General features: G+C 41.5%; 2 protein-coding genes across 3 annotated transcripts in view; both read right to left on the reverse strand.

The window, feature by feature from the left end:
- Positions 1-27,976: 27,976 nt before the first annotated feature.
- On the reverse strand, positions 27,977-58,723 carry LOC122147197 (tripartite motif-containing protein 16-like). The gene is made up of 9 exons (XM_042768687.1): positions 58,098-58,723; positions 56,629-56,643; positions 54,819-54,848; positions 46,479-46,483; positions 41,796-41,891; positions 41,483-41,716; positions 29,823-29,982; positions 29,635-29,682; positions 27,977-29,425 (listed from the first exon to the last, which is right to left on the reverse strand). The coding sequence occupies exons 1-9, from the start codon at positions 58,612-58,614 to the stop codon at positions 28,905-28,907; spliced, it is 1,626 nt and encodes a 541-aa protein (XP_042624621.1). The 5' UTR covers positions 58,615-58,723; the 3' UTR covers positions 27,977-28,904.
- Positions 58,724-69,205: 10,482 nt separating this feature from the next.
- Positions 69,206-72,089, reverse strand: part of LOC122147205 (NAD-dependent protein deacylase sirtuin-5, mitochondrial) — a 6,728-nt gene continuing 3,844 nt past the window's right edge. For both annotated transcript variants that reach the window (XM_042768788.1, XM_042768798.1), the window contains exons 5-9: positions 71,700-71,787; positions 71,456-71,509; positions 70,641-70,764; positions 70,422-70,537; positions 69,206-69,711 (exon numbers count right to left, since the gene is read on the reverse strand). In XM_042768788.1, coding sequence (XP_042624722.1) covers positions 69,639-69,711; positions 70,422-70,537; positions 70,641-70,764; positions 71,456-71,509; positions 71,700-71,787 — 455 coding nt within the window. In that variant the 3' untranslated portion in view covers positions 69,206-69,638. The remainder of the gene's footprint in view (positions 69,712-70,421; positions 70,538-70,640; positions 70,765-71,455; positions 71,510-71,699; positions 71,788-72,089) is intronic.

The following is a 72,089-nucleotide window of genomic DNA, read 5'->3' on the forward strand; positions in this document are numbered from 1 at the left end:
TGCATCCTTGTGCTACCGCTACAGCCACTGAAGCTATCAACTGTACCCCTAGCTTGATTGTTCAAGGTAATGTTGTCCGTCCACAAATTTGTTGTGAGCAGTTTCATGAAGGAACTGTTTTCTTTCAGCAGATAGTTTCTACATGAAGCTGCTCACAATAAAATCTGTGGATTATCTCAAGTAACCGGTTCATGATTTCTGGAAAAACACATTGCTGTAGAGTGATGATTGTTCTATGATACTAATGATGTGTTCATTTAGTTTAAAAGATCTAAATGTAAACAAAAATGTTGCCCCACTGCCTGAAGTCAACATAAACGAGTCAGACCTGCTACCACTTCAGAACGGAATCATTTGGTCTTTAAAAAATGTTTAAAAAAAAGGCCTATATTTGTAACTATCTTGGTTTTAAAACAGAAAATGATGACCTATTATGAAAATGACAGATTTGTAATATCAAAACTGTTAAGTGATTAGTTATGTAACATTGTAAATTATAAACCTTAGCAACTGTATTTACTTTTTAACCATAGACTCAGCATTTACAATTTATTCACCTTATTTTTAAAAATGAAAAATATTGACTTTAAGTCTCACCTGTTTCCAGCTATTTTTTAGATCTTAAACAATCTGCTTTTCTACTAAAAAAACCAAAAAATTGTTGTTTTACCATATTATTTTAATGTATTATCTTAATTATGGACACACTGGTTTGTAGTGCAAACAGTTTTACCATTTACTTGTTATTCTTCACATTATTTCCGTACAGCGGCTAATGAACCGGAAGTCTCGCACATTCACAGAAAACTGCTTATGTTCGCTTTGAAAAATAAGGTGGATTGCAATTAGTTTCTCTTAAAAGTAGTTATATAAAACTTAGTAGTTAGAGTATGCCACCACGCTACTCTTTTCACTCTAATTTCTGAAATAAATAAGTAAATAAATCTTGTGAGCAGTAGGTAACAGTATATCTGTTTTTGTTTCAGGTGACACAATGAAGTCGAGGGCATGGATGCTGACATTGGAGAGACAAGCTGTTTCATAACTGGTCTGGCTTCCATTTTTGCCATTTCAATTTGAAGTATGCTGAAGATGATTCCTGCATTCTGGAATTTATCAAAGGTAATTTCTACATAATATTGTACTTGAGGGCTTGTTTTTTATTTGGTGGGTTAAACAAGGTTTGGATGTGTTGTGATTTTGCGAGCCGCACAGGACCACAGCGGCCTAGCGATGACGGCCCCGCTTCTTCCCCTCAAACAAGTGGTGTGTTGCAAATTCAATTTTGATGTCTGTGCTGGAGACCAGAGAGGAATCTGTTTTTAAAAGGACCCCAATCCGCCTTCCTCTGCAAACAGTACACATAAAATGATGAACACTGTTGTGTGCAAATGGTCTGCCTGGATAAATCACACACCTCTACTTTGTTGTTGTACTGTTCTTGACTGTGTGTTTGTGATGGAAATGTTTTTAAGCTGCTGTTATTTAAATGGTTACGGTTAATATCACCTTGTTCTATCACCTTTTTGGTCTGTACTGCAACAGCAGTGACCCACTGAAGGTGGCACCTGACACCTTTTTCATCCTACTTGACAGAAACTAACAGCTCTCCTCTCTGCCTTTTTGTTACTAAACATATATTTCCAGTGTTATAGGTTATTGATGGGTTAAAAGATAAAATTTCAAAATTACAGTATTTTATAATAAATTAACAATAAATTTTAAAATAAAAGGTTTTAATTAACAATACATTTTATAGTAAACTAAAAGCACATTACTGGCTACTGATTTGCATTACTATTTCAGTTTAGACTGTAATTTTGATTTTTGGCATTAACTGTAACTTTACAGCTAAATACAGTAATTCTACAGGGACATTCTACTAAATCACATTATGGAATAACTACTGTGAGGTCACAGTATACAGCTGTCATTTCACAATTATTTACTGAAAAAAAGTGATACAGTAACTTATTGTGAAAGTAATGCAACTAGTAGCCAGTAATTTACTGTGTACTTCAATAATGAGGTCCAAGTTTAAGGATAGCCTTACGCTAGAAGTTATTTTTTAAATTAATTAATTAATTTATTTATTTATTATAATTTTTAATGCATTTTTTCCCCTCTCTATTTAACAGCATTAACTTACAATGAAAGTCTTCCCTAAAGCAGTTTAAATGTTTTCCTGCCATGGTGGATGTTGGGTTCATGATCAATAAGTTGTTTGCATTCGCCCAAACTGATTTTGTAAATTAAAAAAGCGGACTGTGAAGGGGTGCAATTAGCACGAGTCCCACTAGCTGTGAAGCGGGAGCAGCCAGCAGAGAATTCCACTTGGTCTTAAAGCCTTCCTCCAATGCCTACATTCACAAATAAACAATGTTTTGCGCAAAAATAATGATTAGTTATCAATTGAGTATTTGTTACTGATATGGTCTAGTGAAAATAATAATATGGGCTGCGAGAAAATAATAAATAAAAAAGTGGTGCTGCTGTGAGTGTAGGCAGTCTAGGGACAGCATAGTTCAACCCAGTGGCATGACGACACCGTCCCTTGCAGCCCAAAAACAGACCGGCCCACCGGGAATCCTCCCAGTGCTTCCGATTAGCCAATTCGGGCCTGTGTTTGCAGGAAAATAGACAAAGATATGGTGGCTGAGAGAGCTCAACATGCTGCAACTTCAGAAAGCACATCACCAAATTAACAAAACATCTTCATCAGTTTGACAGCACGTGCTGAAAATACTCAAAATACAGAAACAAGCTGCAAATATGCATAACGCGACCAAATACAGAAAATCATTGCAAGTAGCACATACCACAATGGAAATGTTTCAAGGGAACCCCAACAGCCCTTACGAAAATTAACCATAACATTACATAATGTTTTATTAACCCTCTGGAGTCTAAGGGTATTTTGGGGCCTGGAGAAGTTTTGTCATGCCCTGACATTTGTGCTTTTTTCAGTTTCTTATAAATATCTAAATGGCTAAAGTCTAATCTCACTGTAATCAGCACAAACTGGGCTATAATAATATGTGAGCAGCACGTATGTACATGATTGTGTTTTTTGAGAAAAAAAATGTTATGCGTGGGTTAGTGAAAAAATAAAAAAAATTAAATCACTTGAATAAGGCAATAAAACACATACAGAAAATTGTTCCCCGTTACTTATCAGAAATGGAGCTTGTAGCCTAGAATTTTTTTTTCTAAATGATGTGAAAATCATCTTGTTTACTCACTTACAGAAAAAATATATTGATTTAAATTTTCTAAGACACTTTTTGTTGGTAAAAGTCATATGCGAGTAGGCGTCAACTATCATGAATTCACACCCGAGAAGACAAAGGCCTGCATAATGAGCTGCATAATGAGCCATTCAGTCAGCTGTGTCACTGAGAGGGATGAGTTACAAGAAAGAATGTGAGGACAAAATAAATCTATATAATTTTATGTTTGTAGTTTATTTAGAATATATTTAATTATCCCACAACATAATGTAATATTCACTTGTGAGTGCAGTTAAACAGTTTATTAGGAACAATCAAAAGCTGACTTTCAAACTGAATTTCTTGCATCATTACTCCAGTCACACAATCCTTTCAGAAATCCTTTTAACAATCTTATTTTCTACAAAAAAAAAAAAAAAAAAAACATTTATTGTTATTATTATCATTATTATTATTATTAATGTTGAAAAGAGCTGAGAATATTTTTTTCAGTTTTTTTAGGGGGGATAAATTGAAAGAACATCATTGTTTATTACGTTTGTTACAGTTACATTTATTGGTACATTTATATTATTTACATCAAGCTTTTGAATGGTATAGTAGTGTATATTGTTATTGAAACTTCATAATATTTCACTTGATTATACATTTAGTCAGGAATTATAGTTTGGAAAAAAGTCTAACTAGTAAAATGTTTACACGTTATGTGAAAACTAGTACAAGTATATAAATAAATAAAAAGAGACTTACTCATATTTATGATCTCTGCTGAATAAAGTGCTTCATTCTTTTTTTCTGAGGAAATCCAAATCTCAAATCCTCAACCACATCACATCTTTTTGGGGTGAATTATGTCTTATTCCTCTCATCGCGAAGCAAACAGTAAAATAAAAACTCTGAAGAACAATTCTCGCTGCGTTGTCTTCTGTTGTGTGGGCGTATTCAAGCCGCGCGCTTCAGTGAAACATTTGAATCTCAAAAGCGCGTTCAGCGCGGGGGCGTGGTCACATTAGAAGATAATGGAGGGAGATGTGAAAAACGGACATCGCGTTGTTTTCATATGGATTACTTTATCACAGAATATTTGTTTTCGGCAGCACTTATTTAGTTTAAAAGTAGACATGTCAGGCTTTCTATAGATATCTCTCTCATGTCTCTGTGTTGAGTATTCAGTGAGTTAAAGGTTCATTTTAATGACGCGTTTGTAACTGAAGATTAGCGCAGACAAAGGCTGCAGACAGCACTCCTTGTTTGTTATCTTAATTTTATAAGTGCACAAAGTTTTGTTGTTATTATGTCTGTATACAAAAAAAAGTAGACCCTTTACAGATTCGATTGATGTATTGCACTTATCTGTACGATCAAAACTGAAAGTGTAATTTAAGTTCTTTTCGGGGTTATCAGGAGAAAATACCCCAAAACGCGTATACGCGTTTATCGACTTCAGAGGGTTAAAGTACATGTTTCTGTATTTGGTCGTGCAATCACCAGAAGTGCGACCTTCAATCTCTGTTCACTTTGCTCCATCTCGTCCTATCTTATCTGTTGACTCTGCCTTGGCTCCTCCCACCTTCGGCTCCTCTAGAGATCCTCTGCCTTGTGGTTCCACTGGCTCCCCCTTGGTCGGTAGTCACACTCTGCTTCCGCCAAGGACTTAAGGGGCATCTGCTGTGCTCCACCTCCACCCCTACGGCTGCAGCGGGTTCCTCCTTTCCTTCTGACAATATGAATCTTGACAGGACAACAGTAAGTATCACACAGTCCATGCAGGTCAATGAAATGGTTAAATCACAGTCCATTTCATTCTCACTGCTCTCTTTAAACAGCAGTGATGATACAGGTACTAGGTGGGATAGGGTGGGAGTCAATACCTCTGCACTTAAGTCCATCAGCCAGTCCTCAGCCTCCGTTATCATGGCTGCGGGTGTCACAGACTCACATTGAAGCTTCTCCTCTGGGGCAAGGGTTAGCAAAGTCCTCTCCTCCACAGGCTCTGGCTCACTCGTTGTGGCGGGTGGACCCTCTACATCTGCAGAGTGCACACTTGAAATCTCCACAGTCAATAGTGGTTCGGAATTTGGGTCTGGCTGTGTTCTGAACCAGGGCACGACACTCTCCAGACACCTAAAGATGGCCTTCCTCCAGTTAAGTCCAGAGGTGTCTGGGAGGTCAATGTAATGATGGTAATTGGCCCTGATCCAGAACAAGTTATTCATGGTCTCGTCATCGAAAGGGCTGGTGGGTGCAAGATGACTGAAGTTTACTGTGAATCTCAAAAAATCAGGGTTCTCCTGAGCCACCGAAATAAACCTTGCTCTTAATAACACTTGAAATGCTATAAAATTATATGTTTTAATAAAGACAACACAGAGGACCACTTGAATAACACCTACAGTAACTCTTGTTTCTTTCACTCTCAGTTAATACCATAGACAAGTCTCATCTGTTGAGTGGTCCTCCAGGGTGGAGTCAACCGAGAACCCTCCCGTAACACCCAATGTACTTGTTACACTGTAAAAAGAATGGCGTCTATGCTACTATTAGTCTCTTTCATTCTTATTCCGAGGTCGCCATAGCCACCCAGATCCAGTCCGTATCCAGATCAGATGGTGGATCAGCACCTAGAGATGACCACTACAGCCCTGAATGTCACCGGAGACCTTGACAACTAGATGAGCACCAGAGACAGATCCCCTGTGAAGACCTTGTCCGCCATCAGCACAAGACCATGAGAACTAGACGAGTCCTCTGCACTCTCTGACTTGTGTTGCAGCCTGGTATTAAAACACACCATGTTGGTTTTTCGTCTGGCCAGAGGAGAACTGGGACTGATCCTGGTTTCTCCCAAGGTTTCCCCCCCATTTCTGTCACAGATGAAGTTATGGTTCTTTGCCACTGTCGCCTTTGACTTGATTGCACAGACATTATAGGAAGAGAACTGAACTGAGCTGGAAGATGACATCACTGAGCCATGAATGAACTGATTTTACAGCAGAATTTAATTTTGTTTGCGCTATTGACACACTATTTTTCTGTTTAACACTGTAAAGCTGGTTTGACACAATCTGTATTGTATAAAGCGCTATATAAATAAAGGAGACTTGACTTGACCACCTAGGGCGAACCATGGACAAATCCATGTGTGCAGGACATTGGGTGTAACCACTTTGCTTTCTTTCATAAATCAGCAAACGAGAGAGTGCTCACCTATAGGACTGGTTCTCAATTCCAGTCCTGGGGAACACCTGCTCTGCACATTTTGCATGTCTCCCTTCTTTAACACACCTAATTCAGATCATCATACCTGGTGGGAAAAAGCTTATCCCAAAACCTCTTCATTTCAACCAAACAGGTCAGGATAAATTGTCACACTGCTGGGAGAGTGATGGAAGCCTCCTTCCATCATAAAGATATCTAGCAGCCCTTTTTCCTGCCTGGTGGGATGGAAAATCAACTGACAACTTAGCCATGGTCCTGTGTCAGACCTCCAGCAGATCTACAGTATATCATCCTGTACAGGGGAGGGTGAGCTCTTATCTTGTGTGCTCAGCGGACAGGACTGATTTGGGTGGAAAATAGCATATTCATCATTGTCATCCTTGTCCTCGAGGATGGTCGACAGAACTTCGTCATTGTCATCTTCAAAGGATCCTCAAATAGCAGGGGTAGGAAAGATAACCCACTACCCAAGTCAAGTCAAGTCAACTTTATTTATATAGCGCTTTAAACAAAAAAGATTGTGTCAAAGCAACTGAACAAAATTAATTAGGAAAACAGTGTGTCAATAATGCAAAATTACAGTTAAAGGCAGTTCATCATTGAATTCAATGATGTCATCATGCAGCTAAGTTAAGTTTAAATAGTTTCTGTGCAATAATTTGCAATCAAGTCAATGATATCGCTGTAAATTAAGTGTCCCCAACTAAGCAAGCCAGAGGTGACAGCGGCAAGGAACCAAAACTCCATCGGTGACAGAATGGAGAAAAAACCTTGGGAGAAACCAAGCTCAGTCGGGGGGCCAGTTCTCCTCTGACCAGACGAAACCAGCAGTTCAATTCCAGGCTGCAGCAAAGTCAGATTTTGCAGAAGAATCATCTGTTTCCTGTGGTCTTGTCCCAGTGGTCATCTGAGACAAGGTCTTTACAGGGGATCTGTCTCTGGGGCTCTATTTGTCTTGGTGTCCGCTGTCTTTCAGGGCTGTAGAGGTCCTTTCTAGGTGCTGATCCACAATCTGGTCTGGATACGTACTGGATCCGGGGGACTGCAGTGACCCTCTGACTTGGATACAGACTGGATCTGGTGGCTACGGTGACCTCGGAATAAGAGAGAAACAGGCTAATATTAGCGTAGATGCCATTCTTCTAATGATGTAGCAAGTACATCAGGTGATATGAAAACCCCTCCCCGTTCTTCCTAATTAATGCAGCCCAAAAAAAAAATAACTTAACTGATTTGGATATTAGAAGCATATCAGTGTGTTATGTGTAAGCCAAATTAAAGAGATAGGTCTTTAATCTAGATTTAAACTGCAAGAGTGTGTCTGCCTCCCGAACAATGTTAGGTAGGTTATTCCAGAGTTTAGGCGCTAAATAGGAAAAGGATCTGCCGCCCGCAGTTGACTTTGATATTCTAGGTATTATCAAATTGCCAGCATTTGAGAACGCAGCGGACGTGGAGGACTATAATGTAACAAGAGCTTGTTCAAATACTGAGGTGCTAAACCATTCAGGGCTTTATAAGTAATAAGTAAGATTTTAAAATCTGTACGATGTTTGATAGGGAGCCAGTGCAGTGTTGACAGGACAGGACTGTCATGATCCTGGTTCTTCATTTTCTCTGTTTCCTTCCTCTGGCCATTCTCACTCACACACACACACACACACACACACACACACACACACAAGTTGGATATGTTTGTATTTTATCCTTCATAATACTGCAAAAAGTGTCAAATAAAGACTTCATCAGTCATTACGCACACACACATCGCTCTCATCCCCAGGTGTTCCCACTCCTTACTTGTTATCCTCATCATCAGTTCCACCCCTGTTATCGCTTTCCCTAATTATCACTACTTCTTCTAGCCCTGTTTTCCCCCTGTATCTTTGCCAGATTATTTCAGAAGCTATGCTTACGAATTCTCTGCGATGTACCCTCTCCTGTCTTGTCTTGTCTAGTCCTGTCCTGTCCTGAGCACGAAAGGGGAATTGATCTACCACTGTGAATTGCTTCTAAGCTTTGCTTGTTACAGAGTACCTGTGACTGCACTCGTTGCCTTCTAATCACCTGGAGTCCTCGGAGATGGCTGGCATTCTTACGGTACCCTCGACTACCAGAGGCACTCCACTGCCTAGATGGAGGAATTACGTTAAGCTCCTGGCTGCTGTTTAACCGGAGGATTTTTCGTTGTCAATTATTGCATTCTGTGGATTTCTGTTCTTACCTCTGGACTTCTGATTCAGTTAATTAAAGACTGTATTGCTGCATATCGCTCTTGGGTCATCTTTCTCTCCACACCATTACAAGGACAGGGCTAATATGGTCATACTTCCTGGTTCTAGTAAGAAATCTAGCTGCTGCATTTTGGACTAACTGGAGTTTGTTTACTAAGCATGCAGAACAACCACACAATAAAGCATTACAATAATCTAACCTTGAGGTCATAAATGCATGAATTAACATTTCTGCATTTGACATTGAGAGCATAGGCCGTAATTTAGATATATTTTTGAAATGGAAAAATGCAGTTTTACAAATGCTAGAAACGTGGCTTTCTAAGCAAAGATTGCTATCAAATAGCACACCTAGGTTCCTAACTGATGACGAACAATTGACAGAGCAGCCATCAAGTCTTAGACAGCGTTCTAGGTTATTACATGCAGAGCTTTTAGGTCCTATAATTAACACCTCTGTTTTTTCAGAATTTAGCAGTAAGAAATTACTCGTCATCCAGTTTTTTATATCCACTATGCATTCCGTTGGTTTTTCTAATTGGTGGAGGCTGTCCAAAATGTTCCTGTTCCAACCACGCTCAAAGAGGTACAACGCTTTTTAGGCTTTGCTGGATGGTATCATAAGTTTATCCCTCACTTTTCAGAGATCGCAGCACCATTGCATGCGCTGAAGGGCAGAAATGTTGTCTGGGAGTGTACAATGGAATGTCAAAAGGCTTTTGATAAACTGAAAAATGCTCTTCAAAAAACACCTGTGTTGGCATCCCCTGACTTCACAAAAGTCCAGACAGATGCCAGTGATGTCGAGTTAGGAGCGGTGTTGACTCAGGATCACGACAGAGCTGAACATGTTCTTGCTTATGCTTCGAGACTTCTACATGGGGCTGAGAAGTCCTATTCTACGCCCGAAAAAGAATGCCTGGCAGTAATTTGGGTAGTCGAAAAATGGAAGCAGTATCTGTAAGGGAAACATTTTGAAGTATTTACAGATCATGCTGCTCTTACATGGGTTTTCAATCATCCCTGTCCAACTCCTCAACTGACCAGGTGGGCTTTGAGGTTACAAAGCTTTGACTTCACTGTCCAATATCAGAAGCGACAATGTAATGTAGTACCCGACTGTTACGCCCTTATTAGGGAGCAACAATGAAGGAGGAAAAAGTGATTTTGGCGGTTACAATACTCTTTTTATTTTCAGTCTCCATAACAAAGACTATCTCTCAAACTCTCGCAACGCCGATCAACATCACGGTCCTGGCCAGGGATCGATGTGACTGAAAGGAATGCTCCACGAGGAAGCCCAACAGGAAGCTCTTATCAATAGGCACACCTGTGCACCGGTGCACCCAATCCACCTGATTACCTCACAGCTCTGCAGCGCACCTGTAGGGGGAGCACAAACACACACCAGACACGGCAGAGAAGATAATACAAAGTACAGCCGTGACACCGACACACTTTTTTCGGAGTATACTTTTCCAAGAAGTCAAAGGTCACATTGCTATCTGTCAGGCAACTAACATTGGATCGGACTTGCCTGTCAGCTGGGATGAAACTGGAGGTGCTCAGAAACAAGATCCCTTACTTCAGCCTTTATGTGAAATGACTATTTATTTTGTTGTGTGCCCAACAAACATCAGGGTGAAACTACGCAGATAATTGTACCATTGGCATTAAGGGAGAAGTTCTTACAATTTGCCCATTCCAATCCCTTGAGTGGACATCTTGGGCAGATGAAAACTTTGAGGCATTTACTCAGTGTTGTCTACTGGCCAGAGATACGCAGAGATGTTTGGAGCTTTTGTACCGCATGTCAAAACTGTCAGATTTACAAACTAAGAATCTCCAAGCTGTCTAGTCACCTACAGTCAACACCAGTAGTCAAGCCAGGACACATGTTGGGTGTCGATCTTATGGGTCCCTTCCCAAAGAGTTTGCAGTCTAATGAATATCTGATGGTGTTAGTAGATTAGTGCAGTAAATGGGTAGAATTATTTCCTCTGAGATCTGCCAAGACCCATTTAATTGTTAATATCTTAATAAAGGAGATCTTCACTCGATGGGGCACACCTACCTACCATATCTCAGATTGTGGACCACAGTTTACGGCACAACTTCTGAATGATGCATGTAAGTGCTGGGGGGTTATTCAGAAGCTAACAACAGCCTACCATCCTCAAACAAACATTACTGAAAGAACTAACTGAACTAAGGACAACCACAGGCAATGGGATAGATGGATATCTGAGTTCCGGTATGCCATTAACACGGCATGGCAGGAAAGTACAGGTTTAACTCCTGCGGAGATTGCTTTAGGCCGAAAGTTAAAAGGACCCATGGAACGACTGGTACAAACCCCACCAAAACCTGATCATGTGGCCTATGGGACTGTTGAAAGGCAGAGAGAGCTGTTTGAACAAGTAAAAGAGAAGTCTAGTCAAGCTCAAGAACGACAAGCAAGGTACTATAACAGAAGAAGGAAGCTTGAGTCATTCGATGAAGGAGACTTAGTCTGGATTCATTCTAACCATCTGTCTTGGGCTTCAGATATGGCTCATATATGGCTAAATTAGCACCGAAATGGCTAGGTCCAGCTAAAATTCTGAAGAAGTTAACAATGTGAACTACCAGGTAGTAATGTTGGATGATTCAAAGTGAGTTGAAACTTTTCATGTAGAAAAAATGAAAAAGTTTTATGGTGCTGCTTAAACTTTTTTTTTTTTTTTTTTTTTTTTTTTTGAGGAGAGGGGTATGTAACAGTTTTCCTGTAACTAGTATAGATACCAGTAGTTTTCTCCAGTGAATTTACTGTTATTACTCACCTGAGCATTAGGGGGCGCTCTATTTGAGGTGTATGAGTTGGCCTATTTAAGGAAACAAAGAAGGAGAAATGGCAGGAAGTTGGTTCTCTACCTGCAAAGAGAGGCTTGCTTCATGGTGGTTGTGGCCTTTTTACCCTGGTTGAGGAACTTTAGAGTTCTAAGCTCATCTCTAAGTAGTTGTCATTGTTTCTATTTTGGTGTAACAATTCATGTTCATAGCACATCGTTATGGTTTGTTTGTTTTGAATTTTGTTTACAGAGGGGTTGTGTTCTAAATGTATATGGATTACTTGGGGGCGTAAACAACTGAGAAGATTGGAACTAAGAGTTGATTTCCATTTATTACTTGACTGTTGCAAGTCAACGTTTTACTTCAAACATGTACAAAGCTCTTTGACGATTGAACTCTGCTGTGGATCATCTTGCCACTTAAGTACTGTTTTCTCTATTCATTTTCAACAAAGACTGAGCAAAGCGTATGGTCCTAATTGATGAGAAACCAAGGACTGCGCTTTTATTTGATGGACTGTATTTCTTATCCTCTGGTTCTAATTGTTTCATGTAAGAAATTTGTGTCAGGTTGAATAATGAATGTTGTGTGTGACTATGTTAAATACATTTGATTCATGAGAAAGATTGGTCTGGTTGGTCCCTTATTTTATGTAGCACTTAAGTAAAAGTTAATGGGATAGGTGTTACACATTTACAGCAGTCTCTCCAAACGCACACCCGATCCCTGTGCCCATAATTAATGTTTATACTCAACAGCCAGGACCAATGGGATGGAGAGAAAAAAAAAAACAATACAGCGAGGCCAGAGAGGAAGAGGCAAGCCTTATACTGGTCCTTCAGGTGTGTGCTGGACATGTGGACAGCTTGGACAAAATAAAGAATGATCGTCCCACCTATCTATGGCAACAGTACCCTCAGAGTGGGAGGAAGGAGAGCTGGAAACAGCCTAACCGAGGTACAGTACAGGGCCCAGAGGCTATTAGGAGTGCCCAGAGAATCCTACAGGGGAGAATCAGCTTCCAATTTTAACAACTAAAGCTGATCAAGAGCCTATTATGCAAATTAGAATAGAAGGAAAAACCACACCCATGATGTTAGACACAGGTGCTGTCTATACCTGTTTAAATTTAAAATATGCCTCACATCTCTCCTTGTCTGGAAAATTTGCAAAGACAAAAGATTTAGCAAAAGATTTAGGACCAATGATGAAAAAGGCAGAACAAAGCAAATGGGAACCAACAGAACATCCATTGATTTTTCATTCAGCTGACAAAAATTACATCAAAATTTCGTGTGCAACCAGTTTGCTGGGAATTCCTCAGGAAGTAGTTATAGGTCATAAGAAAGTGACACAGATGATAACAACATCTGAAGTAATGAACAAAATTGAGACTGAGTTATTTAAGGAAATGGAGCGTCAGGTATCAACTGAACTATGGTCTTGACATGATACAGATATTGGATTAATAAAATCAGCAAATCCAGTAAAAGTTCAACTTAACTCATGTCTGCCTAGAAGAGCACAATACCCTTTACGTCCGGATTCTGAAGCAGGAATAAAAAACATTATTGCAAGTTTAGTGAAGGCAGGAATATTAATAGAAACCACTAGTTACTGTAACACTCCAATTATGCCTGTAATTAAATCAGACAAAAACAGATTGCGACTTGTTCATGATTTACAAACAATAAATGAAATAATAGAAGATTTGCCAGCTGAAGTACCAAATCCGCACATGTTACTGACGAATGTCCCTCCTGATGCCAAATACTTTATGGTAATTGATCTTTGCTCAGCCTACTTCAGTGTGCTGCTTGCAGAAGAGAGTAGGTATTTGTTTGCCTTTACATATGCAGGTAAACAGTATAAATACACCAGAATTCCTCAGGGATATAAACATTTGCCACATTTATTTAATAAAATTCTTAAGGCTGATTTAGGAGATCTCATAATAGACAGTACACTACTACAATATTTGGATGATTTAATGATCTGTTCTTCCTCATAAGAACAATGTCACAGAGATTCAATTAAAGTATTGACAAAATTAGCGCAAAAGACTAGCAATAATCAAATGTCAGGCACACAAGAAGGGAAATGATTATGTCATTAAGTGAAACAATGCAGCGGATTTAGAAGCTAAAAAAGCTTCAGGGTGTCAGGTAGCAGTATTAGCACCTGTAGTACTTATGGAACCTCAACCTCAATTGGATGATATTATTAGAATTCAACAACAAGTAGGCCCCTATGATCAATCAATGTGGCACCAAATGGGAGCTAAAAAAGTCTCGTAAGTGATCTGGCGGCACACATGAAGGAAACATTGTTGCACCTACTTCACTTTTTAGTATTCTTATTGCAGATGCACATGGTTTTGATCATTGCACAAGGGGGGAAGTGATAAGGAAAATTAAACAGCAAGGATACTGGTCTCCTTATTTATATGCAATGGTGGATGCATTTTTGTCCTCATGTGAAGTTTGTGCCAACTACAATGTGAGGAAAGGGATAGCGACACCAATAGGCCTTATACTAGTACCAGAAGGGCCCTTTAAGCATTTGGTAATCGACTATGTGGATATGATAAAGCGAGTACAAGGCAAAAGATACATGTTTGTTATCATAGACAGATTTAGCAGATGGGTAGAGGCAATACTCTCAGCAGACCTGGGAGCAGGAACAGTAATTAAATTCTTAAAAAGAGAGGTAATTCCTAGATTTGGAATACCATCAGAAATAAGTTCAGATAATGGGTCGGCATTTATACAAAAAACTGTGAAACAAGAATTGTAACAATTAAGAATAAAAAGAGTAATGGAACTATCAAGGCCAAAATTAATAAAAAATGTGAAAGTACTAAACTAAATTTGATTGATGCATTACCTTTGGCACTAATGAGCTATCGCATGCAAACTAACAGGAACACGCACTTAACACCGCATGAAATGCTTACGGGTTGACCCATGCCTGTGCTATATTGTAGAGGTCCCTACAAAGGGCACATAGAGACTCTTTCACCTAGATATCACACTATAGAGACTGTGTCTGTTCCCCGGGCTAGAAAATACAAAAAACATCCAAACCAATTTAAGAGCAACAATTTAATTGAGGTTCAACAAATAAAAAAACAGATGTAATACAGATAAACAAATGATAAAGCTTGGCTTATTGAATATCAGGTCCCTTTCTACGAAAGCACTTTTTGTAAATAATATGATCACTGATCATAATCTAGACACACTCTGTTTGACAGAAACCCTGGCTAAAACCTGATGATTACATTATTTTTAAATGAGTTTACACCCCAAGATTACTGTTATAAAACATGAGCCACGTCCAAAAGGTAAAGGGGGAGGTTTGTTGCTTCAATTTATAACAATGTTTTCAGGATTTCTCAGAGGGCAGGCTTCAAGTATAACTCGTTTGAAGTATTGGTGCTTAATATAACATTATCCAGAGAAACAAATGTTAATGATAAATCCCCTGTGATGTTTGTGCTGGCTACTGTATACAGGCCACCAGAGCACCATACAGACTTTATTCAAGAGTTTGCTGATTTTACATCCCAGTTAGTGCTGGCTGCAGATAAAGTTTTACTGGTTGGTGATTTTAATATCCATGTTGATAATGAAAAAGTTGCATTGGGATCAGCATTTATAGACATTCTGAACTCTTTTGGGGTTAGACAACATGTCTCAGGACCTACTCATTGTCAAAAACATACTCTAGATTTAATACTGTCTCATGGAATCGATGTTGATGGTGTTTGAAATTATGCAGCCAAGCGATGATATCTCAGATCATTATTTAGTTTTCTGCAAACTTTCATATAGCTAAAACTGTAAATTCTACTTCTTTTTACAAGAATGGTAGAACCATCACTTCTACCACAAAAGACTGCTTTGTAAGTAATCTTCCTGATGTATCCCAATTCCTTAGCATATCCAAAACCTCAGAACAACTTGAGTGATGTAACAGAAACTATGGACTCTCTCTTTTCTAGCATTTTAAATACAGTTGCTCCTTTACACTTAAGGAAGGTTAACCCTCTCGAGTCTAAGGGTATTTTTGGGGCCTGGAGAAGTTTTGTCATGCCCTGACATTTGTGCTTTTTTCAGTTACTTATAAATATCTAAATGGCTAAAGTCTAATCTCACTGTAATCAGCACAAACTGGGCTATAATAATATGTGAGCAGCATGTATGTACATGATTGTGTGTTTTTGAGAAAAAAAATGTTATGCGTGGTTAGTGAAAAACTAAAAAATGTTAAATCACTTGAATAAGGCAATAAAACACATACAGAACATTGGTTCCCGGGACTTTTGAGAACTGGAGCTTGTAGCCTAGAATTGTTTTTTTCTAAATTATGTGAAAATCATCTTGTTTACTCACTTACAGAAAACAATATATTGATTTAAATTTTCTAAGACACTTTTTGTTGGTAAAAGTCATATGCGAGTAGGCGTCAACTATCATGAATTCACACCCGAGAAGACAAAGGCCTGCATAATGAGCTGCATAATGAGCCATTCAGCCAGGTGTGTCACTGAGAGGGATGAGTTACAAGAAAGAATGTGATGACAAAATAAATGTATATAATTTTATGTTTGTAGTTTATTTAGAATATATTTAATTATCCCACAACATAATTTAATATTCACTTGTGAGTGCAGTTAAACAGTTTATGTAAGGAACAATCAAGCTGACTTTCAAACTGAAATTTTTGCATCATTACTCAGTCACACAATCCTTCAGAAATCCTTTTAACAATCTTATTTTCTACAAAAAAAACATTTATTATTATCACTATTATTATTATTATTATTATTAATGTTGAAAAGAGCTGAGAACATTTTTTCAGGTTTTTTAGGGGGGATAAATTGAAAGAACAGCATTGATTGTTACATTTGTTACATTTACATTTATTGGTACATTTATATTATTTACATCAAGCTTTTGAATGGTATAGTAGTGAATATTGTTATTGAAACTTCATAATATTTCACTTGATTATATATTTAGTCAGGAATTATAGTTTGGAAAAAGACTTTGGAAAAAGTCTAACTAGTAAAATGTTTACACGTTATGTGAAAACTAGTACAAATATATAAATAAATAAAAAGAGACTTACTAATTTTTATGATCTCTGCTGAATAAAGACTTCAGTGAAACATTATCATCTCAAAAGCGCGTTCAGCGCAGGGGCATGGTCACATTAGAAGATAATGAAGGGAGACGTGAAAAACGGACATTGCGTTGTTTTCATATGGATTACTTTATCACAGATTATTTGTTTTCGGCAGCACTTATTTAGTTTAAAAGTAGACATGTCAGGCTTTCTATAGATATATCTCTCATGTCTCTGTGTTGAGTATTCACTGAGTTACAGTTCATTTTAATGACACATTTGTAAATGAAGATAAGCCCAGACAAAGGCTGCAGACAGCATATCTTGTTTGTTATCTTTATTTTTTAAGTGCACAAAGTTTTGTTGTTATTATGTCTGTATACAAAAAAAGTAGACCCTTTACAGATTCGATTGATGTATTGCTCTTATCTGTGTACGATCAAAACTGAAAATGTAATTTAAGTTCTTTTCGGGGTTATCAGGAGGAAATACCCCAAAACGCGTATACGCGTTAATCAACTCCAGAGGGTTAAGGAAAACAGTCTGACACCATGGTATAATGAGCACACTCACACCCTAAAGAGAGCAGCCCGGAAAATGGAGGGCAGCTGTAGGAAAACAAAACTAGAGGTATTTCGTATTGCTTGGAGGGAAAGTAACCTATCTTACAGAAAAGCATTCAAAACTGCTAGGTCTGATTACTTTTTGTCTCTTTTAGAAGAAAACAAACATAACCCCAGGTGTTTATTAAATACAGTGGCTAAATTAATGAAAAATAAAGCATCAACAAGTGTTGACATTTCCCAACAGCACAGCAGTAATGACTTTATGAACTACTTTACTTCCAAGATTGATACTATTAGAGATAAAATTGTAACCATGCAGCCATCAGCTACAGTATCACTGTGATGACAAGGCTGAGTCAGTTAGATCCATCTGCAGCAGTTTATTGATACACGTAACCAAACAGATAACCGCAGACATAAACTCAGGCAGGCCTCAAAAGGGAACTCAGGCAGATATTTCGTAAAGAACTCAGATAAGTACAAACAGAGGGTCAGCAAAGAACAATAGAACAGGATTCAGAGATAATACTACTATGTGCGACATAGACCAGGAGCAAAGCATTACTTCACAAAAAACCAAGAGGGGAGCAGTCCATATAAAAGGGGAGAAGGACAAGGTGCAGGTGATGATACTAATTGTAATTCAAGGTAAACTAGGCGGGTTAGACGGGATGATTGCACAGAGGAACACTGGGGGAATGAAGTACTAATATTCAGGCGAGGCGGATCTGATGCAGCCAGAGAGGAGGGCGTAGCAGACCGTCCCATGACATAGCCCCTCCCCTGCGAGCGGCCGGCTCCGGAAGCGAGGACCAGAACGTCGACGGGGTCTTCCTCGGGGTCTGGGAGCAGGCGGTCAGGATGGTCCGATGGAAGCTGGTAAGCAGAGAGGGATCCAGGATGTCCGAGAGACCTGACCCAGGAGCGTTCCTCAGGACCGTACCCCCTCCCAGTCAATGAGGTACTGTAGAGCCCCGCCACGACGTCTAGAGTCCATACCTCTCGGCACCCGGGTAGGCCACCTCGCCGTCAACCTCAATAGGAGGATTCTGCACCGGCGTGTTCCCTCTTGGACCTCCTCTCTCCCTGGGGGGTGACTGCGGGTCTGAAAAAGAGACACATGAAAGGTAGGTGAGATTTTGTAATGAGAAGGAAGAGCCAACCTAAACGAGACAGGGGTGATCTGGCGCAGAATTTAAAAAGGACCACATGAAGCGAGGGGATAGTTTCTTGCTGGGTAGTTTGAGACGGAAAATCTCAGGCTGAAAGCCACACCCACTGGCCGGGACGGTACCGGGGACCCCCCCAACGTCTCCTCCGATCTGCATAGTGCTGATATTGGCGAATGGCTCGCTGTAAATGCACATGAGCGGCATTCCACGTAGCCTCACTGCGACGAAGCCAGGAATCTACCGCAGGGAGATCTGAGGGCTCGTCGCCCACGGGAAGAGAGGAGGCTGAAATCCCAGGACACACTGGAACGGTGTCAGTCCAGTGGCAGGCTTAACCAGGGAATTCTGAGCGTATTCAGCCCATACAAGGTAACGACTCCATTCCTGCTGATTTTGATGGCAGTAGGTCCGTAGGGAAGCGAGTTAGATCCTGATTCAGCAACCTCTCAACCTGCCCGTTGGCCTGAGGATGGTATCCCGAGGTGAGGCTAACATTAATACTGAGTTTCGAGCAAAGTTACCTTTCCACACACGAGAAGTAAACTGAGGGCCTCGGTCAGTTTACAATGTCCTCAGGCAGGCCAAAAGCCGAAACACATGATTGAGGAGAGCCGCGGCGGTCTGTAGGGCTGTGGGGAAGACCAGACAAAGGGATGAAACGGCAACGACTTTGAAAAAAAACGTGTCAATTACTGAGAGGATGGTGGTTGTAACCCCTGGGGACTGGGGAAGATCCGTAACAAAATCCACGGCGATGTGGGACCAAGGGCGTCGTGTCTGGTACCGGCATGGCTGTAAGAGACCAGGGCTGTACGGGGTACGGGGGTGTGAGGAATGGTGTGGAAGCTGGCGGGTGATTGAAAGATGGAGGGGGTACGAGCACCCGGGTCAATCCCTTTGGTGGCTGTTGCAACAGCTGACCCACGAGCAGGGGGCACCTACACCTGTGTCATCCTACTGGAAGAAACAAACGCCGCCTGCCTTCCTTTTTGGTACTAACATAATTTCCATGTTCAGTTATTGATAGGTTAAAGAGTAAATTTCAATTTCAAATTCATAACTTTTAAATCAATTAACACTACACACTTTAAAATAAAAGGTTGTGCAATTAACATACTTGTATAGTAAACTAACGCACTTACGGCTACGATTTGCATACTTTTCGCGTTAGACTGTACTTTGGGCATTTGTGCATTAACTGGTACCTTTGAACAGGCGAATAAAGTATCTTCGACAGGCTGCTACTAAATCCATTCTGAATAACTACTGTGAGGTCGCAGAGACAGCGTCATTTTCCCCATTAGTACGGAAAAAAAGTGATCCAGGTTAACTTAGTGAGGGATGCCAACTAGAGCCACTCTTTACTGGGACTTCATAAGGAGGTCCAGTTTAAGGATATCCTACGCTAGAGTATTTTTAAATATGTATTAATTTATAGTGTAGTTAATTTTATTTAATGCCTTTTTTTCCCCTCTCGATGTACAGCCAATTAACTTACTTAAGGACGGTCGGTCCCTAAGCCTAGCTTGAAACTGTATTCTCCTGCCATGCGTGGATGGTTGGGTTTCGATAAATCATAATTTTGCGTCACTTCTCCCAAGCGCATGTTGTAATTAAACAAGCTACGTGTGAAGGGGTGCACATTAGCACAGTCCCACTAGCTGTGAAGCGGAGCATCCAGCAGAGTAGCACCGACAGCATCAACCTACGTTGTTCTTAAAGCCTTCCTCCCAATACCACAGCACAAGTAACAATGTGTTGCGCAAAAATAAATGATTATTTATCAATTGAGTCTGTGTTACTGATTGGTCTAGTGATAATAATAATAATGCGGCTGCGAGAATATCAATTAAAAAAGTGGTGCTGCTGTGATGATGCCGTCTTGAGGTACAGCATAGTTCAACCCAGGGGCGACGACAACAAGTCCCTTGGCAGATCAAAAACTCCTTCCAATGCTTCCTATCTACCTATTTCTGCCTGTGTTGCTAGGAAAAGTTAGATCAAGATATTGGTGGCTGAAGATGAGCTGCAGACATGCTTGCATACTTCAGAAACAACACCACCACCTTAACAAAAACATCTCTCAGGTCAGTTTTGACATTCGTCACGTGCGGTCAAATACCGAAAATGCCAGCAACATGCTGCAAATGCGCATAACGCGACCAAAAACAGAAATCATTTCATGTAGCACCTACCACAATGGAATGTTTTACAGTGGTCCGTCACACCAACACAAACCCGGGCTTTATACGAATTAAACATAAATTTATCATAATGTTTTATTAGAAAACGGTCTGACACCTTTATGTATCATGGCCCCTCTACGACCCTAAAGAGAGCAGCCCGGAAAGGCGAGCGCAGCTGAGGAAAACAAACTATAGGTATCGTTTGCTTGGATGGAAAGTACCTATCTTACAGAAAAGCATTAAAACCAGCTAACACACTGATACTTTTCGTCTCTTTTAAGAAGACACAAACCATACCCCAGGTATTTATTCAATACAGTGGCTAAATTAATGGAAAAAAAGCATCAACAAGTGTTGACATTTCCCAACATCACAGCAGTAATGACTTTATGAACTACTTTACTTCCAAAGTTGATACTATTAGAGATAAATTGTACCCTGCCAGCCATCAGCTACAGTAATCACATCAGACAGTGCACTATAATCCCCTGACGGACCAATTCGCACCTCATTCTCTCCTCTAAAGTAGAGGAAAGAGTTGTATAAACTTGTTAAATCATTCTTCTGTCTATTATTAATTCCTCATTGTTATTAGGATATGTCCCAAAAACCTTCAAATTGGCTGTTATTAAGCCTCTCATCAAAAAACCACAACTTGACCCCAAAGAACTAGTTAATTATAGACCGATCTCGAATCTCCCTTTTCTGTCCAAGATACTAGAAAAGGAAGTATCCTCACAATTATATTCCTTCTTAGAGAAAAATGGCATCTGTGAGGATTTCCAGTCAGGATTTAGACCGTATCATAGTTCTGACACTGCTCTCCTTAGAGTTACAAATGACCTGCTCTTATCATCTGATCGTGGTTGTATCTCTCTATTAGTGCTATTGGATCTTAGTGCTGCGTTCGACACTATTGACCACACTATTCTTTTGCATAGGCTAGAACACTTTGTTGGCATTAATGGAAGTGCATTAGCATGGTTTAAATCGTACTTATATGACCGCCATCAGTTCGTAGCAGTGAATGAAGATGTATCATATCGATCACAAGTGCAGTATGGAGTACCTCAAGGCTCAGTACTAGGGCCGTTACTCTTCACGCTCTACATGTTACCCTTGGGAAATATCATCAGGAAACACAGTGTTAGCTTTCACTGTTATGCTGATGATACTCAGCTCTATATTTCTTCGCGGCCCGGCGAAACATACCAATTTGAAAAACTTACGGAATGCATAGTCGATATAAAAAACTGCATGACGAGTAATTTCTTACTGCTAAATTATAGGACCTAAAAGCTCTGCATGTAATGACCTAGAACGCTGTCTAAGATTTGATGGCTGCTCTGTCAATTCTTCGTCATCAGTTAGGAACCTAGGTGTGCTATTTGATAGCAACCTTTCCTTAGAAAGCCACGTTTCTAGCATTTGTAAAACTGCATTTTTCCATCTCAAAATATATCTAAATTACGGCCTATGCTCTCAATGTCAAATGCAGAAATGTTAATCCATGCGTTTATGACCTCAAGGTTAGACTATTGTAATGCTCTATTGGGTGGTTGTTCTGCACGCTTAGTAAACAAACTCCAGCTGGTCCAAAATGCAGCAGCTAGAGTTCTTACTAGAACCAGGAAGTATGATCATATTAGCCCGGTCCTGTCAACAATGCACTGGCTCCCTATCAAACATCGTATAGATTTTAAAATCTTGCTTATTACTTATAAAGCCCTGAATGGTTTAGCACCTCAGTATTTGAACAAGCTTTTGTTACATTATAGTCCTCCACGTCCGCTGCGTTCTCAAAACTCTGGCAATTTGATAATACCTAGAATATCAAAGTCAACTGCGGGCGGCAGATCCTTCTCCTATTTAGCACCCAAACTCTGGAATAACCTACCTAACATTGTTCGGGAGGCAGACACACTTTTGCAGTTTAAATCTAGATTAAAGACCCATCTCTTTAACCTGGCTTACACATAACACACTAATACACTTCTAATATCCAAATCCGTTAAAGGATTTTTAGGCTGCATTAATTACGTAAACCGGAACCGGGAACACTTCCCATAACACCCGATGTACTTGCTACATTGTTAGAAGAATGGCATCTACGCTCATATTTGTCTGTTTCTCTCTTATTCCGAGGTCACCGTAGCCACCAGATCCAGTCTGTATCCAAGTCAGAGGGTCACTGCAGTCACCCGGATCCAGTACGTTTCCAGCCCAGATGGTTGATCAGCACCTAGAAAGGACCTCCACAGCCCTGAAAGACAGCGGACACCAAGACAAATAGAGCCCCAGAGACAGATCCCCTGTAAAGACCTTGTCTCAGATGACCACTGGGACAAGACCACAGGAAACAGATGATTCTTCTGCACTTTAGTTATCTGACTTTGCTGGAGCCTGGAATTGAACTGTTGGTTTCGTCTGGTCAGAGGAGAACTGGCCCCCCGACTGAGCCTTGTTTATCCCAAGGTTTTTTTTCCATTCTGTCACCGATGGAGTTCAATGAATTGATGAATTCAATGATGAACTGCCTTTAAATGTCATTTTGCATTATTGACACACTGTTTTCCTAATTAATGTTGTTCAGTTGCTTTGACGCAATCTTTTTTGTTTAAAGCGCTATATTAATAAAGGTGACTTGACTTGACTTGACATGATGAAGTGCAAACTGACGAGTGCACAAAAAAGATCCACAAGGAGCTCTATTCCTCCTGTCAGACGAACAGGAGAGGATAGAGAATAAGTCTGATAACATATCTGAAGACCATCCTATGCCTAATGCACCTAATAATGCAAATCCAAACTCAACCAATAGAAAGCAACCTGACTTCCCTTCAGTTGGCTTTTCAACCTTTGAACAAAAGTGATAATGATATCAACTCAACAGAACCAATGATAATCAAATATCGTAGAAACACAAATTATGATATTCAAGCTGATGAAGACATTAGTCAAAATGATGCATTATGGGAAACAGCCCAAAATAATGAGTGGAATAGATGGGCAGCCTTTACTGCTAAAGAAACAGGAAAAGAAAATTGTTGCTGTGCTCCAAATCGCTGTTAAACAAAGTGATAGCCATACCAAATCCATATGTGCCAAATTTGGGAGAAACTTTTGTCATTTAACAGATTTTACCAGACCATATTGTATTGCTGAGTGTCTAGGATTTTTGGGAAATCCTAAATTATTTTTTTAGACCACTCTGGGGATCTTGGTGTCAGTATTCAGACGTCAGCCAAAATATAAGAATTGAAAAACGGAAAGTAAAGATTCCAAAATGGTATAGCATAGATTATAAACAAGAATATGAGTGTTTCCATAAACCAAAGGAACACAAGATGTGGACAAATTTAAATGAAAATGTGCTCTTATTTGGTATATAGATAAGAAAAATTATTGGAAATCAGGAATTCCTTCTAGAGCTCCTGAACTTTTAGCACTCGGAACAACTAAAGGAAGTAAAATAGCACCTGAAGAATGTGAAAATCAAACTATTGCATTTCCTTCAATAGAAATTTATGAAGACCAATCATTAATTATAGCTGATTTCTTTTGGATCTGTGGAGGGGAGATATTATTGCATTCTTTACCAGTTGGATGGAAAGGTTTATGCGTAAGAGTACAATTACTTCAAGAAATTAACATGGCACAATGGGGAACAGAACAAAGCACAAACAAGGAAGACAACAGAATTAAAAGAAGATACGAGCCAGACCCCAATGTATATTTAGACACTATTGGACAACCAAGAGGAATTCCTAATGAATTCAAGGCAAGATATGAAGTAAAAGCAGGTTTCGAGTCAATATTTGTTTGGATCACACCAAGCAAAAATGCAGAGTGGATTAATTACATTTATTATAGTCAACAAAGATTCATTAATTATACTGAGGATGCGTTATCCTTATTAGGAGACCAAGTGCACGCAACAAGTAGAATCACATGACAAAACAGACAGGCTCTTAATTGGCTCTTGGCAGACAAGGGAGGAGTTTGTGTTATGTTTGGAGATCAATGTTGTACTTTTATCTGGGGGAGCTTTTAGTGAAGCTTTGACTAAAAAAAAAAAAAAAAAAAAATAAAAAAAAATTGAGAGCTGAAGTTACAGCAAATGCCGGAAGTGACAAACGAATTTGGGATTGGATTGATCTGAAATTTGGAGCATGGGGAGCATGGTTTGCTAAACTGGGAATGTTTTTAGGAGTTGCCATATTAGTAGGAGGATTATTATTTTGCTCTATATTACCTATATTAAGAACATTAATCATCAACGCTACTGTTAAGCAAATGGAAATGATAAAAGTCCCAAATAATCAACAAATGATCACAGAAAGGAACCTGGTTGAATACTATGAAGGATGGCTAAACAAACTAAACTTAAATGAACAAACTTTGGATGATACAGTAGGTGGCCAACCAGAGTGTGCTTTCTACCACCACGAGCGCCGCCGCTGCAGCGTCTGCAAAGTGCATTAGCAGCTTTTGACCACAAGCAAACGCATCAAAGCACATTTTCACAAATAGCCATCAGCTTTGCCTCGCTGGTGTGTTACATTTGACGGCTGCAGTCAGAGGAAAATGAAAGAAAAACACTGTAGTTAAAATATTTAATATTCACAGATGAAACTTTAGTAGCCTACTTAATAAGTTACGTTCGTTAACTTATAAAACAGAATAAAACATGCACATACTTTCTTATTCTTCACCTGTCCTTTATTTTGACAGATGACTACTTGGGGAAAAGATATCTGTCTGTACACTGATTAAAAATTGTTGCGTTTTATAAATTATTTCCATTATTTTAGTAAAACGTGAGGCACTGAATAATTTCGCTCCTATTATTTAGGCCAAACTAAAACAAGAAACAAATAAATTAAACCTGTACGATTTAGCTAAATCATTGAAACTAAAAAGATTGGACTGATTAATAAAATGTCCTCACGTTTAAACTCAAGTTCTCTCATTATAATCAACAAAGTGCACACGATGTAAAAAAGAGCTTCATTAATTGACAACTTCAGTGATTGTAAAGGGAGCCTTCTTTACTTGCTTTCATACAATTTAAGTAAAACTCAAAAAAAAAAAAAAAATGCTGCCGCATTTAAATGCGAGTGTATTCTACTCTGATGCTGAGTGCGACGCACAACTTTTTTTCTTATTTGTCTAGATATTTTTTAATCATTACAAATCTTTTTCGGATTTATTTTGTATCATTGCATCTAAAAATAATTAGCTTTGTAATGCATATGCAAAATGTGAAACTGCAATCTTATTCGCAGTCTATAGCATTTTATAATTATTTGTACAATAATTTCTAACTTAACCTGCTTTGTATCTTTATTATTTAATGTAAAAGAGATTTATTAAAACAATCAAAATCAATGAATTGGAGCGGCATCAGCTGTTAGATCATTTTAAAACTTCAAATAGCCTTTAATTTACAGGATATAACTACATCTGTCTCAGTTGTAGACTTGTGAAGATTTATTTTTAATGCGGATCCCATACTGTAACCTAAAAGAAATGTGCTCTTTAACTATTCATATTTAAGTGTTTGTGTGGAAAATTATTGATGCGCATGCATAACAGGGAAGCACCCTTGCGATCATTTTTTTTTTCCTTTCTTTTTTTTCCCCTTTTTTCCTGATAATGAAATAACTTAAAACTGGGGTGCCTTACATACATGAGAAATATATACAGAAAGCTTGAAATGTTTACTTTTAAACGAACCAATTCAAAATGAAAGCAAATACTCCCTTATTATGCGCATCCTGTGGAAATGAGTCAGCACCTTGAATTTGTCAGCCGACAAGAAAACATTAGTTTATTAATAAATAATTAAAATGTCTCCTTTTTCACAATTATTAGGCTACTTCTGCCTGTGCTTTGTGGCAAACTTAATGCATGTGCTTGAGCGCAGAATATATTAGCAAAGGCTCATTATGGATTAGACTGTGTAAATTTTATATAAACGTGCAATTAAATCTTACGTGGTGGGGGGGGGGGGGCAGACCTATTAAATACCCTCTAGACAAGTTTTTAAAGCATTTTATACACGTTTGTATAAATTCTGCTTTCAGAATGGTCCGTAATGCAGAGATGCCTTAACATTGATTTTTCCTCTAAATCACAAAAATGAAAATTGAAATGAAATAGGTATTTTAATGGTTTGAGAATGGTCAACCCTTCTCCATTCTGCAGATATTACAATGGTCACCAGGTTTTTAAATTCTTTTGAGCCAACTACCATGTCTTGTCTAACAGATATAGTCAACTATTTGAAGCCTACTACCTCTTATCTTGACATTGTTCCTACTCGTTTCTTTAAACAGATATTTGACCGTGTTGGGGCATGGATCCTATTAATTATCAACAAAAGCCTTCTCTCAGGCTCTGTTCCTGCTCTCTGTAAACATGCCATTCTATTGTCACATCTTAAACATTATGAGGGCATCCGTGGAAGGGCCCAGTTGGTTTACATTTTTTTCTTACTGACAGGACCTTTTCAGTTGGCATTGTAAGCTCTGGACCATCCATAGCTCCTCTTACCTGTGATGTTTCTCAAGGATTTGTCCTCAACTCTGTTTTCATTATATATTTTACCCCTAGGTTTGATTCTTAGAAGCCATGGAGTGTCTTTTCACTTGTATGCAGATGACACTCAAATTTATCTGCCTTTTAATTACACTGACAAGAAAGGCTTTAGAAACCTTGCTTGTTTGTTTAAATGACATAAGATCCTGGATGTCCTAAAATTTTCTACACCTTAACAGGAGTCCGCAAATGTCAACATATTACTCCTATTTTAATGCCTCTAAATTGGTTGCCGGTATGTCATAGAGTTGATGTTTGTTTTTTCATCTCTAAATGGTCTTGCACCCTCGTACCTATCTGAATTTTTAAATCTGAACACATCAGTCAGGTGTCTACGGTCTGCAAACATTACTCTCTAGCATAGCCTTGAACATGACTGAAGTCAAGAGGGGATCATGCCTTTGCCGTTGTTGGACCTAGGCTCTGGAACAGTCTTCCTTTTTATCTGAGATCCCTGTACTCTGTACATTAGTTTAAATCGAAGTTAAAGTCTTATCTTCTGGCCCGAGCTTTCAGCAATTCTCAATTATGTTTTATTTTCATTATGTCTTATTGCTTTCTTTCTTTTTTATCTGTATCTTAGTTTTATACTCTGTAAAGCACAGTGGTCAAATCCTTTTGTGTTTATTTGTGTTATATAAATAAATGAAATTAATGAATTCATCAAAAAGTAAATAACTGATTTTCATGAAGACAAATAGAGGTTGAGAAAAGCACAGACACACAATAGTCACTCAGCATTACTCACACACACACTGATCGTACTGTCTATATGCGTCACCGACAGAGGATACACAGAGGTAATTTCTACAACAGAGGTTTATTTGCAGGTAGTACATGAAACAAGCAATGTCAACAGGTAAGTCACTGAGTTCAGAGATTTGGATCAAACTTAACTTATATGGTAACAGTCTTATTGTCTTGCAGGTGCGGGCTGATACAACAGGGAACCACAAAGTCAGACAAAGATGGAAGACAGGACAGTCCACGGATAAGTATTTCTGGAGTATTAAGGAGTCAGGTAATGCTAGGTACACACCATAAGATAATCGGGTGGATTTTGGGCTGATTTCTCCCCTTCTGACAATCCTAGGTAATGTCTGTTTATCTTGGTGGCTCTAAAGATTATCAACAGATTTTCCTGTGGTGTGAGGTGTGTTAAAAGTGACTGAATCTGCTCGGAAGAACATCGGAGGCACCTCGATCATGAATCATAAATATTCAACGTTTAATACTTACGATTAGAAATCCTGTGGTGTGCTGTCTTTGTCAAACTGCAGCACACCACACACTATAGGAGCAAAATGGTTAAATCTAGGATTTTTTGTCCTTATCTTAGTGGTTTCTCACATTTTAAAAATCTTTTAGCGTGTACCCAGCATAAGTGATCACAGGGTAGTGATCGATGAGATCAGATGCTGTGCTGTGGTAGAGTGAAGGCTTATATGGGGTGCAGTGATGAGCGATGTAGGTGTGGATGATTATAATTTTGTTGATTGGGAACGAGTGGGTAGAGCTGAGAGGTCTGGTGCTGAGGTGACTGAATCCGTGACAATATGAGCATTTATTACACACAATATTTCTGATATGTTATTTCAGTGTCAGAAGTTCAGGTGCAGCAATAATATAACAAAGAGAAAAGAAGAGACTCTTTTACATCTCAGTCACTGATTTATCATGTTGCTTAAAGAACTATGGACAGAATCTTCTTACAATCTGTTCTGATTCATCAACACATTTTCACTGATGATTTATAATCTATCCAAAACCCAGCATAGAGCGGCTGAGTGAATGTGGTCTGGACTGTGTGGATGAGGCTCATTGTGTCAGAGACACTGTAGAAGGACAGAGTTCCTGCACTGTGATCCACATACACTCCTATTCTACTGCTGATGGACTTCACAGGGAGAACAGTCTGTATGTTATTGTGTCTGAATGAGTATCTGGAGGGAGAGCAGAACAAACTCCAGGACTGATCATTATATCCAAACCAACACTCATCACCTCCCTTCCTGCTGATGCTCTTATATGACACTGATATACACACACCGTGATTCCCACTCCACTCAGTCTCCCAGTAACAGCGTCCCCACACACTCTCTCTACACAACACTTGAGACCACTGATCAAATCTGTCTGGATGATCAGGATACCCCTGATCTGTGCCAGTGTTTCTAATCGCACTGTTCCTTTCAGACAGACGGAGCCATTTATTCACTGTGTTCAGATCCAGAGTGAGCTGATGGGAATCTGATGGAGATAAACACAAAAAAAAAAAACCAAAAAAAAAAAAACATCAGAATTAGGAATTATGAATCTGTTAGATATTTTCATGTAGAGAACTCTTCATGTTCAATGTACAGCATAATCATCATTTACATCATCAATTATAAAACTCTTCTTTCTCCGTCTACAGGAAGAACATGAACACACTCACACTTGTTTTCTTACTGACTTACATTGTAGGAAGTCCTTCCTGGTTCTGGGAACAATGTTGGTGAATGTGACTGTGGAAATCAACAGACATGAACAGTGTGATTCTCATGATCCTGCATCCATTCCTAAGACATTTCTAACATGATGTTCTCCATGATAAGAGATGATGATGGACTGGTTTCTGAGAGCAGATGAATCTCCAGCACTTTACCTCTGTCTGAGATCTTCTTCAGCTCCTCTTTGCAGAAATCCTCCAGTTTGTCTCTCAGCTGACAGACAGTTTCTCTTAGGCCATCAAAAGAGAAGAGAGAAATAAAGGGATCTTCATTTACGTCTGTAGATTCAGGAGGTGCTGAGAGAGACTGGAAACTCTAAAAAAAAAAAAAAAAAAAAAAAAAAAAACCACATCAAAACTCATCAGCTCCACACTGGGGAAGTCGTGGCCTATTGGTTAGAGAGTTTGACTCCTAACCCTAAGGTTGTGGGTTCGAGTCTTGGGCTGGCAATACCACGACTGAGGTGCCCTTGAGCAAGGCACCGAACCCCCAACTGCTCCCCGGGCACCGCTGCATAAATAGCTGCCCACTGCTCCGGGTGTGTGTTCACGTTGTGTGTGTGTTCACTGCTGTGTGTGTGCACTTTGGATGGGTTAAATGCAGAGCACAAATTCTGAGTATGGGTAACCATACTTGGCTGTATGTCACGTCACTTCACTTCATCCAGTAACCTGCACTGATATCATGTGGACTTGACTTATCTTTAGTAACACACCTCAGTCCAGCATTTTCACAGCATCAGCTTCATTCTTCTCATATTTATTATATCACAGTAGAGCTACAGATTCTAGTATTTGCTACTTACACTATATGTGGACTTTCTAGGAAATAGTTTGGATGCTAAAACATCTGCTAAGAATATAAAAGTCCATCTAACAGCTCAAGCACATCAAAGGATTCACATTGTAGGGCTGAGTAGACTTGCTCAGGAAAAGCAGCTGTATAATAAGATTGACCATTATTTATATCTTTAGAGTGGTTAGATACACTGAAACTTCACAAGGACCATTAAGACACGGTAAGGTTTTGTTTGGTTTCAATATGCTGAAGAATTGCTCAGACACTCTAGGATTTTGCTATTATGCAAGTGCAGAATTTAATGCAAAATCAAGCAACAGAAGCTGTTGATTCCTGCATATTCTGTTTCTTTTTGCTTGCAAATAAAGAGAAGACTACTGCTATTTGTAACTAATCCATCTGACCACCAGAGGAAGCCCTCACCAGAATACTGATCTTGCGCACTTCTTCACCAGCAGCAGCAGGCTTCTTCTTTGTTAAAAAGAAGGACGGGGGTCTTCGTCCTTTTATAAACTATCGTGACCTCAACAACGTCACAGTCAAGTACAGGGTTCCATTGCCTTTAGTCTCATCAGCCTTAGAACAGCTACATGAGGCTCAGATCTACACTAATCTTGACCTGAGAAGTGCTTATTATCTTATCCAAATCCGAGAAGATGAAGAGTGTAAAACCGGCTTCCTCACCGCCAGGGCGCACCATGAGTACTTAGTCATGCCGTTTGGGCTCAAACTCACCAGCTGTTGTTCAGGCTTTCATTAATGAGATTTTCCGTGACCTACTGAACAAATGTGTGATGGCTTATATTGATGATGTTTTGATTTATTCCAAGGACATGGATCAACATATCAATAATGTCAAGACAGTCCTCTCTCGTCTTCAGCAACATCAACTTTATGTCAAACTAGAAAAATGTGAGTTTCATACCCACAAAACCATTTTTCTGGGCTACATAATTACCCTTTTTAGTGGAGGTTGATGCCTCTGATTGTGGAATAGGAGCTGTTCTCTCACAACGTCACGGTAACCCCTGGTAAACTCCATCCCTGTGCCTTTTTCTCATGTAAATTAAGCAATGCTGAGAAAACTATGATGTAGGCAACAATGAACTACTCTCCATGAAGGAAGCTTTTGATAAATGATGCCACTACCTAGAAGGATCCATTCATCCTTTAAGTTATAACTGATCACAAGAACCTGGAATGTATCAAACAGTAAAGCAGTTGCTCTATCACGCCGACATGGCCCTCAACATAACAACCATCCAGTAGAACCCATTTTGGCCCCATCTATCATCATAGCACAGATGAGTTGGGACATCATGGAAGAGATCCAACGTGCTTAACAGAATGAACCCGCACCACCAGGATGCCCTCCTGATAAACAGTACATATCTCACGCTCATACGTCATAGAACCAAGCAGTGGGTTCACACTTCCTTAAGCTCTGGGCATCCTGGTTTCCACAGAACAATTAGTCTGGTCCGTAACTCTTTCTGGTGGCCCAGTCTTAATGATGTTTCTACTTTTGTCAAAGCTTGTTCTGTTTCTGCTCAGTCTAAGACACCCAGGGAACTTCCAACAGGCTTACTCCATGCACTACCTGTTCTACACAGACCTTGGTGCCAATTGTCCATCGATTTCATCACACACCTGCCCAACTCTAATGGATATACCACTATCATGGTAATCATAGATTGATTCTCTAATTCTTATAGACTCATACCATTGAAAGGTTTGCCTACAGCCATGGAGGTGGCCAGGAACTGTTTCACCAAGTTTTTAGAATTTATGGACTACCAGAGGATATTGTATCTGACATGGGGCCTCAATTCACATCTAGAGTTTGGCAAGCTTTCTGTAAACATCTAGACATTAATGTGAGTCTTACATCAGGATATCAACAAGAGTCTAATGGACAAGTAGAGAGACTCAATCAAGAAATTGGCAGATATCTCAGGTCTTATTGTAGCAGAGAGCAGCAAAAGTGGAGTGACTTCCTCCAATGGACAGACTCCCTCATTCATTCATCTACTGGGCTTACTCCTTTCCAGTGTGTCCTAGGCTACCAGCCCCCTCTGCTCCCTTGGTCTGGTGAACCCTCCATGGTGCCTTTGGTGGATGACTGGATTAAGCACAGCGAACAAGTGTGGGACAGCACTCACGTGAGACTAGAGAGCTCCATTCAAGCGGATCTGCTGGGCTTGAAGAGTCTGGTTGTCTACCCATGACCTCAAACTATGACTACACTCAAAAAAATAGCTTGTTGGTCTAACTTAATAAAATTATGATGCATATTTCCACACATTTAAACTCATTTATTTGAACTTAAATTAAGTTATGTACTGATAAGTAAAATTCATGATAATTTAATGAGATCACACCAATTTCATTTGACATATTCTGTGAATGTTCCCTGAACATAATCCAACCAGTGTTGTTGCTGTTCAGACTGGTGCCTTCATGCAGAGTTGCGTGAGTTTTCTGCATTTTTATCAAAATGGAAAGGCCTGTTAGAGTTTAATGTTTTTAATGTTTAGTAATTTTGAACATTTAAAGAGTTCAAACAACATAAAATTTTAAAAGTTTTTTTTTTTTTGGTTACCACTGTGGTGAAGAGTGGAGCTTGTGCTTAGGTTGTCAATACCTGTCATACACGCACGTAAATGTTCTATGATCGTTTGATTGTGAAGGGTAGAAATGCTGACAATATGGACTGTGTAAATCACGTACTGGCCCTCAAACTGATTTATTTTATTTATTCTTATGAGAATATAACAACCAACATAACACTTGTTCACATGCTAAGTACAACTTTTGTAACATGCAAATAATGATCAAGTAAAAAAGTTCTCATGACATTAACACAGTTACAGCTCATGTAGCCTATAGCCTAACCACAAACTCTATACTTCACCATAATGTTAACCTCAAAAATCAACATAAACATAAACTCTTTGAAATGTCAAAAATAACTTAACAACAAACTCTAATAATCTTTCCCTTTACCAAAAACACATTAAACAGCACTTAATTTCAACATTTATGCTCCTGGTCTATCCCTATGCAAAGAATGCTGGGAACTAGAAATCCACTGCCCAGTTTCAGTTAATGCAATGTAAATGATTCATTTAGGCCCAAGTTAACTTCAATAAGTTAAGTTAACATTTTACAAATGTAATTTCATTTAATATAATAAAATTGAGTGCAAATGACAACTGAATAAAAAACTAAAGATTTACGTTAAGCCTCTTATTAAGAAACCACAACTAGATCCTAGTGAACGTCTCTAGGTTACGTATGTAACCCTAGTTCCTCGAGGGAACGAGACGATGCGTCGAAACGCTTTGGGGAATGCGCTTAGCGTGAGTGACTCTGAATATCGTGTGTAATCTGTCTCATGGAAGAGTGTGACGTCACGGGCGGGGTGACGTAAGCGACCAGGAAGCTATAAAGGCACATGCCGCACAGCTGGCATCAGCTTCGAGTACCAGCAAGTGCCGGCAGGGGTGCCAGGGCTATGGCTCCGAGATGCAGCGTCTCGTTCCCTCAAGGAACTAGGGTTACATACGTAACCTAGAGACGTTCCTCTTCAGGAACTCGAGCTGCGTCGAAACGCTTTGGGGGAACGAGTACCAACGCTGCCAGACTACCAAACCCCTGCCTAGTGTGTATCCGAAGAGCACAGCTTAGGACGAGAGGACAGAAGTGCCTGGAGTAACTAGCATGTCTAAGCCATAAATCTTGCAACTGTAGAGGGCGTGGACCACCCCACAGCGTTGCAGATGTCCAGCATGGATACACCTGCTAAGAAGGCCTTGGATGCCGCCATACCCCGTGTGGAGTGAGCCTTGGCTCCCAACAACAGGAGAGGACCAGAGGACTCATAGGATACGTTGATAGCCTCGACTATCCAACGACTAAGAGTCTGCTTAGATGCAGGAGAACCCCTCTTGGGGGGACCATAGCATACTAGCAATTGGTCTGTTTTTCTCCACAGGGCAGCTCTGTGGACGTATGTGTACAGCGCTCGAGCTGGATACATACAATTAGCTTCTTCTGGTCTGACTCCCGGAAGGGAGGAGGGCAGAAGGCCTGCAGTACTGTTGGTTGTGGTGTGACAGAGGGAACTTAGGAACACAACCCGCTCGAGGGTATAGAAGTGCTTTGGCCATGCCGGGCGCAAAGTGAAATGAGTAGGGGCCACTGAGAGGGCCTGAAGATCTCCGACTCTCCTCAGAGAGGTAATAGCCAACAGGTCAGATGTCTATCTGATATATCTTGGATCAGCTCGAATGGAGCTTTACAGAGCCTCCAACACCACAACCAAGTCCCAGGGGGGACACGGGACCGTACTGGAGGCCTCAGCCTCAGCGCACCGTGGAGGAAATGTATCAGTAAGGGGTGTCTTCCCACTGATTGTCCACCGAGAGGGACATGGTAGGCCGCAATGACCGCCACGTAAACCTTTAAGGTGGAGTGGGTCAACCCTGCAGAGAACCTGGCTTGTAGAAACTCCAGAACTGTACCAACTGGGCAGTTAGCCGGGTCAAGCTGGCATGCTCTGCACCATGAGGTGAAGAGTTTCCACCTCAGGGTGTACAGTTTCCTCGTTGAGGGAGCTCTGGATTGGAGGAGGGTCTCAACAACCTCGGTTGAGAGACCGGATGCTATGAGCTGTGCCCCCTCTGGGGCCACACCCACAGTTTCCACAACTCCAGGTGAGGGTGAATTATCGTGCCCTGCGCCTGTGAGTGTAGGTCTGTCCTGATCGGTATCTCCTGTGGAGAGCCGTCGAGGAGCGAGACCAGATCTGAGAACCATACTCGGCCCGGCCAGAATGGGGCTACTAATAACAGCCGAACCCCATCCCAGCGTACTCTCGCCAGAACTCCCGGGAGCAGAGCGATAGGGGAAAGGTGTACAGACGAAGCCTCAGCCAGGTCTGTACCATAGCGTCCAGTCCAAGAGGAGCTGGATGAACTAGAGAGAACCAGAGGGGACATTGCGATGTCTTGAGTCGCAAAGAGGTCCAATAACTCTCCATATCTGCTTCACCACCTCAGGGTGAAGCCTCCATTCCCCGGGCCTCGGCCCCTGTCTCGACAGTATGTCTGCTCCAACATTCAACCTCCCAGGAAAATATACTGCTCTGAGCTAGAGGAGTTTATCCTGGGACCACAGAAGGATCTGGTGTGCCAGCTTGTACAAGGGGCACAAACACAGACCTCCCTGCTGGTTGATATAAGAGACCACCGCTGTGTTGACGGTGCGCACCAACACATGGTGACCTCTCAGGTCTGGGAGGAATATTTTAATGCTTGATGCACAGCTAGCATCTCTAGACAACTGATATACCATGTAGAATGGCGACCGCTCCACAGACCGCGGGCAGGGTGGCCACTCATGACCGCACCCCAACCAGTGAGGGATGCATCCGTCGCTAGTGTTACACGGTGACCAGGAGCTCCCAGCACCGGGCCCTGATTCAAGAACCAAGGTTTCTTCCACATGTCTAAGGGGCACGGAGGCAGCGCCGCGTGACCTTGATAGTTAGAAGTGGATTGCCCCTCGGGGAAAATCCCTTGGTCTTGAGCCACCACTGTAGGGGTTTCATGTACAGCAGGCCAAGAGGTATCACGTTGGACGCAGCTGCCATCGGACCCAACAATCTCTGAAATTGTTTGACAGTGAGTGACTGGCCTTCTTTGACTCTCTTGACTGAGATGAGGATCGACTCGATACGAGCAGGGGACAATCGTGCCTGCATCGCGGTCGAATCCCATACTACGCCTAGATAGGTGGTTCTCTGAACTGGAGAAAGTACACTCTTCTTGGTGTTCAGTCTCAAACCCAGCTCCCCAATGTGGAAGAAACTGAGAGCAGCGCTCACTGGGAACCGCTGCGCCCTGGAGCTCTGGCAGGGTTGGCAGATTGATTTCCTGAGGGCACTGAGGAGAGATGGGCACCGTGTAATGCGTGTAAACACCACTCTACCCCAGTAGGGGCCGTCCTCTGCAGTCGTGACCGATGTGTCAGGACTTCATAGCCGAGAACCTCCCAGCCTGAAGCACGGCCCTCAGATCTGGCTTAGGCTGGGAAACCCTGGCCCAGAGCGTTGCTTCAGCCACCGGTCCCGACGCGGGGGAGCGCGGGCGGCAACACTCTGATTCTGCGCCTCCCTACATGAGGAGACGGTACACTGAGAGGGCTGCTCCCGCCCAGCAGCCCCTCCAGCATATATATCTTCTCAAAGTGAGATAAATGTCATTATATTCCTCAGAATTTAATGCAGTCACACAATCAGACAAGTATACACGGTCTGGATTGTGATACAATTCATATCGAAAGTGATATATCGGACTTCTCATAGTCAGGTAAACACTGAATTTAATTCCTCAGAATTAAATGCAGCTAAACAACCAGACAAGTATACATGGTCTGGCGTGGTAAGATTCAGATCAAGAATCAAAAAATTATATATCTAACTTCTTTCAGTCAGATAAATGCCTCATTTAATTCCTCAATATTAAATGGAGCCAAACAAGCAGACGAGTAAACACGGTCTGGCTTGTGATAAAATTCATCTAACTTCTAATAGTCAGATAAATACTGAATTTAATTCCTCAGAATTAAATGCAGCTAACCAATCAGACTAGTAAACACGGTCTGGTTTGGTAAGATTCACATCAAAACTGAAAGTGATGTCATACACGCGTTGCCTCGGCAGCACGCGAGCCGCTTAGTCACACAAACAATATTAATCTCTTCGGAGATAAATAGCTGCAGCTGCGAGTTCACGGTCAGAGGGGGAAGGAACCGCAGCGCGGGCTTCCGAGCCTCGAGAATGAACTCTAGATCTAGGGAACACGTGTGAGATAGGAAAAGCCGTCTCCAGCCCGTCCCCAGATATGCGAGAAGCACAGTCAGCCCCCTTATTTTTCCTGCGAGCTGCGCTCCTCATTAATGCTGCTCATTATAATGTTTAGGCATAATATTCTTGTGAAACTGATGCTTGTGCAACTGATGTCTGTGCAACTGAGGTTTATGCAGCTGATGTTTGTGTAACTGCGAGCTCATCGACGCCCTCCGTGTCAATCTCCTCGGAGAAAGAAAGGCGGTGCGTCGCGGCCGTTACTCGGGTGGAAGGACCGCAGCTCGGGATTTCGAACCCAGAGATCAGGCAGATCTGGCGGGTGAGGTAGGAGATAGGGAAGCGCCCATCTCCATTCCCTCCAGCAGATCTATCTGCGAACCCAGCGAATGCGGGCGCCGCTCTGCCTCGGCGAAAGCGGGACCAACACCGCGAGGAACGCTGGTGAAGACCCCCTCTCGAGGAAAGCCCTCCGGGATCGAAGCGTCCGCACTGGCCGTACACAGTGCAGGCAGACGGCTCCCTCAAGAGCTGAATCAGCGTGCTTCGATCCCAGGCAGCTCGCGCACAGACTGTGTGTATCCCCACTCGTGATGTAGCGAGGGCAGGGAGGAACACACAATCTGAAACGCTGATCTGAATTCGCCTTTCAGATGTCTCATCTTAGCTTTGCTCTTTGACTATTGCTTACTCTTTGAGGAGCTAATAGTGACAAACAACAATAAATAAGACTGACAAGACAGAATGACATGCACACACAGAGCGCTTGCTGAAAGACGCGAAGCTGATGCCAGCTGTGTGGCATGTGCCTTTATAGCTTCCTGGTCGCTTACGTCACCCCGCCCGTGACGTCACACTCTTCCATGAGACAGATTACACACGATATTCAGAGTTGCTCACGCTAAGTGCGTTCCCCAAAGCGTTTCGACGCAGCTCGAGTTCCTGAAGAGGAACTGGCAAATTACAGACTCATTTCAAATCTTCCATTTATGTCTAAAATTTTAGAAAAAGTTGTGTCTGCTCAATTGTGATCCTACCTGCAAAAAATTATCTCTATGAAGAATGTCGGGTTTCATGTCGGGTTTCAAGCCCCATCATAGCACAGAAACTGCACTTATTAAAATTACAAATGACTTGCTTCTTGCGTCAGACCAAGGCTGCATCTCATTGCTAGTTTTACTTGATCTTATTGCTGCGTTCGACACCATAGATCACGACATACTCATAGATAGATTACAAAACTATACAGGTATCCAAGGGCAGGCTTTAAGATGGTTTAGATCTTACCTGTCCGATCGCTACCACTCTGTTTATTTAAATGGGGAGTCATCTCATTTATCACCAGAAAAATATGGAGTGCCACAAGGATCTGTCCTAGGTCCTCTGCTATTTTCAATATACATGTTGCCCCTTGGTAATATCATTAGAAAATACGGGATTAGTTTCCACTGTTATGCTGATGATACTCAGCTATATATCTCAACAAGACCAGGTGAAACTTCTAAATTATCTAAGCTAACAGAGTGTGTAAAAAATGTAAAAGATTGGATGACCAATAATTTTCTCCTATTAAATTCAGATAAGACAGAGATATTACTTATTGGACCAAAAAACATTACACAGAATCTTGTAGATTACAATTTGCAATTAGACGGATGTACTGTTACTTCCTCTACTGTAAAAAATCTGGGTGTTATATTAGACAGTAACTTGTCTTTTGAAAATCATATTTCCCATGTTACAAAAACAGCATTCTTCCATCTTAGAAACATTGCCAAGCTACGAAACATGTTACCTGTTCCTGATGTAGAAAAGCTAGTTCATGCATTCATGACCCCTAGACTGGACTATTGTAATGTACTGCTAGGTGGTTGTCCTGCATCCTCAATAAACAAGCTACAGGTAGTCCAAAATGCAGCGGCTAGAGTCCTTACCAGGTCAAGAAAATATGATTATATAACCCCAATTTTACAGCAGTCTCTGCACTGGCTACCTATTAAGTTCCGTATCAGTTACAAAATATTATTACTTACTTATAAGGCCCTAAATGGCTTAGCTCCTGCGTACCTAACTAGTCTTCTACCACGCTACAACCCATCACGCTCCCTAACGTCACAAAACGCTGGACTTTTGATAGTACCTAGGATAGCACAGTCCACTAAAGGAGGTAGAGCTTTTTCACATTTGGCTCCCAAACTCTGGAATAGCCTTCCTGATAATGTTCGGGGCTCAGACACACTTCCTCTGTTTAAAACTAGATTAAAAACACACCTTTTTGGCCAAGCATTCAAATAATGCATCTCATAATTTTGGACTGCAGTTATATCTGATCAAATGCGCATTATTATTCTTTAGCTTGGGTTAAACTAATTAATTTTACTTGGTTGGAACAGCAGCTACGCTAATTATGTCTCTATTTGTTTCTCTGTTTTGCCATGGGATTTATATCCCGTGGTTACTAGGATTTACACAAGCTCCAGTCTGGATCCAGAACACCTGAGAAGAGATGGATGCCAACCCCTCAGAGGATCTCAGATGATGTTAACCCAGAGACAACATACAGAACTACCACATTTTGCTATAAGTTTGATTGCATAATTGCTGTTAATAGTGTTAATCTTCTGTTTGATTACGTCTTTAAATGATTTTTCCGTATGTACATAAACTGGCAGTCATCACTGATAAGCTACTACTAAATATTGTAGAAACTTAATTTTCTGTAAAGTTGCTTTGCAATGATTTGTATCGTAAAAAGCGCTATACAAATAAACTTGAATTGAACTTGAATTTAATGTTGTTTTAACTTTTTTTAAGTAAACTGAGCAAGCAACTAAAATCTTGCAGTTGCTTGCAGGTGTGCCTTGCAGGAAGCTCACATCAAGGTATGATGGTCAAATTAAAATACTTGAGCAAATAAACCCAATGACTTACTGATTAGAGCTTCCTGTTAATTATAGCATATCTCCCTTATTTCATGTATCGCTTCTGAAAACTGGTCCACACGGCACCTGACCCGGGAACCTTAGATCCCGAACCTCACCATCACTAGAGATTGATGGTATATCAGCCTATGCGGTCAATGAAATCCTGGACTCATGCCGCCGAGGGGGTCATATGCAATACTTATTGGACTGGGAGGGTTATGGTCCAGAGGAAAGATCTTGGGTAGCCTCCAAAGACATACTGGTCCCATCGCTGATCCTGGAGTTCCAACAATGGCACCCCAACCGGCCTGCTCCACGTCCCAGAGGAAGATTGTATGCCATTGTATGTTTTCTCTCTGCTATCATGCTAAGACCATTGTGCCTGCTAACTTTGACTGCCTTTTGGATTATCGTTACTGCCTTGTTTGCTCATTTGGACTGATTAAATTCATGTATGGACCCTGCCTGTTTTAACGTCTAAGAACCAGTGCTGTGATTTTGCATTTGTTTGCTGAGCCTTAGTAAACTTCTTGCATATGGATCGCTCTCTGTCTTCATGTCAGCTTCATCACACTACAAGATCCATCTTTTTTTTTTCCTTGCTGCAACCTCACTGTGACAGAAACTTCTCTCACAGGGGGATTGCTACCTCGAGAAGCACACACAGGACTTCCTGGACCTCTACCATCTTGTCTGTTATGATGATGACCGCCTGTGTGTGTTTTTTTCGGGCAGGTCTCAATGTGGAAACAAGAGAATTGCCAAAATGGTGCTACGCTGATTTGGAGAGACACAGAGGAGAGGAATTGTTGAATAAAGTCGTTATTTTTGTTTTCTTCGTGTATAAAAAGTATTCTCGTCACTTCATAACGTTATGGTTGAATCACTGATGGCAGATGGACTATTCTGAAGTTGCTTTTCATACTTTCCTGGACCTTGACACTGTTATTTATTTGGCAGTCTATGGGACATTCTCAAGCCTCCCGATTTTCATCCAAAATATCTTCAATTGTGTTCCAAAGCTTTTACGGGTTGGGAACGACATGGGGGTAAGTGAATAATAACAAAATTTTCATTTTGGGATGGAGCATCCCTTTAATGTTTGGGGTTTCCAAGGTAAAATTCATCAATATGTTGCAGGCAAATAAAATTAAAAAACAATAAATAAAATACAATACAGGCCCAAGTCCGCTCTGACCCTGTTCTTCTAGATCTGTGTTACCTGCAGGAATTGGATGTGATGCTGTGTGTGTGAAAGCTGCTCCAGCTCAGCGTCTCTCCTCCTCAGATCATTGATCTCCTGCTCCAGTCGCTCCAGTCGTCCTTCAGCTCGACTCACAGCAGTCTTTTCCTGATTTCTGATCAGTCGTATCAGCTCAGAGCGCCGTCTCTCAATGGAGCGGATGAGCTCAGTAAAGATCCTCTCACTGTCCTCCACTGCTGCCTGTGCAGAGCGCTGTTAGGACACACAGTGATTCAGCTTCAGTGAGTCTGAACAGAGACTGAGACAAACTTCTCTTCTTCTCCAGAATCACCTTATGAGACTCCACAGTCTCTCTCAGCTGCTGGAGATCTTTCTCTCTCTGCTGGATTCTCTGCTGGAGCGTTTTCTGCGTCTCCTTCAGCTGCTTCTGCAGGACAAACAGATGATAGTGAATCTCACAGAAAACTACTGACTCTAAATCATCATGTGAACAGATGAATCCAGTAAAAGAAAAAAGAACTGATAACTATTGGCTGTAGGTTAAAACTCCAGAAGAGACGATTGAACATTTAGCATCATTGTACATGAATTAACATGAAGATTAATGTCTGTTTCACACTACAATCATAAGTATAATAAAAAGAAAAATGATACAGACGTAGCGCTTCACACTGACAGTTCTGTGTTCTGTACAATTAAGCTGAGCCTCTACATAGAAAATAAATGAACTATTGGATCACTACACTGAGTATTAACTAGATCATCATGAAATCTAATTTACGTAAAGACAAGCATCACATTTACATCCAAAAAAAAGATGATTAATCTACACAGAACCAAAGCCAAACAAACTCCAAAGTGAAGCTATAAATGACTGAAATCATCTGGATTCAGAAAGTGTTTGTGTGTCTGTCAATGTGTTTTAACTTGCCCTATGCCTGACTAACTAAAATGGCGCCACGTGCACACGCTGCAGCTTCTTTCTCTCCTGTCAGAATGGTGTTTTTCGTGTTTTTTGTGTTTTGAATCACAGTGTTTTTGTATGTCTTCATCGTGTCCACCTGTCCCTAAGCGCACATACAGTCGTGAATTTCTGCTCAATGTAGGCAGAACCACATTTTTAGAGTTAAACTCTGTGCATGCCGAAGAGCTGCAGTATTTCGGACTGCTCCGGAGGCCTACACCATCACAGCCCACAGCGGAGGCGCTACAAGCGGCGTGAGAGGAAGCAAAAGATGGGTAAGCACAGAGGTATAAGGGCTAGGCTAACGGCTAACCCACACAAGCCAGCTATCCCCACCATCGTACTGGCTCTTTAGACAATAAACTGGACTACATCAGACTACTACGCTCAACTCAGAGGACTGTAAGAGACTGTTGTGTTTTTGTGTTCACAGAAACATGGCTCATCAACAGCGTTCCAGACTGCACTATTCAGCTCGATCAGCTAACATGCTATCAAGCGGACAGAGTTCTTGTCGAGGGAGGTAAGACCCGCGGTGGTGGGCTTTGTGTTTACATCAATGATGCATGGTGCCGCGCTGCTGTTTTGGTCTGCAAACACCGCCCCCCTTGGTAGAGTTTATGATTATTAAATGCCGGCCGTTCTGTCTACCGAGGGAATATACAGCCATACTGCTCGTTGCTGTATACATCCCTCCCAGCTCCAGCAACAGGAGCGAGACACTAAATAAATTGTACCAGCACATCAGTGAGTAGCAGAAAACCCACCCTGATGCTTTTCTCATCTTAGCTGGGGATTTCAACCACACAGACTTAAAGAGTGTGTTTCCAAAAATACACCAACACATTAACTTTGCAACACAAGGTAACAACACTCTTGACTTTGTTTACACCACCCAGAGAGGATCTTACAGGACCCTCCCCCACCTCAGTGCCTCAGACCACATCACTGTCACGCTAATGCCTGCATACAGACCGCTCGTTAAAGTTGCCAAACCAGTTCACAAACAGATACAAGTGTGGCCTGAAGGGTCTTCAGAGGCTCTTCAAGACTTTTATTACCACTAACTGGAATATGTTCAAAACAGCACCACTGCACAGAAGATTCCACCGGCGACCAGGTGATGACGCTGACCACGGACAGCGTGAGGAGATACTTCAGCAGGATCAATGCACACAAAGCTCTGGGTCCTGACAACATTCCTGGGCATGTACTGAGAGACTGTGCACAGATATTTTCAACATCTCACTAAGTCAGGCTGTTGTCTCCACATGCTTCAAAGCTACCACCATCATTCCAGTCCCAAAGAAGCCGCCTCCATACTTCTTCAATGACTACCATCCAGTTGCTCCTATTCTCATGAAGTGCTTTGAATGGCTAGTCATGCACCACATCAAGTCAGCCCTCCCCCCCTCCCTGGACCCCTTCCAGTTTGCATATCGGTCCAACCGCTCGACCACCATCCCCACTGCCCTCCACTCACACATCTGGACAAAAAAGACTCATATGTCAGAATGCTAGACTTCAGTTCAACATTCAACACAATCATCCCTCAACAGCTGTTACGACTAACTCAGAGCCATAACAAGAGACAGGAGACCATGCCACAAACAAACAGTAAAAAACATAAATTTATTGTGTATCTAACACAAGTTTAAACAACAAAACCCAAATATGGGGTGTGTGAATGTCAATATCAGTAATGCAGGGGAAATGCATGGATGTATGAGGTGTATGAGTGCAAGTTTTGAGTGTAACATAGAAGACATAAACTTAAACTCTAATGTGCATCTGTGAAGAATGCTGGCTTCCCGAGCGAGGCATGGACCTGAACAGGTCGACCAAGCAGCGTTCAAGCTTCTAGCCACCGGAACCGAGCAGGAAGAGAGAGAGAGCAATCCAGCAGCGAAGCTCCTATTTAAACGCCATTCTTTTCAGGTGACAGCAATTAAGTCTGAAATAGAGGAGGGGCAAGAGAACAAGCAAAGACAGGCCAAAGGCCATAACACCCCCCCCCCCCCCCCCCCCCCCAACAAGACAGGGACCCATAAGGGTACCCTCGAGCTACCAGTATCTCATGATACAAAATTTTTAGGGTAGGCATATCTTACCTAACACATTGGTGACCGGGACAATGCGTCTGCCACCACATTGTCCCACCCCTTGATATGCCGAATGTCTAAGGTGTAAGACTGGAGATGAAGAGCCCAGCGCATCTACCGTTGGTTAGGAGTCTGTAAAGTGCTAAGGAAAGTTAGTGGATTATGGTCGGAGAAAACTACCACTGGACCAGAGCCCAGATACACACTAAAATGCTGTAACGCCCAAATAAGCACAAGCGTTTCTTTTTCTATGACGGAGTAGTTTAACTGATGGCGATTAAATTTCTTAGAAAAGAAACATACAGGCTTGTTAACCCCCCATCATCCTTCTGCAGTAACACTGCACCAGCCCCAACCATGCTGGCATCCACCTCTAGATGAAATTCACGATCCCATCGAGGAGCCACTAGAACCGGAGCATTTGAGATTAGAGCTTTAACCCTCTTGAAGGACTGCTGGCATACCAGAGACCACACATACTTGGCTTTTCCTCTCAGAAGATCCGTTAACGGTAGAGAAATTCCTACAAAAACACCTATAGTAGCCCACCATACCGAGAAATCTCATAAGCTCCTTCTTTGTCGTTGGTGATGGAAAGTCATCAATTGCACACACTTTAGCACGCACCGGTCTCACCGAACCCTGACCTACAACACGACCACCCAAATAGACCACCGTGGCTTTATCAAATACACATTTTGCCAAATTCACTGTTAATCTAGCTTGAGCTAGACGCACAAACAAAGCTTTAATACACTCCAGATGCTGTTCCCAGCAATCCGCATATACCACCACGTCATTCAAATACACTGAACATCCTTCCAGGTCACGCACCACCAAGTTCATTAGGCACTGAAAAGTTGCCGGCGCATTTCTCAAACCAAAAGGCATGACATTATAAGAGTAATAAAAGACGCAATCTCCCTTGCCCTTTCTATCAGTGGCACCTGCCAGTAACCTTTAAGTAAATCCAGCTTAGTCACAAACTTTGCCCCTCCCACTTGATCAACACAATCCTCCATACGAGGTAAAGGGAAGGAGTCAGGCTTAGTGACCGCATTCACTTTACGAAAATCTGTACAAAACCGAGATGTATTGTCTGACTTTGGGACCAAGAGACAGGGTGACGCCCAACTAGAGTCAGAGGGAACTGCTATCTTATTATGAACCATGTACATAATCTCAGCCTCCAAGTTTTTACGCTTCTCTGGGTGAACACAATAAAATCTTTGCCTAATTGGCTTTGCCTCCTCCACATCTATATCATGCTCTAATAATGTTGTACATGATGGCGTATCTCCAAATAGTCAAGGAAAACTTCTTATCAGCTTAACCAACTGTGCCTACTGACAAGACTCTAGATGACCCAAAATGCTTTCCAATTGATCCAAAGCTTCCTTATTTTTCAGCCGACCAGACATCATAACCTCATCAGGCTCTGCTAAATCCTCCACCTCCCCTATAACTGAGGAAGATGACCTAGCCAAACAAACAGGATGAGTTTTGGACAACTTTAACTCCCCCCCACTCCCAAACGACTCACGCGAAACATAAGGCTTCAAAAGATTAACATGACAGAGCCGGGCCTTTGTCCTACGAGCTGGAGTAGAAACTAAATAGTTTTGGTCAGAGAGCTTCTTTAATACAGAAAATGGTCCCAAAAATTTTGCTTGCCATGGAGAAGTAATTATAGGCAAAAGAGCTAAAACCTGGTCACCTGGGAGAAACTCTCTGTGCTCAGTCTGACCATCATAATGTTTCTTCATCTTAGTTTGTGTCCTAGCCAAATTTTTCCTAGCCACCTCCTGGGACATATAGAGCCTATACCTGAACCCATTCACAAAGTCCAGTTGGTTAGTTGGTGGCTGAGCCTCCTTCCAGTTGTCCTGAAAAAGAGCCAGGGGACCCCGCACTTTATGACTAAAAATCAGATCATTAGGGCTAAAACCTGTACTTTCTTGGATTACCTCTCTAGCAGCCAGCAACATCCACGGTAAAGCCTCTTCCCAATCACCCTGCATCTGAACACACAATGAACGCAACATGGACTTAAGTGTTTGGTGAAACCTCTCCAAAACACCCTGGCTTTGAGCATGATAGGCCGATGAAAAATTATGAACTATGTTCAACTGTTTCAGCACTTGAGCAAATAATTTTGAACAAAAATTCGACCCTTGATCTGACTGAATGATCCGAGGAACCCCAAAAATAGAAATAAATTGGGACAATGGACGGACCACAGACTTAGCCGTTATACTGTGCAATGGGTAGGCTGCAGGATATCTAGTGCTTTGACTTATCACTGTCAATAAATACCTGGCACCTGATTTTGATGGAGGTAATGGCCCAACACAGTCAATAAGAAGATGTTCAAATGGTTGACTTATAGCTGGTATTGGACAAAGTGGCACAGGCTTCAAAACCTGGTTAGGCTTACTAGTCAACTGACATGTGTGACATGACTTAATGTATGCAGACACATCCTTTTTCAAGCAAGGCCAAAAAAATACAGCAAAACCCGGTCATATGTCTTCCGGATACCCATGTGTCCAGATTGATCATGAGAAATCTGCAAAACAATATCCCGATATGTTAAAGGAACAACCACTTGATAAATCGGATCAGCAACAAAACCCTCAAACTGCGGCATCCATTTTCTCATCAAGATATTATCATGCAAAAAATAACAACAAGAAAGATTTCTGACCTCGACAGGAGAACAAACCCCATTCACACAAGGCTTCAAAGTGCTGTCAGCTCTCTGCTCCTGCATCAGCTCATCATGGGAAACAGACCAGGGGACAACAGGCAACAGTAGATGAGGACTAGAGGCCACACCCTCAGAGTAATCATTATCCAGATGCTTTGAACGAGTTACTGCACAGGCACTGAACACATCAGGGAATTGTACCTCACTCTCATCAGGCTTACTACAAACCTGAGGAGTCAACATCACTTTGGCAGGTGGAGATACATCAGTCCAAACTTTATCACCGGCTATGTCATTACCCAGGATCATAGCAACGCCATCCACAGGCAATGCTGGTCGCACACCAACAGACACCTCCCCCTGGAAGAGATCACAGTACAGCATCAACCATAAAGGTGTCATTTGAAAATGGCAATGTTGCAGCTATAATAAATGAGTCAAACGCACCAGTGTCACGCAAAATTTTTATGCGCACTTGCTCTTTGCTTCCCATTAATGAAACAAATTCCTCCATAATATAAGGCAAATACGATTTCAACTCCAGATCGCCTTCTCCAGCGATTCCAGTTAACTCATTGACAGTGATAGATGCAGCACACATCACAGGATTAGTCCTAGGAAAAGCTTGCTTCGGACAAGACTTAAGAGCATAACAATCATTTTTCCAATGTCCTCACTTATGACAGTAATTACAAATTTTTTCTGAGTCCCCTGAAACACGACCCCTCTTATCTTCGAATGGCCTACTTGCCCTTGTTTCATAAGGGCCAACAACCCCTCTTGAAGTATGAATCAAGAAATAATCGTCAGCCAGTGCAGCAGCTTCCCTAACAGACTTAACTCCACGCTCACCAATATAAGTGGCAATGCACTCTGGTGCAGAGTTTTTAAACTGCTCCAAAATAATTAACTCACGCAGGCTTTCAAAAGAGTCAACCCCGGCCGCGGAGCACCAATAGTCAAAATGCACAGCCAAATCACGCATAAACTCTAGATGTGACTTGTCTCCACGTCTCAAACCTCGAAAACACAGTCGGTATGCTTCTGGGACAAGTTCATAAGCTTTTAGAACAGTAATTTTGACCACAGAGTATATACCACAATCAGTGCTGCTTAAAGCTGAAAAAGCCTGTTGTGCTTTTCCTGTTAACACACACTGTAACATTAACATACGCGTGGAGTCAGACCAACCTCGCGCGTCTGCTAAACACTCAAACAAGGAAAACAATGTCTCTGGGTCCTCCTCATTAAACCTGGGAACTAACCTCAAATCACTCAAGTCATCTTACTTCTTGCTGCTTACCTGCACCCCCATGGGGCGGTCCGCCCAGAGTGCCTCGCCCTCCAACTTAACATCTCTAATCAGGGCCAATTTTTTTCTCTCCAAATTTAACTTCTCTCGCTCCAAATCCTGTCACATACGTTCCATCGCCTGCTCCTTCTCCTGCTCAGCTTTAACACGTAACAAAAGCAATTCTTTCTGCTGTTCAAATGATAAACCAACTGGACTTACACTTTCCGACAGAGACACTTCAACCAAATTGTCAACATAAAACTGGCATTAAAACACTAATTTCCAACAATTTCACCTTCAAATTACTTTTAACACAATCTTTTGTTTTCCGGGCATCTCCTATATCAACCTTATAATATTCTGCAATCCTGATCAATTGTTTCTTAGTGCAAATATCTAATCTACATTCGACTGGTGATTCAATAAAATCTTCCACTACTTCATCTATGGCTAACAAATTCACAAAATAAAAGACAAAAAGCTTAAATGACAATTTATCAGTACACACAGGTTTTTAACCACAAACCAAGGATGGCGTTTCCCCGCTAACTACCTAGCCAAAAAGCTAACTTACTAAACCCTAGTCTTCGTGAGGCGTAGCGGTGAGTTTTTATGCAATTATAACCCAATGGTTCCGTAAAGGCAACCAGCAAGCTGGCAACCCTTCTGAAACCATGGAAATGCTCCCAAGCTGACCTAGGGAACAGGGAAATGGGAAGCTCTAGCCGCCATACCTCCACACTAAAACAATAATGCAGTGGACCCCCTATTGGGAAACGCTGCTACACCTACAAGGAAAAAACGCCAGTCCAAAACTTACAAGTGCACTTTGACAAATTGTCACTCACCTTCATAAGCCTCTAAAAACAGCAACACCCGCCCAAATACTCCCGCTCGAGTATATTATAACTAATCCAAACTAATCAAACAGGCACGTCTCCCAGAGCGCAACAACTAACCATATAAGGACAATGACGTCAAGGGAATTCCGCCTTAACCGCCAATCCTCAAGACGGACAGAAAACTCGCTCTCATGTGCCCCACAAGCACTCATAAACAAATTACTAAATCATATCACAACGCGCACTAAACTAAATCAAATAACTAACTTTGTTACGACTAACTCAGAGCCATAACAAGAGACAGGAGACCATGCCACAAACAAACGGTTCAAAACATAAATTTATTGTGTATCTAACACAAGTTTAAACAACAAAACCCAAATATGGGGTGTGTGAATGTCAATATCAGTAATGTAGGGCAAATGCATGGATGTATGAGGTGTATGAGCGCAAGTGTTGAGTGTAACATAGAAGACATAAACTTAAATAAACTCAAATGTGCATCTGTGAAGAATGCTGGCGTCCTGAGCGAGGCATGGAACAGGTCGACCGAGCAGCGTTCAAGCTTCTAGCCACCGGAACCGAGCAGGAAGAGAGAGAGCAATCCAGCAGCGAAGCTCCTATTTAAACACCGTTCTTCTCAGGTGACAGCAATTAAGTCTGAAATAGAGGAGGGGCAAGAGAACAAGCAAAGACAGGTCAAAGGCCGTAACACAGCTCATCCACAAACTGGTCCAGCTGGGGGTTAACACTTCGCTGTGCAACTGGTTGTTAGACTTTCTGACTGGTAGACCTCAGGCAGTACGGGTTGGCAGCAACACATCCAGCACCATCACACTGAACACTGGGGCCCCCCAAGGATATGTGCTGAGCCCTCTCCTCTTCACTCTGCTGACCCACGACTGCACGCCATCACACAACTCCAACCTTTTTAATTAGGTTGACACAACTGTGGTGGGTCTTATTAGCAACAGAGATAAGACAAACTACAGGAGCGAGGTGAGCCGCCTGGCCAGGTGGTGCAGTGACAACAATCTCTCTCTGAATGTGGAGAAGATGAAGGAGATTGTTGTTGACTTTAGGAGAGTGCACACTCAGCATGCTCCTCTGACATCAACGGTGCAACTGTGGAGAGGGTGAGCAGCACCAAGTTCTTGGGTGTGCACATCACAGAGGACCTCTCCTGGACTGACAACACCGCAACACTTGCCAAGAAAGCACAGCAGCGTCTCTACTTCCTCCGCAAACTGAGAAGAGCCATAGCCCTGGCCCTGATCATGTGCACCTTTTACAGAGGCACCATCAAGAGCATTCTGACGAGCTGCATCACTGTGTGGTATGTCGCCTGCAATGCTTCCTGCCGTAATACACTTCAACGCAGTAGTGAGAACAGCTGAGAAGATCGTTTGTGTCTCTCTGCCCTCCCTCCAGGACATTTATAGAACCCGTCTCACCCGCAAAGCCCTCTGCATTGCAGGTGATCCCACACACCCGACACACAGCTTCTTTAGTCTGCTGCCATCAGGGAGAAGACTGCAGAGTCTCCAGGCCAGGACCAGCAGACTGTAGAACAGCTTTATTCATGAGTCTGTCAGGAAGCTGAACTCCCTCCCGACCCCTATTTTGTCCCATACACCACTGAACTCTGACCTTCAGACCCCCTCCCCCAGCTCCCACATCCCCAGGTCCTTCCTACTCCCCCCTCCCACTAACAAACTGTCACCTGCACCAGTCACTTTGTGCAGCATTGGTCTGCTCACTACCTCATTCAGCAGTTAACTGACCTCTTTCAACTACCTCTTCTGTCAGTTTAAATAAAGAACTGCTCTCTGAGCTTTTTGTCACTTTAATCAGACTGAATTAGCTCTTTTGCACTCTTTTGCACTACAGTCATTATATCTGGACTGTTTGTTTACTTCACTGGTTTGCACTCTATCTGCCATGTGCCTTGTGCTGCTTACTTATCTTTTTTATATGACCTTATTTGTATATTTGTATAGTTGTATTTTATATTTATCTGCATCTATCTGTATTTTATGTTGTACTGCTAGTGTTATCTGTATGCACCAAGGATCTGAGAGTAACAAAATTTTAATTCTCTCTATGTATGTGCTGTACATGTGGAAGAATTGACAATAAAGCAGACTTTGACTTTTAGAGATGTATATTTTGTCAAGGAACGGGTGAATAGTTCACTCCATTTTTTTTATGTTGCTTAATCAAAGCCTAGTTTATGAAAGATTGTGTTGATAAAGGTTTATGCTGCATTTTCAGCAAACGAAAAAGAGTGAAACTCTTCTTGCAGCTGTTGTTCATTTCTGCTGCTGTGTGACGTGTGAAATAATCACAACAGCAGTCTATGTGAGCTAAACTGCGGATTATTAGGGACCAAGCACAGAAGGTGAGTAGGCACCTATTGTATTTGTTAGTGTTCTTCTTCTTCTTCTTCTTCCATTTTGGAAGTCTATGGCAGCCAATAGACAATTTAGCCAATTTAGCATACTGATAGAGGACAGTCTGAACATTAAACACACCAAATTTAGAGTCTCTAACTCAAACCCTCTAGAACCACAACTTGTCCAAATTTGCACTCACCTTTGTGCTAATAACTTTTGAACTGTAACGGCTAGAGACAACAATGATCTGAGGGTACCTGTGTAACAACTCTGGTTCTAACTGCCCCATTCTTGTTCCGAGCGGGACTCAAACCTGAGTCTCCAGCATGGGAGACAGGCTCTTTACAAGGATGCTAAAGACCGCAGTCTTGAGATCGGGGAGTGAGGTTTACCTGCACATCACTTACCATCTGGCCTCCGTTACACCTACACAGTTTCAGCACAGTGCCACCTACTGGTCCGGAGATATAAAAATATGGCTTTTTATGCTTATAATTTATAACAGTTTGGCAAAACATCACAAGACCTTTGCATTCAGAGCAGCATGCAGAGTCAAGTGGTACCCAATTTTCGTCCAATTTAAAAAAAAGAAAAATTTATTTTAAAAAAGCTATATTTTACAAATGCATTGGTGTATTTTTACAAAACTTTGTATGTGTCTTTGGCACCATGCCCTGAAAGTACTCAAAAAGATTCCTTGAGTCATGCCAGGAACATTGATACCAATTATGCCATAATTGGCCGAACTGACCTATTGGTCAAAAATATATAAACCATTAAATCATATTACTAATGATTGAAGCTTGAGGAAATCACCTTAACGTGTTTTTAATTACTCATTGCCGCATTCAGTCTGATCCTCCCTGCCATGCCTGCTCCTCATTCTGCCTCTGTTGTGTTTGCTCCTTAATTGCTTCTTGCAGCTATATTTTATCATTGTCATGACTTCGGTCTGATCAGCAGGTTGTTGTTGTGTTCACCATGTGCTCGTTGTCTTCGTGGTTCCCTCCCCATTGTTATCTTAATTACTACTTCAGCTGCTGTCACACCTGTGACTTGTTAATTCCTTAATTATTCCTCTTTTTAAGTTCCCCTCGTGTGTAGTCTTGTGTCCGACCGTTGTGGTGTTAATGTACTACACTCTGTGACCATCATCTAGTCTTGTCCTGCCGTGTTTTCTTAGGCTCCTGATGCAGTCTTGTGATTTCAGTTTGTCTTCTCTTCTGCTTGTGCTCAGCCTCTTGTTTCACCAGACTTCTGTTCCCTAGTTCCTGCCCTGACATTACCAGAATACCCGGCACCCTCTACAAGGATCTCTCTGCTCTGACGTTGTGTCAGTACCGATGCTTGGACTCTGTGAGCTGCTCTCTCTACCTTGACGTTGCGTTGGCTCTGACGCTGGGACTGTGTGCCGGTCTTCATTTTCTACTCTGCCTACTGGAGGGGCTGTAGGCTCGTGTTGATTGTTCCCTTCATCCTTCCTCTAATTTCTGCCACAGCCGAGTGGTGTTTGAGATTTAAATAAATTTGAGTTGAACCTGCAAATTGAATCCGTGTGTTTTCCTGACAGAACAGTCGGACCAAAAGATGGATTCAGCAGGAACAGACCAAGTCAGGACCGCTGTGACACAACAGGGGATTCTCCTTGGCCAGAATTCCTCCCAGTTAACGGCCACCTCCAGGGAAGTTGGCCTACTGACAGCCCAGGTAGCTGAACTCAATGTCCAGGTGCAGGAGCTCCAGCAGGAGGTCCTGGCCAGCCGATCTGCTTCCTCGGTTATCCGTTCTCCACCTTGGGCTGAGCCAGAACCCCACGCCAAAAGTCCTCCCTATGACGGAGAGCCGAATTCATTCCGAGCCTTCCTGTCCCAGTGCTCCTTGGCCTTCGCACTCCAGCCCCGCCGTTATGTCACAGAGGAGTCTCAGGTGGCATTTGTGATCACCCTGCTGAGTGGGCAACTGCTGTGTGGGATGCTCGTGCCCCATTCTGCGCTACGTTTCAGGATTTCCGAGCTGAGATGATTAAGCTGTTTGATCGATCTGCTCAGGGTGACGAGGCAGCCTCGCAACTAGCCCGACTGAATCAGGGTGGTCGCTCAGTCACAGACTTTTCCATCCAGTTTAGAACACTGGCGGCCACCTGCGACTGGAATGAAGCTACTTTGCGCACCAGGTTTCGGAAGGGGCTGAAGGATGAGATCCAAGACGAAATTGACTCCCTAGTGGAACTGGCACTACGCATAGAGGGGCGTCTTCAGCGTCGCCATCAGCGGTGGACTGCCCGATCCTCATGGACATTGGGCGAGGGAGCTTCCAAGTCTACCCTCACCGCCTCACCTTCTGTAGTCGACCCGGAGCCCATGCAGGTGGGACACCTTCATCTCACAGTCAAGGAGAAGCAGGATCGACTGGCTCGAGGTCTTTGCCTATATTGTGGGAAACCTGGACACAGAGCCATCCAGTGTCCTTTAAAAGCCGGGGCCCATCAGTCCCGGTGGAGTACCACGATCTTTGCCGAGTCTTCAGTAAGTCCCGGGCCACTTCTCCGCCCAAAGGGCGTTTGTACTCCCTGTCTGGTCCTGAAAGAGAGGCCATGGACAAGTATATTAAGGAATCCTTAAATGCCGGCCTCATCCATCCCTCTTCCTCACCTGCTGGCGCTGGGTTCTTCTTTGTTAAGAAGAAGGATGGGTCCCTGCATCCTTGCATTGATTACCGGGGACTTAATGACATCACCGTTAGAAACAGGTATTCTCTGCCTCTGATGTCATCTGCTTTTTAATTGTTACAGGGAGCCAAGGTCTTTACTAAATTAGACCTCTGCAATGCCTACCATTTGGTCCGTATCCGTGAGGGGGATGAGTGGAAGACAGCCTTCAATACCCCTACGGGACACTTTGAATACCGGGTCTTACCCTTTGGGTTTACCAATGCCCCAGCTGTCTTCCAGGCCCTGATCAATGATGTGTTGAGAGACATGGTAAACAGATTTGTCTTTGTGTATCTCGATGATATCCTTATCTTCTCCCCCTGCTTGCAGGAACACACTCAACACGTTCGTCAGGTGCTACAACGGCTGCTGGAGAACCACCTGTATGTCAAGGTGGAGAAGTGTGTGTTCCACACCAAGTCAGTTTCGTTCTTGGGGCATATTATTTCAGTGGAGGGGGTTAAAGCGGATCCTGCTAAGGTAAGAGCCGTAGCCGAATGGCCAACCCCTGACTCTCGGAAGGTGTTGCAGCGGTTCCTGGGGTTTGTCAACTTCTATAGGTGATTCATCCGGAACTTTAGCCTGGTTGCTGCACCCTTAACAGCACTCACCTCACCCAAGGTACCGTTCAGGTGGAATTCTCAGGCTCAGGAGGCCTTTGATGTTCCTAAGTGCCGTTTCATCTCTGCTCCTGTTCTTTGTCTTCCAGATCCTGAACAGCAGTTTACTGTTGAGGTGGATGCCTCGGAGGTCGGGGTAGGTGCGGTTCTGTCCCAACGGTCCCCCAGAGATGAGAAAGTGCACCCCTGTGCCTTTTTCTCTCACCGCCTGAGCCCTGCTGAATGAAATTATGACATAGGTAACAGGGAGCTGCTGGCAGTCAGGCTGACCCTGGGGGAGTGGCGCCATTGGTTGGAGGGAGCAGCACAGCCCTTCCTGGTTTGGACGGATCATAAGAACCTGGAATATATCCGTTCGGCCAGGAGGTTGAATGCTCGCCAGGCCCGCTGGGCACTCTTCTTTGGGCGGTTTAACTTCTCCCTCTTGTATTGGCTGGGTTCCAAGAACACCAAGTCTGATGCATTTTCCCATCTGTTCAAGGGTCCTAGGAGGGATGTGGCTTCTGACACTATTCTCCCCAAGGATGTGGTGGTGGGATCCCTCTCTTGTGATATCGAGCAGCGGGTGGGGAGGGCTGTGCAGGAGGGGGAGGTCCTGAGGGGGTGTCCAGCGGGTCGGTTGTTTGTGCCAGCTGTGCTTCGTACTGAGGTCCTCCGGTGGGGTCACGAATCCAGAGTAGCCTGTCATCCAGGGGTTCGGAGATCGCTTGCCTCCATCTGTCAGCAATTCTGGTGGCCATCCATGGCCCACGATGTCAGGCAGTTTGTGTTGGCTTGCTCAGTGTGTGCTCAGAATAAGACCTCTAACCAATCTCCTGTTGGTCTGTTGCAGCCTTTACCCATTCCCTCTCGTCCTTGGTCACACCTGGCCCTTGATTTTGTTTCTGGCCTTCCCCCATCGAGAGGCAACACTGTGATTCTGACGGTGGTGGATCGCTTCTCCAAGGCTGCAGTCCCGTCTGCCTTGGCCTTCGTCTGTCGGTGTCGCCGCACCTGGAGGAGGGCTAAGGAGGTCTTGGCCCAGGCTTCCAGACGGACCAAAGCAGCTGCTGATCGTCACAGGACTCCTGCTCCTCAGTATGTGTGTGGTCAGAAAGTATGGCTTTCCACCAAGGACCTGCCTCTCCGGGTGCCTTCTCGTAAGCTGGCACCCAGGTTCATTGGGCCATATCGTATCACCAAGGTTCTAAGTCCAGTGGCAGTGTGGCTCAAGCTTCCTTACACGCTTGGTCGGGTTCACCCTGTCTTCCATGTGTCCAGGGTTAAACCTGTGTTTCATTCCCCTCTAAATCCTGTTGTTTCTTCCCCAACCCCCCCATATAGTGGATGGTACTCCAGTGTATACTGTGAGAAAGATCTTGGATGTTAGACGCCGTGGTCGGGGTTTCTGGTGGACTGGGAGGGTTACGGTGGGAGTTGGATACCGGGCCGGGACATTCTGGATAAGACTGTTGTCGAGGACTTCCGTCGGCGATGAGGTGAGCCTCTACTTGGTGCGCCAGGTGGCATCCCTGGGGGGGAGGTACTGTCATGACTTCGGTCTGATCAGCAGGTTGTTGTTGTGTTTTGACAGTTCACCATGTGCTCGTTGTCTTCGTGGTTCCCTCCTGCCATGTTTTCTTAGGCTCCTGATGCAGTTTTTAATTAGCAATTAGCAATTTTCTACAGTTCTACAGTAACCTTATTGAAATATATTCTGAAAAACAAAATACTTTCAGAACTGATAGATTTAGCTGAACAACTACACAGGTGTTCAATTTCATTACCATCCATACGAAAGGAGACAAAATGGGAAATTTTTTTTTTTTTTTTTTTTTTAACTGTAACATAAACATGGACTATATTGCATGTAATTCTAAACAGTAGAAGGGTGTCTTTCTTATTAAAGATTATTGTATAATGCTACCTGTTTACCAAACCATATTTTTCCATCTCAAAAATATATCTAAGTTACGACCTATGCTCTCAATGTTATATGCAAAAATGTTAATCCATGAGTTCATGACCTCAAGGTTAGATTATTATAATGCTTTATTGGGTGTTTGTTCTGCACGCTTAATAAACAAACTCCAGCTGGTCCAAAATGCAGCAGCTACAGTTCTTACTAGAACCAGGAAGTATGACCATATTAGCCCAGTCCTGTCAACACTGCACTGGTTCCCTATTGAACATCATACGGATTTTAAAATCTTGCTTATTGCTTAAAAAGCCCTGAGTGGTAGCCCTCTAGAACAATCTACCTAGTGTTGTTGTCACCGTTGGAGTTTTGGTTCCTTTGTCTTGCTTAGTTGGGGACACTTGACTGATTCCACAGACACTACTTGAAGAGAACTGAACTGGATGATGACACCACTGAATCAACATTGATCTGACTTTAGCTGGAAAATGACTCTCTGATTTTGTCTTCTTGTAATATTGACAAACTATTTTCCTTTTTGACTCTGTAAAGCTGCTTTGACACAATTAGTATTGTATAAATATATATAATATATATTATATATATATATATATATATATATAACTGAATTATATATTTATAATTATATATCATTATATATAACTGAGACTTGTTACAGAACTTGTATATCATTGCTCTTTTGTTGATTTTGATTGCTTCAATTGTCCTCATTTGTAAGTCGCTTTGGATAAAAGTGTCTGCTTAATGACTAAATGTAAATGTAAATGTATAAAATGCTATACAAATAAGTGTGACTTGACTTGACCTGTTGCTAATGTTTTTTAGGTCATTATTTTGAGTGATAAAGTTTGTTAGTTTGAAAACTTTTGCTAGTGAACAGAATAATGGAAGAAACATGTATTTAGTGTTTTGGTAGATTTAATATATTTTGAATGTGAAATTAACTGTTGTGCCAAGATGAAAGTTGAAAAAGGTCTAAGTGTCAGCAATATTTCATCAGTCTCTAGTGTTAAATACCACATTCTCTTGGTCCTCATTTCCACAGCATATAAAACTCACCACTCTCACGATCTCAACGCTGGTAACACAGCACACATATACATTTCTGATCAGTGCGACAGAAAACCTCAAGGAGCTTCTCATGTTTCTGGCAGATCATCTCCTGCAGTCGTCCAGTGGCTTCAATCAACCTGTGTCTCTTTCCTCTAAAGAAGCTCTCATGTTGTTCGAGGTGATTCTGACAGTAAGAGCTCAGACACACCAGACAGGACTTGACGGCTCTGTATTTTCTTCCAGTACAGAAGTCACACTGCACATCTCCAGCTCCAGTGTCACAGTCAGCAGAGAGTCTGGTCTTCTTCAGTTTCTCCACCACTTCAGCCAGCATGGTGTTTCTAGCTAAAGCAGGTCTTGGACTGAAGGTCTGTCTGCACTGAGGGCAGCTGTAGACTCTCTTCTGATCCTCCTGATCCCAGCAGCCTGTAATACAGATCTTACAGTAACTGTGTCCACACTGGATGGTCACTGGATTCTTCAGGAGATCCAGACACACTGAACACAAGAACTCATCCTGAGAAACTCTGGCTTCTGCCATTTTACTGCATGAATACAGAGACACAAACACTCAACCACAACAGCTCGACTACACTTCAGTTTTTTTTTCCTCAGAACTGATGAGCTGAAATAGTTTCCTGCTGTGTGGTTGTGTGACGTGTGTAAAACTGGAGTTTCCTCATTTCTGCTCCTGCTGAGTTTAGTTTTAACACATCCGGCTGTTATTAAAGTAAGTGCAAAGAGTTAAGTTGTTGATTCAGGTGTGTTTAATTAGAGATCAAGCTAAACTCTGTGGGAAAGTGACTCTCCTGGACTAGGAATGGGGAACACTTGTGGAACACTGGGGCTCCAGACTTACATTTAAGACCATTTACCTGATTTTAAATTAATAATAGTACATGTTTTGTCTCTTGGAAATGCACACTTAACAGTAGCTTGAGTTCAGATACAGAAGTAAATTTATTTCCATTAACACAAACAGTAGCGTGTAACAATTTTAGCAACTATTCTTTTAATATTCTTACTGAGTTAGAAGTCTATTCTACTTAAATTAACCACAGGTCTTTTATAGTATCATGAAGACCACAGTTAAAACCACACATGACGCATATGACATCTCACTACCATGGTAAAAAGCAACAATATGGTTTCTATGGTATCTAGATGACTTTATGGTATTTAGTCTATAAACACATGGCACATTTTTCATTATAACACCCTTAACACATTCAAAAGGCCTGCATGTCTACATTAATAATATAATAAAATTCTATATGTATATCCTGCATTTCTGTCTTTCCCTGAAATAACTTTCTTCATTCATCTGCGTTGGCTGAGATAAACATTGGTAAAGTAAAAGATGCTACACCATAAGACTGTGTATCAAACCAAGCCATAGTATTGTATTTTATACACCTCTGAAAATGCCAGCTTAATAGAGAAAACAGCACTTTCTGTTATAGGAACAATGCTATATAGGGTAGAGATGCATAATGGAAGCATCATGTTATTCAGAACAGAAAGCGTCAATAAGTAGCTGACTAATAAATAACTGGATTCAGCCTCATGAAAACATGCTACAGCCAACAGCTTTTACCAGCATTTCTCCAGTCAAGCCATTTTAATGACACAGCTCCGTGGATATACCGATGTTTTAAGCATTATAAATTATACATAAATTTAAATAAATGTATTACAAAATGATTTCCATTGTTAACAGAGAAGAGATACGTGGGTTATTTTTAAACGTCTGACAGTTAATTAAATTCCAAAGAGATTATGCATTTAAAAGTAAAATGCCCAGCACACTGCAGTGATGCTGAGGCTCATACTGTTACATCACTGATGGATGCTTGAACTCATGTTTGGTATTATACGTGATATGTCCTATAGGCCTATTTATGAATGTAGTGCAAGCATAGAGTACTTCAGAAGTAGAACAGGTCATCTGTTTACTGCTGGTGACTTCATCCAGTGTAGACAGTATCATTGTTTATAATGTGTTCTATTTGCTTTTGACTGTAATATGCTCTGGTCTCCTCCCTGCTTACCGTGGTGATGAGATACACAGCAGACTGTCATCACTCAATGGCTGGATGTTTAAGTGGTGCCCGCAGAACAATATAGGTTTCATAGACAATTGGACAAGCTTTTGGGGCAGACCTGACCTGTTGATAAGAGATGGTCTTCATCCCTCCTGGGGTGGTGCCGCTCTTGTTTCTAGAAATATGGCACATAGTCTTACCAACAACATGTTTATTAGATCCTGTACCCACTAAATTACTGAAAGAGTTGTTACCTGTAGCAGAAAAACCGCTTCTCAATATTATTAACTCGTCGTTATCTTTAGGTCACGTCCCAAAAACAATTCAAGCTGGCGGTTATTAAGCCTCTTATTAAGAAACCACAACTAGATCCTAGTGAACTGGCAAATTACAGACCCATTTCAAATCTTCCATTTATGTCTAAAATTTTAGAAAAAGTTGTGTCTGCTCAATTGTGCTCCTACCTGCAAAAAAAATGATCTCTATGAAGAATTTCAGTCGGGTTTCAGGCCCCATCATAGCACAGAAACTGCACTTGTTAAAATTACAAATGACTTGCTTCTTGCATCAGACCAAGGCTGCATCTCATTGCTAGTTTTACTTGATCTTAGTGCTGCGTTCGACACCATAGATCACGACATACTCATAGATAGATTACAAAACTATACAGGTATCCAAGGGCAGGCTTTAAGATGATTTAGATCCTACCTGTCCGATCGCTACCACTTTGTTTATCTAAATGGGGAGTCATCTCATTTATCACCAGTAAAATATGGAGTGCCACAAGGATCTGTCCTAGGTCCTCTGCTATTTTCAATATACATGTTGCCCCTTGGTAATATCATTAGAAAATACGGGATTAGTTTCCACTGTTATGCTGATGATACTCAACTATATATCTCAACAAGACCAGGTGAAACTTCTAAATTATCTAAGCTAACAGAGTGTGGTTAAAAACGTAAAAGATTGGATGACCAATAATTTTCTCCTATTAAATTCAGATAAGACAGAGATATTACTTATTGGACCAGAAAACATTACACAGAATCTCGTAGATTACAATTTGCAACTAGACGGATGTACTGTTACTTCCTCTACTGTAAAAAATCTGGGTGTTATATTAGACAGTAACTTGTCTTTTGAAAACCATATTTCCCATGTTACAAAAAACAGTATTCTTCCATCTTAGAACCATTGCCAAGCTACGAAACATGTTAACTGTTTCCTGATGCAGAAAAGCTAGTTCATGCATTCATGACCTCTAGACTGGACTATTGTAATGCACTGCTAGGTGGTTGTCCTGCATCCTCAATAAACAAGCTACAGGTAGTCCAAAATGCAGCGGCTAGAGTCCTTACCAGGTCAAGAAAATATGATCATATTACCCCAATACTACAGTCTCTGCACTGGCTACCTATTAAGTTCCGTATCAGTTACAAAATATTTACTTACTTACTTATAAGGGCCTTAATGGCTTAGCTCCTGCGTACCTAACTAGTCTTTTACCACGCTACAACCCATCACGCTCCCAAAGGTCACAAAACGCTGGACTTTTGATAGTACCTAGGATAGCAAAGTCCACTAAAGGAGGTAGAGCTTTTTCGCATTTGGCTCCCAAACTCTGGAATAGCCTTCCTGATAATGTTCGGGGTTCAGACACACTCTCTCTGTTTAAATCTAGATTAAAAACACACCTCTATGGCCAAGCATTCAAATAATGCATCTCATAATTTTGGACTGCAGTTATATCTGATCAAATGTGCATTATTATTCTTTATCTTGGTTTAAACGAATTAATTTTACTTGGCTGGAACAGCAGCTACGCTAATTATGTCTCTATTTGTTTCTCTGCTTTGCCACGGGATTTACATCCCCAGGTAACTAGGATTTACACAAGCTCCAGTCTGGATCCAGAACAACCTGAGAAGAGATGATGCCAACCCCTCAGAGGACCTCAGATGATGCTAACCCAGAGACAACATACAGAACTACCACATTTTGCTATAAGTTTGATTGCATAATTGCTGTTAATAGTGTTAATCGTCTGTTTGTTTATGTCTTTTTATTGATTTTTCTGAACATTTCTGCCATATGCACATGAACTGACAGTCACCACTGATAAGCTACTACTAAATATTGTAGAAACTTAATTTTCTGTAAAGTTGCTTTGTAATGATTTGTATCGTCAAAAGCGCTATACAAATAAACTTGAATTGAAAAAATTGAATAGTCTTAGAGTTTGTACTTGACTAACTGGGGCCCAGGTCAGGAAGCAGACAGACTGGCTAAACCGACCATCTGCTAGCCGCCTCACGTCACAGAAGTCAGTTAATTCTCAGCACACAGAGACTCTTTCACCTAGATATCACACTATAGAGACTGTGTCTGTTCCAAACCAATTTAAGAGTAACAATTTAATTGATGTTCAACAAATAAAAAACAGATGCAATACGGATAAAAAAAATGATAAAGCTTGGATTTTTGAATATCAGGTCCCTTTCTACGAAAGCACTTTTGGTAAATAATATGATCACTGATCATAATCTAGATGTGCTCTGTAATCACCTGGCTAAAACCTGATGATTACATTATTTTAAATGAGTCTACCCCCCAAGATTACTGTTATAAACATGAGGTGTGACCAAAAGGTAAAGGGGGAGGTGTTGCTTCAATTTATAACAATGTTTTCAGTATTTCTCAGAGGACGGGCTTCAAGTATAACTCGTTTGAAGTAATGGTGCTTCATATAACATTATCCAGGGAAACAAATGTTAATGATAAATCCCCTGTGTTGATTGTACTGGCTACTGTATACAAGCCACCAGGGCACCATACAGAATTTATAAAAGAATTTGCTGATTTTCTATCTGAATTAGTGCTGGCTTCAGATAAAGTTTAATTGTTGGTGATTTTAATATCCGTGTTGATAATGAAAAAGATGCATTGGGATCAGCATTTATAGACATTCTGAACTCTATTGGGGTTAGACAACACGTCTCAGAACCTACTCATTTGTCGAAATCATACTCCAGATTTAATACTGTCACATGGAATTGATGTTGATGGTGTTGAAATTATGCAGCCAAGCGATGATATCTCAGATCATTATTTAGTTTTCTGCAAACTTCATATAGCTAAAACTGTAAATTCTACTTCTTGTTACAAGTATGGTAGAACCACTTCTACCACAAAAGACTGCTTTGTAAGTAATCTTCCTGATGTATCCCAATTCCTCAGCATATCCAAAACCTCAGAACAACTTGATTATGTAACAGGAACTATGGACTCTCTCTTTTCTAGCATTTTAAATACAGTTGCTCCTCTATGCTTGAGGAAGGTTAAGGAAAACAGTCTGACACCGTGGTATAATGAGCACACTCGCACCCTAAAGAGAGCAGCACGGAAAATGGAGCGCAGCTGGAGGAAAACAAAACTAGAGGTATTTCGTATTGCTTGGCGGGAAAGTAACCTATCCTACAGAAATAGGAAAACTTCATTCAAAACTGCTAGATCTGATTACGTTCGTCTCTTTTAGAAGAAAACAAACATAACCCCAGGTGTTTATTAAATACAGTGGCTAAATTAACGAAAAATAAAGCATCAACAAGTGTTGACATTTCTCAACCGCACAGCAGTAATGACTTTATGAACTACTTTACTTCCAAGATTGATACTATTAGAGATAAAATTGTAACCATGCAGCCGTCAGCTACAGTATCACATCAGACAGTGCACTATAGATCCCCTCAGGAACAGTTCCGCTCTACTATAGGAGAGGAAGAATTGTATAAACTTGTTAAATCATCTATACCAACAACATGTATGTTAAACCCTATTCCATCTAAGCTCCTGAAAGAGGTGCTTCTAGAAGTCATAGATCCTCTTCTGACTATTACTAATTCATTATTGTCATTAGGATATGTCTCCAAAACCTTCAAACTGGCTGTTATTAAGCCTCTCCCTAAAAAACCACAACTTGACCCCAAAGAACTACTTAATTACAGATCAATCTAGAATCTACCTTTTCTGTCCAAGATACTAGAAAGGGTAATATCCATACAAATATAATACTAAAAATAGAAAAATTGAATATTTCCAGTAATTACATACACCATATAAAACTAATCATACTACCTATACTGCTCTACTTAGAGTTACAAATAACCTGCTCTTATCATCTGATCGTGGTTGTATCTCTCTATTAGTGCTAATGGATCTTAACGCTGCGTTCGACACTATTGACCACAACATTCTTTTGAATAGACTAGAAAACTTGGTTGGCATTAATGGAAGTGCATTAGCATGGTTCAAAACGTACTTATATGACTGCCATCAATTTGTAGCAGTGAATGAAGAGGTATCATATCGTTCACAAGTGCAGTATGGAATACCTCAAGGCTCAGTACTAGGGCCGTTACTCTTCATGCTTTACCCATGTTACCCTTGGGAGATATCATCAGGAAACACGGTGTTAGCTTTCACTGTTATGCTGATCATACTCAGCTCTATATTTATTCGCGGCCCAGCGAAACATACCAATTTGAAAAACTACCGGAATGCATAGTCGATATAAAAAACTGGATGACCAGTAATTCTCTTACTGCTAAATTCTGAAAAAACAGAGGTGTTAATTATAGGACCTAAAAAACTCTACATGGAATAACCTAGAACGCTGTCTAAGACTTGATGGCTGCTCTTTCAATTCTTCGTCATCAGTTAGGAACCTAGGTGTGCTATTTGATAGCAATCTTTCCTTAGAAAGCCATGTTTCTAGCATTTGTAAAACTGCATTTTTCCATCTCAAAAACATATCTAAATGACGACCTATGCTCTCAATGTCAAATGCAGAAATGTTAATCCATGCGTTTATGACCTCAAGGTTAGATTATTGTAATGCTTTATTGGGTGATTGTTCTGCACGCTTACTAAACAAACTCCAGCTGGTCCAAAATGCAGCAGCTAGAGTTCTTACTAGAACCAGGAAGTATGACCATATTAGCCCGGTCCTGTCAACACTGCACTGGCTCCCTGTCAAACATCGTATAGATTTTAAAATCTTGCTCATTACTTCTAAAGCCCTGAATGGTTTAGCACCTCAGTATTTGAACAAGCTCTTATTACATTATAGTCCTCCAAGTCCGCTGCATTCTCAAAACTCTGGCAATCTGATAATACCTAGAATATGAAAATCAACTACGGGTGGCAGATCCTTTTCCTATTTAGCGCCCAAACTCTGGAATAACCTACCTAACATTGTTCCAGAGGCAGACACACTCTTGCAGTTTAAATCTAGATTAAAGACCCATCTCTTTAACCTGGCTAAAACAAAACACACCAAAACAAGACAAATATTCAAATCCGTTAAAGGACTGTTAGGCTGCATTAATTAGGTAAACCGGAACCGGGAACACTTCCATTAACACCCAATGTACTTGCTACATTGTTAGAAGAATGGCATCTACGCTAATATTAGTCTGTTTATCTCTTATTCCAAGGTCACCGTAGCCCCCAGATCCAGTCTGTATCCAGATCAGATGGTGGATCAGCACCTAGAAAGGACCTCTACAGCCCTGAAAGACAGCGGAGACCAAGACAACTAGATGAGCCCCAGATACAGATACCCTGTAAAGACCTTGTTTCAGAAGGCCACTGGAACAAGACCACAGGAACCAGTTGAGTCCTCTGCACAATGTGACATTGCTGCAGCCTGGAATTGAACTGCTGGTTTCATCTAGCCCCCGACTGAGCCTGGTACTCACCCAAGATTCTCCCAATACATTCTCTCCATTCTGTCACCAATAGACTCTCTCCCCCTCCCCTCTCTCACACACATCTCTTATTAGTTGGACACACTTCATTTCCACTGATATCGTCGAACTGAACTGAGCTGGATGATGATATTACTGAATTCAATGATGAACTGCCTTTAACTGAAAAATGTTTACTATTGTCATACTGCATTATTGACATACTATTTCCTAATTAATGCTGTACAGTTGCTTTGACAATCTATATTGTTAAAAGCACTATATAAATAAAGGTGACTTGACTTGACTTTGACGCATCACGTCAGGTGTAGAGAGGGTGTTACAGCTCGCCATCTGTGAGTGATCATAATTTTTGTATATTTTTGAGGTTATCCTAATTCACTGATCCTGATGGAAATATAAAGAAGCCTTAAACTCTGATAATCTTTTGGAAACACAGTGTTTTAACCACACAAACAACATTTCAACTCAATTTTAACAAAGCACCATATGGTTCCTTTCAGGGGTGCAAAATTTATCTGCTTTACCTCCTTGCAGAAAAGTTGGCATTTAAAAAGATTCACCCTATATGGGTGTTGCTTGATAGGGGTAGCTTGACCCACAATATTGTCATGTTCTAACACATTGTTATAAGATGGAACATCAGATAACAGGTCCAAATGCTGACAAATGTAGTCTACGTTCACACAGCAGCAGAATACAGTTGTCAGTCCTGTATTTGAGTCATTAAAAAAGTTACATCCAAAGACAGAACAGTTATTGACAACTACATTTTATAACCATTCTTGGAAAACCATACTGTGTGAATGGAACCGGACTATAACAAGAGTGTGCTACAATTGGCTGTCACATCATACAGTCTGAGAGAGTGCTGCACAAACCAGTGTCTACCATGTTTTGCAGGTTTCCATGAGTGGTTTCAGTGACTTACAGAAATGAAGACATGAGCTGTGTGTCAACTAAAGGTTTGGATCCAGTCACTGTTTTTTCTCCACCAGAGCCTCTCCCATCAGTTTCGTATTCTATGCGCAACTCAAATTCTCTTCTCTCCACCAAAACATATAAAAGCGGCTGTTGGTTATTGAAGATTTGATGGATGAAGCCACGGCTTGATTGGATTCTGGATGTGTCAGAAAGTGTTGACTTTATCAGCCTGGAGAATGGAGCGCAGCTGGAAGAAAACAAAACTAGAGGTATTTCGTATTGCATGGAGGGAAAGTACTTCTACTTATGGAAAAGCTCTAAAACTGCTAGATCTACTACTTTTTTGTCTCTCTTAGAAGAGAACAAACACAACCCCAGGCAGTTATTCAGTTCAGTGGCTAAATTAACGAAAAGTAAAGCATCAACAGACGCAGACATTTCCCAACAGCACAGCAGTAATGACTTTATGAACTTCTTTACTTCCAAGATTGATATTATTAGAGATAAAATTCTAACCATGTACCCGTCAACCACAGTATCACATTAGAAAGTGTGCTGCAGATCCCCTGAGGAACAATTCCACTCATTCTCTGCTATAGGAAATTTATAAACTTGTCAAATCATCAAGACCTACAACATGTATGTTAGGCTGCATTTACAATGCATGTCTTAATGCACAGATCCGATCTTTTGACCATATCCGATTTTTTGGCTGTCTGTTTACATTTAATTTAGACACAACTGGTATCCGATATCTGTGTTTACATAATTCCCACCCAAAATGATTGTGAGTGAGCGCACATGGTAGATCCTCAGGTTTTGAATGGCCGTGCTATTAAAATTATTTCTATAATTCACGTCGAGTGGCCATTTGGCTATTATTTGCCAGCATGGACAACGGCTGTCATGGGCATCCTGCAGATCAAAATCTCACTGAACAGATAAATGACGGGAAATGACGCCAATTTTCATTTGGTATGCTATTTTATACAGCTTGTTAGACACAGAATTCTTTAGTGAAATAAAGTAGTGCCAAGAAGATATTTATTAAATGAATTCAAATGAATTAACAAGAGAGAGAGAGAGACTGTGCAAGTGTGAAGCTTGCAAGCAAGTGAAAGATATCACCTCACTGCTAAGAAATATAAAATATCTTTTAGAATATAAACAAAATTAACAATAAAATTCACATAACAGAGGCTGAAAACCAGCTCCTGAATGTACAATTGTTTTAAACTTTCCATCTCAATAAAATGCGAGTGCATACAGCAAACTGGCATTAAAACGCTATCTTTATGGGCAAACGTGTCGCCCTCGCACTGGGAGTTCTGCAGGGAATCGTATGATCTTTTTTAAACTCCACGTGTGCAACAATATCAAATCTGTGTCACATATTAAAAAAAAAATATGGAAACGGCTCAGGTCGGATGCGAAAAAATCGTCTCTCGTGTGGATTTTTGTGTTTACACGTGTGCATCAAATTCTGACCTGTGTCAGATGTGGACAAAAAAATCAGATTTTTCTGTGTCTAAACGCAGCCTTAGATCCCTATTCCATCTAAGCTGCTAAAAGGGGTGTTTACAAAAGTCATAGATCCTCTTCTGAATATTATTCATTTATGAATGTCTTTAGGATATGTCCCCAAAACCTTCAAATGGGCAGTTATTAAGCCTCTCATTAAAAAAAAACACACAACTTGATCCTAGAGAATTAGTTAATTACAGACCGATGTCAAATCTCCCTACAATATATCCCTTAATTTCATTGAAATAGATGTATAAAAGTTCATTGTGACCGCCACATGCGTAGCACCAGAGGGTAAATGAGCAAAAGCCAGTTCCTCATCCTGCAGCAGCTTTCAAGTTGGCAACTCATATTGATTATGATAATCATTAGAGCACATTATTGTTTCACAGCAGGTCACGTGTTCAGTGGCTGATTTCAGTCTGAGTCAGTGATTCAGAGGAAACTAGAGGCTGCAGTGACTGTGTGTGTGTGGGACGATCAGAGACACAAAAATACATTGTCTTCTGTGGCACAGATACAAACAGAGAGGAGGGCTGAGTGTGTGTGTGAAATCAGCCAGTGCTGCAATGAATCATTGAGAAACAGGCAGATTAACGGCTGCTATAAATAGCAGCATCTACATAAGCTCTACTCTGACAGTAAAGCCTCTTTGACAGACGTGAGGTGCTCAGATCTGAGCCTCATTCACACCATCAGCACAAAGAAAACACACTGAACCCCAAAAAACAAGAGAAATCAACATGTCTAATATGCTGATTTGTATATGAAAAATGTTAACGTGAATGAAAGCCGTTTTATACATTTTATAAATGTGCAGGAGGAGCCACAGATACAACACTGTCTTAACATAATGAATCCAGACACGGTCTGTGAAAAACGCTTTTATTCATTGGTATTTAATGCTGAAACTGATATGAAGGCAAATGCTGCTGGAGGTCACTGCTGTCCCTCTAGTGGTGCGTCAGAGTACAGCACGACATCCACATACATGATACACACACGAACACACGGCAGGCACTTCTCTTTGTAAACTGGAATATTATGTTGCTTTATCCCACATTAATGAAGCAGATGAACTGAAGAACACTGGCAGTGACTTATGTATGGAACTCTTTGAGAAAGTTAAGGCACATGGAAAACACAAATATACACTCCAGCAACATTAGCTTCTGTGTGATTATACTTTGGCCTACTTCCAGTTTATATATTCATATTTCAAAAGCAGAGGAATGAATCTGTTTTACTATTGTATGCACTGTTTTCATTCAGGTTCAGCTCCAGCCGATCCAGAGCTCTGAGCATCAGATGACTTCAGACTCGTGTCGGGCCAGAGCCTCAGGAAGAGTCTCTGCACAGCGGCCCGGGAAATGAAACCTGGAACCAGACGGAGTGACCATCACATTCTACGAACACACGATCACATGATCACACGAGAACAGAGCACATCCATCAGTCTGGTTATTACATGCGCACATGTGTATGTGTGTGTGTGTGTGTGCATGTTTATGCGTGTTTGTCTGTGTGTGTGTGTGTGTGTGTGTTTGTGTGTGCGTGCTTGCTTTGTGTGGAACACAAGACTGTGATTGATCTCTGTTGACATTGTCATATCTGACCTTTAAAAGTTTACTTATTACTATTTTAAGCAATAGCACATAATAGTGTTATTATAATACTTTAAAAGCATATACTTAAGTGTGCACTGAATGTAATGTTTTCAGACACTTAACTGCATGTTGTTTGTCTTTGAAATAGGGTTACTGCTGAATGTACTGACAAGCAAAAGAGTGTGAAAGTGTGTCACTTAAGTGGCCTTTCATTTCATTAATATTATATGATCTGCAAGTACAGTTTTTAAAAACACTTAAGATTTGAAGTACACTACAAGTGCACATTTAGCACATTTCACAATAGCATGCTAGTTTCATGACTCTCGTATCACAGCACAATAAAACCAATGTCACGTTTATTTTCTCTTTGTGTAATAAACAGCTGAGGATGTGATCTCTGGACATTATTTCTTGTGTAATAGTTTTCAGAAACAACATGTTTTCAGTGTTTAAGTGTGAGCTGCAGGATAATCTCACTTGAAGCGCGGTGTGTTTGCTGTGGTCTTAGTGTTGAATTCGGCCACTGGAACGCCACGGGCCGCCACCTGAGGACCAAACATGGCTGCTGGGTAAACGACGGAGGACGTGCCGACCTGAAGACACGAACACAGAGCAGACAGGATTTCAAACGAGCATGATTAAAAACAGGCGTGTTGATCTCATCAGCAGACGCTTTCACATCCAAGTGAAACTAACCACCAGACAGAGGTCACACGTCTCCAGCTCCTTCTCCACTTTAGTGAGGATCTGAGAGTCCAGAGTCTCTCCAAACCAGATCACATGCGGCCGCAGCAGTCCGTCACAGCCGTTCTCATCACACCTGAGAGAACAGCACCAGATATCACACACAATCAGTACTGAAGCAAGAGCTCACCCCAAACTGAACATTTACTGAAAATGTCATCAGTGTCTCATCAATGGATGCTCTGCAGCCGTCATGAGAGTCCAAACAGCTGATAAAAAAACAGAATAATCCACAAGAAAACAGCACTCCATCCATCAGTGAACATCAGAAGACAAAAGATGAAACACATCCAGTGAATGTTTTTACTCAAATATAGAGAGTCCATAACACTTCCTCAGGAAAAAGTGTTTCTGGTGTGAATGGAGAGATCTGCACAGATCAAGCAGCGTTTAAACTCTCTAAACAAATATGTGTCTGGATTTGAGTGAAACAACGAGATCACTTTTCACTGCAGGAAGTGTTATTATGTTATAGACTCTTTTTGAGTTCATCTCCAGCTGGATGTGTTTCATCTTTTGGCTTCTCCAGATGTTCACTGATGGATTAGTGCTGTGGATTATTGTGATGTTTTTATCAGCTGTTTGGACTCTCATTCTGACGGCACCCATTCACTGCAGAGCATCCATTGATGAGACACTGATGCAGTGCTACATTTCTACAAATCTGATGAAGAAACAAACTCATCCTGATCTTGGATGAACTGAGGGTGATCAGATTTTCTCGTTTGGGTGAAATCGGTTGAGTGTGTGCTGTGTGAGTGGGATACCTGGGCAGGTCTTTGACAGGTATGAGCGCGTCAGGGGCGTCAGGATCAGGAGATCTAGCACAGAATGAAGGGTGACAGACATGATACATCAACACTGACCAATGCTTCATCAATCTGAGTCTAGATCAGTGCTATTAACGGAGCTGCTACGGTGGACTGTCCAGCATTTGAGTGAATACAGCGAGTCTCTGGGATCTGGACTCTAATGGACTTTGATTTCTGGGTACAGATGAGCGTCACCTACCCTTTTCCCTCCAGCGATGGACAGATGGGGCTCTTGTGATTGATCTCCACATCTCCACAGCTCAAACATCTGGTCTGAAACAGATTTCCTACACACAGCACAAGATTTCAACAAATCAAACGAACACCAAAACAGATGCTAACCAACCAAATCCAGAACTAAATCTATTCATTCAGTTCTGCTGATGGAGTCGGTATAACCTCAGCCACAGACCCTGGACGTCTGTTCAAAGCAGACTGGACTACCAGGACGTGACGTATTTTGTTTATTGAGGTTATTTATCAAGTTTTGTCTAGTCCACAAGTCACACCAAATCTGAATAGTGCCTAATGCACGTGAATCACCACCTCGGGTGTGCATTATTTTTATAATAATTCAACGGCCCGGAGT

The sequence above is a fragment of the Cyprinus carpio genome, chromosome A2, assembly GCF_018340385.1.
Source record: "Cyprinus carpio isolate SPL01 chromosome A2, ASM1834038v1, whole genome shotgun sequence".
NCBI classification, from domain to species: domain Eukaryota; kingdom Metazoa; phylum Chordata; class Actinopteri; order Cypriniformes; family Cyprinidae; genus Cyprinus; species Cyprinus carpio.

Bases quoted from the DNA above. Each gene is read 5' to 3' on its own strand.
- LOC122147197 (XM_042768687.1), bottom strand. From the start codon at position 58,614: ATGGCAGAAGCCAGAGTTTCTCAGGATGAGTTCTTGTGTTCAGTGTGT. The intron at 29,983-41,482 runs GTAACACAGATC...TTTTTTTTTTAG, and splicing joins ATCACATCCAATTCCTGCAG to AGTTTCCAGTCTCTCTCAGC. The intron at 29,426-29,634 runs GTAAGTCAGTAA...TATCTCCATCAG, and splicing joins CAGGAAGGACTTCCTACAAT to ATTCCCATCAGCTCACTCTG.